This window comes from Leiobunum rupestre, chromosome 7, assembly GCF_980474605.1.
Source record: "Leiobunum rupestre chromosome 7, qqLeiRupe1.1.hap1, whole genome shotgun sequence".
Taxonomy (NCBI): Eukaryota; Metazoa; Arthropoda; class Arachnida; order Opiliones; family Sclerosomatidae; genus Leiobunum; species Leiobunum rupestre.
Genome location: NC_143390.1, coordinates 21,981,462 through 22,049,044, shown reverse-complemented (window position 1 = coordinate 22,049,044; position 67,583 = coordinate 21,981,462). Strand labels below are relative to the sequence as shown.

The 67,583-nt window shown below is 36.2% G+C and overlaps 3 protein-coding genes across 3 annotated transcripts; all 3 read right to left on the bottom strand.

Moving 5' to 3' along the window:
* Positions 1-22,292: 22,292 nt before the first annotated feature.
* LOC149935147 (homeobox protein Nkx-2.4-like) lies at positions 22,293-36,686 on the bottom strand. Its single transcript, XM_090153551.1, has 3 exons — positions 36,022-36,686; positions 25,516-25,700; positions 22,293-23,496 (listed from the first exon to the last, which is right to left on the bottom strand). The coding sequence occupies exons 1-3, from the start codon at positions 36,587-36,589 to the stop codon at positions 22,879-22,881; spliced, it is 1,371 nt and encodes a 456-aa protein (XP_090009677.1). The 5' UTR covers positions 36,590-36,686; the 3' UTR covers positions 22,293-22,878.
* Positions 36,687-39,250: 2,564 nt separating this feature from the next.
* LOC149935146 (uncharacterized) lies at positions 39,251-40,646 on the bottom strand. The gene is made up of 3 exons (XM_090153965.1): positions 40,420-40,646; positions 39,964-40,345; positions 39,251-39,890 (listed from the first exon to the last, which is right to left on the bottom strand). The coding sequence occupies exons 1-3, from the start codon at positions 40,597-40,599 to the stop codon at positions 39,379-39,381; spliced, it is 1,074 nt and encodes a 357-aa protein (XP_090010091.1). The 5' UTR covers positions 40,600-40,646; the 3' UTR covers positions 39,251-39,378.
* Positions 40,647-43,208: 2,562 nt separating this feature from the next.
* LOC149935145 (uncharacterized) lies at positions 43,209-65,571 on the bottom strand. The gene is made up of 4 exons (XM_090152981.1): positions 65,505-65,571; positions 51,741-51,950; positions 45,186-45,570; positions 43,209-44,257 (listed from the first exon to the last, which is right to left on the bottom strand). The coding sequence occupies exons 2-4, from the start codon at positions 51,948-51,950 to the stop codon at positions 43,629-43,631; spliced, it is 1,224 nt and encodes a 407-aa protein (XP_090009107.1). The 5' UTR covers positions 65,505-65,571; the 3' UTR covers positions 43,209-43,628.
* Positions 65,572-67,583: the final 2,012 nt, after the last annotated feature.

The following is a 67,583-nucleotide window of genomic DNA, read 5'->3' as shown; positions in this document are numbered from 1 at the left end:
ATAGAAAATAATTTCTCTTTTATCCACCAAAATGGAACTGAATATTTTTGTCGTCAAAATTAAAGAGTAAGTTGCAAATTATTTGAAAGCGCCTTAATGTTATTATTAAATGAAGCCCTTGTATTTAAAATACTCAAATATAAAATTTCGTTGCTTTCCATTTCGTAGTTAATTTGAAATAATTAGTAGAACGCCAAAACAATTCGAATTTTAGCGTGGTGATTGACATAGAGTTGAGGCTTGCGTATAAAATGTAGAGGCTATACTGATTCCGTGGCCGAAACCGAAAAATCTACTATAGAACCATGGGATTCTACTACTGAATTCGTGCTTACATAGTTTAAAAAACACGCGCTCATGCTTATTCTTTAGAGCGCGTGATTAATTGACATCGACATATTTCTAAATGATATTACAAGTATGATCTGGGTAGGATAGAGGGAACTATAATATATACCAGATGCATACTACACTATGGTCTTAGTTAAAAGACCGAGTTTCTTAATTTGGTTATACAAATAGGCATATTTCCCCGGGAAATACCAGGTACTCCAGCTATTAAATAAACTTAACGACGGTTATTCATCAAGTGAGTTACGTTTTCGGAAAGCCCATGATCAAATGAACAAGAAAAATATAAAGTAGTTTAATTTCTGTTCCGAAAATCTAGTTGCAACTAGGGGCCCCCTATTATAGGCTACATAGGCTACAAAAATTTGACATAGGCTATAGCCTACTTAGCCTGAGTGTAGCGCCGCCACTGACGAGAAGACTACCCGAGGTGATAATCACCGATTTTGTTGAAACTAGGTGGGTATGTAGACCTTATGGTAACATGAAATTTCACCAAGGGAAAAGTTGCAATGGGCATTAGTTTTTCCATGGCAACCGAAAATGTTTTGACAACACAGTCTGTATATTGTCCCATTGAAAATAACAATTGATCAATTTTTACATATTTTGATCAAATTGACCAAAATTCATCAAAATATCATAAATTTCATTTCATTTGTCAATTTTGATCTATTTTTTTTTGGTTTTGAAATTTGAATTTTTTTTAAAAATTTTCACTCAGATTCCCATGTTATTTTCAATGAGAAAATATACATACTGTGTTGTCAAAAACATTTTCGGTTGCCATGGCAAAACTAATGCCCATTGCAATTTTCCCCTTGGTGAAATTTCATGTTAACCTAAGGTCTACATACCCACCTAGTTTCAACCAAATCGGTGATTATCACCTCGGGTAGTCTCTTCGTCAGTTCCAGGGGCCACACTTTGAAGCTCTCTGGCGCTCTTTTAACTCATCGTAGGAAAATGGGGAAAAATCGGCATACTTTTCAACTCACCCCCTACATACAACTCCTTAACATTTTTGCTTAACCTTTTGAAACACCCTGTATACTAATCTCGAAGATGGCCACCTCGTTTGATATAGAACTAATTTGCGACTAAACACTGGAGGAATACAGTTATCCGCGAAGGAATAACGGCACTTTTGGGCGTCGGAGGAGGAGGAGAGGGGCGTACGAGAGAATAGAGAAACTCCGCTGTTCTTGTCATCTTTGCCTTTGCTCTTGTTTGGCGCCGCGCTGGGCCGTCGCGATTGTATTTGGATCACGCTTCTCTGTCACACCCAGCAGTGTATACACGTACACTTGCATTGTGCCTCGCGCTCTGGTCGCGCGAGACAATACCCCTCATTCGTACAATATTTATCAACCGCCTTCTACGCGCCGCGATAGCGTGTAGCTCCTCACCCATTAGTGGTTATTGTTGAGGTTCGAATAGACTTGTAAATTTCATTTGCAACTAGAATGGTAACTTAATGAAAAATAAGAATTAATAATAATAATAATCAGCTAGGCTAATACCCAAAGCACCACTTTAGGCCTAAGTCATCAAGCGACTTTTAAAGCCATTAATTCAGGTGGCCGGGTTACGATGCGTAGGAGGGTGGTGGCAAGCCCTTCATGCCACGTGAGCCAACAGCTCCCTACACCCTTTAACCTCAACAAGTTTTTATGGAAGGGGAAACCGAAGAGCTCGGGGGAAAACCCCTTAAACCAGTGGGGAGAGAACCTGTAAACTCAACGCGGAAGGAGTTGTTCCGAGTTTTCACCCAGTGCCACAAGTTGGGATCGAACCCGGCTCCTCTTTATGCGAGGCGAAAGTGCTAACTACTCCGCCACCCCAGAGGAATACATACCTCTACTTAAAATGCATATCGCGGTAGATTCTATTTGACGTCACTATGTTATCTTAAAGGTCTAGGTTTTCTTCTGCCTATCACCCTTTAAATTTACTTTCCTTCCAAACAAATACCCTGGTGGTAGGCCAACGTGTTCTGCGGTTGGCCTACCAACAGGATATTTGCGCGGCGGGAAGAAAACTTACAGTAAAACTGGCAGAAGAAATCCTAGGCCTTTAAAAAAGTAATATATTTTAAAATTTTTATTTTTCCGATTTAAGGAAAAGTTTCTGCCATTCGGAAAATTTTCCGCATTTAAATTTTCCGGAAAATTAACAACTCTAAAAAAAACATTACGCTGAATTTATCTCGATTTGAATTGTTGCCAATAGTTTTACGTTAAACATCGTTTAAAATTTAGATAATTCGTGTCAAAACTTCCAAATTTAAATTAAGCGCGGTTAAATGGAACTCTAATGGCTTCCCACTAAATGTTTATTTCCCAGTAAGCAGTTTTCGAATCGTTCTATAGTGAAATAAGGCAAACGCGCGCTCGAAGTGATTGAATCCTTCGGCAAACAGGCGCGTGCAGCCGATGAAATGAAACAAGCAAAATCGGAACGGGATCCGAGTTGACCGTGGCGCCCTGGAAACCCGAGCCAGGCCAGTTACGGCTCCCCCGGTCGTCCGCTGACAGTAGCAGTTGTGTCGCCTTATCTTCCGACTCGTCACCTCCGCAATCAACGGGCAGTTTTTCCGCCTGTTGGTGCTCGGTCGTTCTCTCCGGTGGTGTCGCCATTATTCTCTCGTATAGGCCGGAGTCATTGGCTCCATTGTGATGGGGCCCCCGCGTATCGGCTTCCCTCGACCGCCGCTGTTCTTGGCACCCCTGAGATGGCTTTTTCTCCCCAACTCCTCTCTCTCTCTCTCTCTCTCTCTCACTGCTCCCATCTCTATCTTCTTTAACAAATTATCGGGGTCTTTCCTAAAACATCCAAAGCCAGTATTCAATCTATAAATTGTCGTCTGAGCGTCAAAATCAAGTAACATTTGGCGTTCTGAAAAATATTTATTTGTAGGCATAGATTCTGTAAAATATTGATTTGAAGCTACTGAAAAATATTGATTTAAAGCCAACAATTCTGAAAAATATTGATTTGAAGCCAACAATTCTGTAAAATATTGATTTGAAGCTAACAATTCTGAAAAATATTAATTTCAAGCCAACAATTCTGAAAAATATTGATTTGAAGCTAACAATTCTGAAAAATATTGATTTGAAGCCAACAATTCTGAAAAATATTAATTTGAAGCTAACAATTCTGAAAAATATTGATATGAAACCAACAATTTTGTAAAATATTGATATGAAGCTAACAATTCTGAAAAATATTAATTAAAAGCCAACAATTCTGAAAAATATTGATTTGAAGCTAACAATTCTGAAAAATATTGATTTGAAGCTAACAATTATGAAAAATATTGATTTGGGCACACTAGGAACGTACTTAAGGCATTAATTTTCTAGGTCAAAGAGGGATAAATTTCTTAGACAAACCAACTATTCTGAAAAATATTGATTTGAAGCTAACAATTATGAAAAATATTGATTTGGGCACACTAGGAACGTACTTAAGGCATTAATTTTCTAGGTCAAAGAGGGATAAATTTCTTAGACAAACCAACTATTCTGAAAAATATTGATTTGAAGCTAACAATTATGAAAAATATTGATTTGGGCACACTAGGAACGTACTTAAGGCATTAATTTTCTAGGTCAAAGAGGGATAAATTTCTTAGACAAACCAACTATTCTGAAAAATATTGATTTAAAGCCAACAATTCTGAAAATTATTGATTTGAAGCCAATCATTCTCTTGAGAAGAATTCTTCGCGATGAATTTTCTCCCCGTGAGAACTCGCTAAAACGCGCCAAATGTAAAATGATTCTTCTAAAGATGGCGGCTTACGACAAATGCCACGAACGTTGTAAACTAAGCCTTTGACAATAAATATTATTTTTACACGATTTCACGACAATATATTAAGGTAGAAAATATTTGATTTATAATTTTCAAAAAAATATTTCGGTTTTCTCTTAAATTAATTTTTGTTAGCAAAAATATCGTACTGTTTTTCTTCAGCATCAAGTAGCTGCCATTTTTATTTATAATTTCCCGCCCTCTTTGACCAAGTGAAAAGAGATTACGTCACTTCCTGCGAGAAGAACCGTCGTCAAAATCTTGAGAAGTGAGAGTTCTTACTATCGAGGGAAAAATTCTTAGAATTTTGGCAGAGATTTCGACACAAAAACCAGGTTATTAATGTTACGTGATTTTGCGTTTCGAGTGACGAAACGTTGGTATCAGACGAGATGGTGAATTTTCTGATTAGACCTTCCCTGGAAATAAGCGTCAATATACGCGTCAATATGGTTTTTTCGTCGTCGTGGACACATTGTTCGGGCGCACCTCCCTCCTTCAACATCCGATAAAGAATCAACAATCCGCGCCTGCCTCTAGAGAAGCTAATCTCCCGTTGCAACTGCCGAACCTGTCGCCTTTCACCGGAGGATGAACTCGCGTTACGGAGTTGCGCGGATAAAGTCCTTTTCAGGAGGTTTTAATTAAATAGCGCGTGTCGGTAATTACGAGAAGTGTATTTATTACGAGGAGGGGATGAATATCGCGACCCCTTCCTCATTTTTGACGTAGCAAACCCCCTCAATCAGTTTTTGGTTGACCCGTTCCGCTTTCAAAAAGTCTTTATGTAGAAATACGAATTTTCTTACACTCTCCGAACGCGCTTACTTTTGCTGCAGGCGTGCGAATGCAGATTTATCGTCTTCGATTCTTTTTTCACCTCGCCGCTTACGATGACTGGGACGAAGCGTATGCAATCACCTTTCGCCGTCTTCTTCTCAGGAAGATGGCCGTGGTTACGCCATCAGATACAAATGGACGTGGAAAATACGTCTGAAATTTTACGTTGTTAAAGCCCCACCCCATTCGCCGTACTAAGTCATTCCAAGTGTATAGTTTCAAGATTTTATTGAATGATTTTGTTAATTTATCTGAAATACTTTAATACTGAACCATAGTTAAATGATTCGATATTTTATTGAATGATTTTGTTAATTTATCTGAACTAACTTTAATACTGAACCATAGTTAAATGATTCGATATTTTATTGAATGATTTTGTTAATTTATCTGAAATACTTTAATACTGAACCATAATTAAATGATTCGATATTTTATTGAATGATTTTGTTAATTTATCTGAACTAACTTTAATACTGAACCATAGTTAAATGATTCGATATTTTATTGAATGATTTTGTTAATTTATTTGAACTTACTTTAATACTTAACCATAGTTCAATGATTCGAGATTTTATTGAATGTTTTTGTTAATTTATCTGAACTAACTTTAATACTTAACCACAGTTAAATGATTCAAGATTATATTCAATGATTTTGTTAATTTATCTGAACTAACTTTAATACTTAACCATACTTAAATGATTCAGGATTTTATTGAATGATTTTGTTAATTTATTTGAACTAACTTTAATACTTAACCATAGTTAAATGATTCGATATTTTATTGAATGATTTTGTTAATTTATCTGAACTAACTTTAATACTGAACCATAGTTAAATGATTCGAGATTTGATTGAAAGATTTTGTTAATTTAAACTAACTTTAATACTTAACCATAGTTAAATGATTCAAGATTATATCCAATGATTTTGTTAATTTATCTGAACTAACTTTAATACTTAACCATACTTAAATGATTCAGGATTTTATTGAATGATTTTGTTAATTTATTTGAACTAACTTTAATATTTAACCATAGTTAAATGATTCAAGATTTTATTCAATGATTTTGTTAATTTATTTGAACTAACTTTAATACTTAACCATAGTTAAATGATTCAAGATTTTATTGATTGATTTTGTTAATTTATCTGAACTAACTTTAATACTTAACCATAGTTAAATGATTCAAGATTTTATTGAAATATTTTGTTAATTTATTTGAATTTCCTTTAATACTTAACCATAGTTAAATGATTCGATATTTTATTGAATGATTTTGTTAATTTATCTGAACTAACTTTAATACTGAACCATAGTTAAATGATTCGAGATTTGATTGAAAGATTTTGTTAATTTAAACTAACTTTAATACTTAACCATAGTTAAATGATTCAAGATTATATTCAATGATTTTGTTAATTTATCTGAACTAACTTTAATACTTAACCATACTTAAATGATTCAGGATTTTATTGAATGATTTTGTTAATTTATTTGAACTAACTTTAATATTTAACCATAGTTAAATGATTCAAGATTTTATTCAATGATTTTGTTAATTTATCTGAACTAACTTTAATACTTAACCACAGTTAAATGATTCAAGATTATATTCAATGATTTTGTTAATTTATCTGAACTAACTTTAATACTTAACCATACTTAAATGATTCAGGATTTTATTGAATGATTTTGTTAATTTATTTGAACTAACTTTAATACTTAACCATAGTTAAATGATTCGATATTTTATTGAATGATTTTGTTAATTTATCTGAACTAACTTTAATATTTAACCATAGTTAAATGATTCAAGATTTTATTCAATGATTTTGTTAATTTATTTGAACTAACTTTAATACTTAACCATAGTTAAATGATTCAAGATTTTATTGATTGATTTTGTTAATTTATCTGAACTAACTTTAATACTTAACCATAGTTAAATGATTCAAGATTTTATTGAAAGATTTTGTTAATTTATTTGAATTTCCTTTAATACTTAACCATAGTTAAATGATTCAAGGTTTTATTGAATTATTTTGTTAATTTATTTGAATTTACTTTAATACTTAACCATAGTTAAATGATTCAAGATTTTATTCAATGATTTTGTTAATTTATTTGAACTAACTTTAATACTTAACCATAGTTAAATGATTCAAGATTTTATTGAAATATGTTGTTCATTTATTTGGACTAACTTTAATACTTAACCATAGTCAAATCGTTCAAGATGTTTGTGATGACTTTAAAATTAATTGAATTAAAATTAGATGGTAAATATAATGCAGATTTAGATACATAAATTAGGACTAGATTCTAGAAGCCAAACCCGACATAAGATCGTGAACAAATTGAAAATATTGCGTGCCTGTGTGCAATGCCTCACCAACTTGTTTATTTCTCGGCTATATAATATTGGAAATATATGAGACGAGCCAATTTGCGTGATTCAATATTTTCGGTGGGGGACACGCCTTTGTTACGGTTCCGCTTTCATCTCGAGGTTCCTCCGAATGTAGTCCACTCACCCTCCTCGCGGACCAAGGCGACTGGATAAATATAAAAAAATGCACCCGCGATTATCGCAATTCGGCCTCCAGACACAATCGTCTACGAATGATTATAATTTGAGGCGTTTAGTGCGGCTTGACTGCAATCGTGAAAATTGTTGAAGGTTGAGGTCACGGCTCAGTCAAAGGCATCCGCGGTTGACCTCGGTGTCCCCTGCTACCGTAAACCCGCGAAGAATCTTTTCATTCTGATTTTTCGCTGACTGAACTCGTAAAAGATTTTCGTCGCAATATGCGGTTATGAATTTTCAATTCAAACCGTTTTGTCCAAACGGAAAATACCGATTTTGCCCGAGGGTATAGATTTTACAAGGTACAAGCTTTAAGTTTCGTATAATTTATAATTTAGATTTTATTGAAATTTCCATAACCTTTTGAAACACCCTGTACAAAGTTTCGTTGCTTTTCGTTTTGTAGTTAATTAGAAGTAATAAGTAGAATGCCAAAACAATTTTAATTTAAGCGTGGTGGTTGACGTCATAGACTACACGTTATTTCTCATTGGCCGCTATGCCCAGCAAAGAGTTTAGACTTGGATACAAAATGTAGATGCTACTTATTCCGTGGCCGAAACCGAAAAATCTCCTATAGAACCATGATATTCTACTAACTGAATTTTGTACGCGAGTGCTTGCATGGTTTTAAAAACACGCTAATCCTTTGAGCGCGCGCTAAATTGACATCGCCTTATCTACTAAGGATATTACAAGAATGATCTTGGTAGGATAGTGAAAACTATGTAATTTACCAGATGCAGCGGGAAAAATTCTGAAAAAACCGCGTTGTCAGTGAAAAACTAGGGCTGGTAAAATTATCGTTTGAAATAAAAGCCGTTACACTTAAATTTAATTTTAACATTTAATAAATTAACGACGATATTTAATCAAGTGAGTTACATTTTCAGAAAGCCCATGATCAAATGAACAAAAAAATATACAGCTAAGTTTCTATTCCGAAAATCTATACGCAACTTACTCTAATATGTGATGTAATATCTGTGATAAACCTCCAATATATGGCGGGAAATTCACGCTTAAAGAAATCACACTTATAGAGCATGAAAATAAACTTATGGTTATAGCGATGGTAATATTCAAAGCATGAGAAGAATTGAATGCGGTATAAATCCCCCCGGGGGGATTGGAGATATTGGAAATGTCCTCCGGGGCGTGCAAATCGAAATCCGATTTACTGTCGTGTTTTCGGACGGGAGCCGAGACGAAAAACGTTGTAACAAGTACCTATTTATCTCGATACTTTTTTGCGTCCATTCTTCTTCGCCCCGCGCTGCCCTGGATTTTTGAAATGCGTGAACATCGTACAGGAATTCACGCGCGTGAGTATAAAACCCTTCCCTGAGGTTGCTGAACCAGCTAACGTCGGACAAGAAATATGATAATAGCCCTAAATGGTGCAATTTGGCGTCTTTTCTACAGTGATAGCGTATCTTTTAGCTCCGAAAACATTCCTGCAATGATATACAGATGGCACTGTTAAATTAATTTAAAAATGATGGCGGATAAAATATAAAATTAACTATGTTAAATGTTGGTTCGATTAGGCATTAAAAAGCAGTTTAATAAGTCGGTTTGCAAACTGGTTTCAAGCAAGTCTGACGTATGGCTTTAGTTGAGAGCAATTGGGTTCAGGACGGAGGCAGTAGAATTACAATGTTTCGTTCCTCGCAGGAATAGCGTCTTGACCCAAACAAAATAAGTGTCCGACCTTTTTTGGAGCTCGATCGCGCTATTGAGGAGTTCGAACAATGCGGGAACATTCCTTTGTAATCCAATAAAAGAGGGATAAAGCCACTGGCCATTGTCCGAGTCTCGACGGACTTTCTTATTTTGACGAATTCCATTCGAAGGAATGTCATCGGACTGTCAAAATAAAATCGCTTCCAAACCCCTCTCGTTGCGCCGTTCAGAATCCGATACTGACACAATGGTTCATCAATGCCTGTCCCGGACAAATACACGGACACCTGAGTATTCCATCAGATTCCTACCTACTGTTACGCCATTAGTGGCAATTCTATCGATAAATACCAGTACTCATTCGTTGTCATTTCACTCGATTAATTTTATGACGCGCATTTAAAATTCCATAGATTTAGTTGCGCGATTAAATCTTCGCATCATCTCGGTTATCATAATAAACTGAAATTTTTCATTACGCACAAGTTTCTACATTTGTATCGAAATTACTTTTAAATAAAATAAATAATAACAATTAAATATTTAAATCTGATTTATATAATAAATATTTCACTTAAAATATCGCTTGATTTTGGAATATATTGACGTCATATTGGTTACCTTAGATATACATCAATATAATAACGAAACTACAGGAAAGTATCAAAGAAATAGGGTGGTGATGAGCTTATGTATGATTGTGATATATTGTCGGGTTGGTTGTGAGGTAATGTAGAGGCCTCTATAATACCGTAGGCAATGGTTAGGGCTTTGCGCGGTGTAGTTGAAGTACTTCTAATTAATATATGCCTTGGGTATTAGCCTAGCTGACTATTATTATTATATATTAAAGCTTAAGCGATAACTTTACCGAAAGTGAAAAGGTTTTCAATGGGTAATTCGTTTATACTTAACTATGGGAAAAGTAATTAAATTATAATCAACTGTTTAAGTTATTCAGTCCATAATTTTCAGATATATCTGAAGAAAATCAGTATGTCAGATCAGGTTTATCTGTTATATTCCCCTACTCATAGCTGCACGGCCCAAGTTAGACTCGGGCTCATCTCAAACCTTTTACCCTAACGTTTAAGTGCTCGTCTCTGGCTTAATGTAAAGAAAAATATTGTACAGGCTCAGCTCAGACTCAGTTAAAAGTCGACTCGTGTTAAGTTTTATTTTTTATGTGGACTTAGCTCGGTCTTATTTGTTTTTATTTTTTTTTCCTCGTCTCGTCTCGAGCTCAAATTTCTTAAGTTAACAATATTGGAATTAAACGACAAAACTGGTAAAAAAGACCGTATATTTAATAAAAATAAATCGCAGTACTTCGGCAAAATATGCCTTCAAGGCGGTACAAGATTTGAAAGAAGACTAAGATTTGAAAAATTAAAAGCACGCGCGGTGGAATGCCTAATGAACGCGAGCCGTAAAAAGAGAGCTAGAAATAACTACACAGAAAAACTAAAGGGGGAAAAATATTACAGAAATAGAAAATTTAACGGAACGAAAGCTTTTCGTTCAGTCCGGCTGGGAATTCCGTTCCGAATTTGAAAATCAGTCGGTTTTCTTCAGTAACTCTAAAAGGTCGGTCACCGTTAAGAACCTTGAGAACGCGGATAGAAACGGCAGATATGGTGTGGACGTCGTTGAAGTGTCTAGTTACATGATTTTTGTCGCGGTTGCTTCTGATATCAAGTAAGTGTTCGCGGAAACGATCAGCGAGGCGTCGACCAGTCTCGCCGACGTAAACTTTGTCGCAAACTTTACAAGACAAAGAGTAAACGAGGTTGGATGTTATACAGGAAAAGGATCCTTTAATATGATAGTTCGATTTAGGGGTTGTAACCACCAAGTCGGAACTAACATAAGCGCATGTGTTGCAACGAGGGCGATTGCATCTCGTGGTGCCGGAATGAGTGCCGGATGGATCATCTTCGGGTAACGAACTAGAAACGAGAATCGACCGAAGATTCTGGTCGCGACGGTAACAGAACCTGGGCGGTTCAGTGAAAACATCCCTCGTGTCTTGGTCGATCTGTAGTAGGTGAAAGTTCTTACGAAGGATGTTTTCGACCTGTCGAACTTGTGGATGGTAAGTTAGAACCACCGCGGGACGATTTGTTGGTTCAGGACGAATTTTGTTTGCGAGAGCTTCGTTTCTAGTTGTCTTGGATGCACGATTGAGAGCCGATGTTAACACATTCTTGTTGTAGCCTCTTCTCATAAAACTATCGCGCATTTCCAAAGCTTGGCGTTGAAAATCGTCGTTGGAGGAGCAAATACGTCGAAGACGTAAAAACTGGGAGTACGGTATGGACTTAGTCGAGTGTCGTGGGTGACAAGAAGATGGTAAGAGGTAAGAGCGACTATCCGATGGTTTGCGATAAATGCTCGTGGAAACGCCGTCCCCATCGACAGAGATAGTCATGTCCAAAAAAGATATTGAGACGTCTGATACGCTGATAGCGAATTCCAAAGAGGGGTGCATGTGGCAAAAGGCGTCGAGAAAAAGATCAAGCTCCTGGCGGCTACAAGAGGCGAGCTGGGCGATATCATCGATGAAGCGGGCGTGAAATTCAGGAATAGGTTCCAAGTAACTAGAGAAGAAAAGTTCTTCCGCCCAACCGACAAACAAGTTTGCGTAACTTGGGCCCATTTTCGTACCCATCGCGACACCTCTGACCTGCTTGTAGAACTTTCCATTGAAAGTGAAAGCGTTAAGAGTCAAGACAAGCTCAGCCAATCGTACCAACGTTTCTGTAGGAGGGTAACGGTCGGGACGACGGTCGAGGAAATGTTGAAGCGCTAGTAAACCATCGTTGTGCGGAATAACGGTATATAAAGATTTTATGTCCAAGGTAATGAGCCACCGGTGAGCCCCGATGAATGAAAATTCCGATAACTTACGAAGAGTGTCACTGGTATCCTTCACGTAACTTGGCAAGGCAGCGACAATTGGCTGCATAATCTCGTCCAGGACTCGAAATTAGCTCTGTCGGGCAAGAGCAGGCCGATACAATTGGACGTCCGGGGTTCCCTGGTTTGTGAATTTTTGGAAGGAGGTAAAACCGTGACGTTCGGTAGTTTTCCACAATAAGTTTCTTAGCACCGGTAGGTAACTCATAACTCTCTGTACACTCGTTAATATGACTTGTAACCTGATTTTGAAAATCGGGAGTAGGATCCGTCGGTACTTCCAGATAGAAATTCTCATCGGAAAGTTGATGAATGGCTTCAGCGATGTATAAATCTTTATTCCAAACGACGACAGCGCCACCCTTGTCAGCTGGTTTGATTACAATGTCCGATCTAGCACGAAGAGAACGGATAGCAGCTTGCTCTTCTCTTGTCACGTTCTGGCGATTCGAACCGGAAAGGTCTAAATTCTTGATTTCATTTTTGAAGAAGCGATGTACAGGTCCAAGGATTTATGTTTCGTTGTTACAGGATTGAACACTGATCTTACAGGCTTAATCTTCTGAAAAACATTAGGAGGCGCTGGCGGAGGAGGATGGTGATCGTGAAAATGTGAACGAAGACGTAGACGTCTGTAAAAAGCTTCAAGGTCATGAAGTATCTGGAACTCATCAGGTTGACGTTTTTCTGGTACGAAAGAGAGGCCTTTCGAAAGGATGAGTCGCTCACTTTCTTGTAGAACGAGATCACTTGGTATAGTTACCACGAGTCTATTCAACTGGCCAGGATCGATATGCTCGGTTGCGAAGTCTGGAACTAGTCTGGCGGTTTTACTCATCTTGATTTCACGCAGATAATTGTAAATAATCCGATTGAAAGATCGGACAAAAACAATCACTGTGTGGTAAAGAGCCTCGTTAAAGCCACAAAACGTTTTTAAGTCAATATTGGACTCGTCTCGGGCTCTTCTTACCTAAACAATTCGTTTAGGACTCGTCTCAGACTAGGGCTCGGAATAAATATTAGACGGCTCACTCGTTTTGAGTCAACGAAAAAATTTATGGCACAGTACTTACAAACAAGTATTACGACCGAGGGGTCGGACATTTGGCCAAATCCCGTACAAAATTTGGAAAACAATCCACAAATCCAAAATCCAAGAATTTTGCTCCCATAGACTTTGTATGACAAATCCACAATTAAAAATCCTGGATTTTTAAAAAATCCAAAATCCCGTACACAAAACAGGCAAATGTCCGACCCCTCGATTACGACTCAGTACAAAATAAATGTTGAATTTTTTTGCAATCTCCTCCCAAATTGATCTAATTCATTATCCCAAGTAATCAATCTGAACTGATACGCTCACCTTCTTTCTGTCAGATAATTATTAATTACTAATTGATTAATAATTAATTATTAACTAATTAAATATTAACTAATTAATTATTATCTAATTAAATATTAACTAATTAATTATTATCTAATTAAATATTAACTAATTAATTATTAACTAATTAAATATTAACTAATTAATTATTAACTAATTAAATATTAACTAATTAATTAATTAATTATTATTAATTATTAACTAATTAAATATTAACTAATTAATTAATTAATTATTATTAATTATTAAGTAATTAATTAATTATTATTAATTATTAAGTAATTAATTAATTATTATTAATTATTAACTAATTAATTAATTATTAACTAATTAATTAATTATTAACTAACTAATTAATTAATTATTAACTAACTAATTAATTAATTATTAATTATTAACTAATTAATTAATTATTTAATTATTAACTAATTAATTAATTAATTATTAACTAATTAATTAATTATTTAATTATTAACTAATTAATTAATTAATTATTAACTAATTAATTAATTATTATTTATTACAAACTAACTGTGGACTGTGGTAATTAGTTACACAAAAGTAAACAGAGTGCATTTGTAAAAACATTTTGTTTTTTATTTTGAACTGAAAAATTAATTTTACATTTTACATTTTGCATTTAGAAAAACCAATTTTCAAAATGCATTTTGTATTTTGACTTTGGAGTTATCGATAAAGTATTTTGGGGAAAAAAACCCCTTTTGAACAACACTGTCAAATATGATGCTTGGGGTACCATAACTAAATCCTAGTTAATAAAGTCATAAGAATATAAGAATATGTCTTAATAGAGAAGTATCCATTTAGGACGTAAAAATGGAACATGTAGCTTCGCGAGCTTCAGGCGTATTCGAACATGGACGCGAATTTATCGCCCAACCACATCGTAAAATTTTAATTAAAAAATTGTTTGTTAGATTGTTTTCAATAAATAAATAATAAATAATAACGATTGATTTTCAAATTTTCCAACTGTATTTTTATTTTTAGTTGAAACTTTTAGGTACAATAGGGGTATGAAAAGTGTCACCCCTTCTTAGGGAATTAATAAAATAATAATAATAATAATAATCAGCTAGGCTAATACCCAAGGCACCACCTTAGGCCTAAGTCATCAAGCGACTTTTGAAGCCATTAATTTCGGAGGCTAAACCTACCCTTCATATGGTCAACTGGAAAATGGGAACTTTTGGTAACTTTTTCTTCAGGAAACCCAATAAATAATTTCTCCAGAAAACAATGGTTAGCCTTCCTGATTCGAGGACCATCGGTATACTAACTGTATCTTTTTCATCAGACTAGTTACTACTCTTTGATCTTACCAAAAATCTTAGAAGGTCAAATATCTCGAGTCTCAGATTGAAATCAACAATTATAATTTATAAATATATTTACTTATACTCGGGGATAATAATAAATTTTTAGAGTGGCTCCTGATCCCACTCATGTTCTAATTTAAATACAAATCCAATCAGCCCGCAGAATCGATGTTTTTCTCTTGAAACCTACGTCTTCCAACGCAATTGAAGCACACGTGGGTGACGTATTTCCTTCCCCCTCGAGGGCCGGGGGGGGGAGAGGGAATTCGACTACGATGCCAAGTTCTGTTCCCCAAATAATAATATAATTAAAGGCCCAGGATTTCTTCCGCTAGTTTTCCTTTAAGTTTAATTCCCGCCGCGCAAATATCCTGGCGGTAGGCCAACGTGTTCCGCGGTTGGCCTACCACCAGGATATTTGCGCGGCGGAAAGAAAACTTAAAGGAGAAATCCTAGGCCTTTAAATAAATCCTACAAAGATTAAATGTACCGTTGAACAGAAGAAATACTCAAAAAGAATAAGTTTATTAGAATTAGCTAGATTTGAAAGTCGGACAATTTTCCAGAAAATTTTGAGTATTTTTCCGAAAAAAGATAAAAAAGGATTCCATCCAAGATTAGTCAAATCCAAAAGTAAAACCATAAGTGGTAAAAGGTCACAGCGGTGTTTGAATTTAACCATAAGTAACGTAATAGTTACATAAGTGTATAATATTATTACCTAAGTGTGACACTTCCTATTCTTCACATGCAAAAGTTTTACTGAGAGCTATTCACAAGACAGACTGTATTACGGGCTTCATCGCGGTTTTGCGTCCGCTTGCTCCCGCATCACACGTACTCTTTGACAGCGCCTCACTAGGGGGAGATTTTCTTCTACTAGCTCTCAGTAAAATATTCCCCAAAGTGACAAACTTATAGTATAATATTATAGACTTAAAACTAAACCTCTAGACTAGGCTAGAATAAAAACCCTTAGAAAGTATAAGCGATGTTTCAACTTAATTTTTCCGCATTTAATTTTTTCGGAAAATTAACAGCTCTAGAATTAACGCTACTTGGTACTTGGGTCGATAGGACTTTTAGCCGATAATCCACTTAAACCTGACATACAAAACAGTTTGAAAACCTTTAAATCGCTTAAATCAAAAATGTGATTTCGGTACCACGAAATTTCAAAGTATTATTTGACGATTGTGTAAAATGTATTTTGAAATTCTCATTTTAAACGGGCGAGTGTAAACAAAATCGCGAAAACCTTGTGTTTAAAATTGAATCGCGTATTTAGAAATAAATGAAAGAGGGAAGGTGAAAAAGGACCACCAGCATCGCCATTCGCTATTTAGTCAGGTAGAGACAGAAGTACAAGAAAAGAGGGCTGTAATCCAAAACCCCGCTGATTTGTAACACGCCGCCATGAGGAGCGTTTTTCTCTCAGTGCGAGGACCCCCTCGCTGTGTTTGGCCTCAATTGAAGCCGGAGCGATGTTTAATTTCGGAGTAAGAGAGAGAGGGGGGGGGGCAATGCCGGGGAGGGGGCAGCCAAAAACCAACACAACCTCTCGATTTCTAGGGTTCCAATCGTTTTCCACCCTTCCTACAACTTTTGGCCCGCGCATTGGTATTTGCCGATCGAAAAGGCCCCCCTATTTCTCAAGGTACGTTTTCGGTAGGATTAAAACAGTCTATAAAGAAAATATATTTAAAAAAATAACGTATTAAAAGTCAAGACGCCCTGTTTTAATGGAAACCTGAATTTTTCTCGTTTTACCGGTATAAAATATAAAACAAGTTCGTCACGGGATGGAGTATGGTAGTTTTAACTAGGATACTATCTCTAATTTCGTCTCGACGGGGTGTCAAGATAAAAAAAAAGTGATTTCTACCTTGTTATCATTCTCTTATTCATCTATTATTATGAAATAGTATCGTGTAATTTCCAAATCACCTTCAATCGATTCTCAAGAGTGGCGGAGAAGTTGAAAAAACATTGGTTTCCATGCGGGAATAATAATAATACGGAATCAAAGAAAAGAATGATTTTGACAGCCTCGATTTTCCGTTCGTCAAAAATGTATCGTGGGTGGACGCTGGTAGGGGGGTTAGGGGGACGGGGGGGGTGCGGGTATTCTTTCCGCTGACAGATTCAAGTTGCCAAAAGTTGAAAAGCAAACATGACAATTTTCCAGCCGATCATTCTCTATGGGATCGAGATTCTCTCCTTAAATTCTTGCACGTATATTTGGATTTCAATAATCTCTTGACCATAAGCGGACTTGTTTAACGTAATTCGGTTGTGCTTCATTTCAATCATTTTTATCCCCATCTGTAACAATGGCGCTACCTTATCCATCGAATTATCAACACAATAAGGAAATATTTACTAAACAGATTAAAATACTGTTCAGACTATGCAAATTTATTGGTGGCAAATAGTCTTAATCGATAATTCAAAATAACGGTCGAAAAAGCTTCCGACTAATAAGGAGTTGGCAGCATGAAGTAACGCCGTACCTTTGGCTATATGGCCGCCATGTTGGTAATTTTTTTTATCATTTGGATCAGTGTTACCCAAATCTCAGTGGAAAACATACCAAATATTTTCTACTTTCGTAGGCTAGCGCGGAATAAAAAAATATATTAAAAAAAATATTGTAAAATACAAAAATCTGAAGGCGATATAAAATACCAAAATAGGTAAAATTTATATTTTATTCGGAAATAGTGCTTTTTCTCAAAAAATCCCACAAAATCAATGATTTTCACTTAAAAATCCCTTTATCCCACAAAGCCCAATAAATTGACAAAAATCCCCCAATGTGGGATTTATCCCACACATTGGCAACACTGATTTGGAAAAAGCATGCGTCACGCTGCCAAGCCGTTTACGAAAAAAATCGCGGATACATTTTCGGAACCAAAATACAGCGTTGCCAGATATAAGTTTATCTGCCAGGCTAAAAAATATAGTAGTGTAGCCAGATTTCGTTTATTTTGTTTGAAATTCATGGACTTTTAATTTTCCCGCCAAATATAGAGGGAAAAATTATATATTTTCGGCGTAGCTATCGATTAAGACTATTAGTTGTTCATTTCCTATATGTAGCACTTAATTGTTGACTCTTTTCCCCTAAAGAATGCGTTTATATGGAGTTTTTGTGTATCGCAATAACACGACAATTTTTCACACGAGGCTTACTCCAATTATACTTTTTATTGTTGTCTGATATATTGTTCCCTATTTGAAATTTTGAAATTAGGTTTAACTTATCAAAGTAATTTCTATTTTCTATTTCGATAATAGTAATATTTGATAGAAGCAGACGACGGGTCAAATGATTCAATGTCTCCGCGTCAGTGACGTTACGGAATAGCTTAATTTCATTGGTTGAATTTCAAATAGTTGTATACCCCAAACAAATTGTATACCCAAACACTTAATCGCAAAAATTTGAGTGAACCATGTTTGATGTTCACACTTCTTAATTCACTGCCAATCAGGGTGGGACATAAGGCACTAGTCACGGCATTTGACTACTAAAATAAATGCTCTGACTACTAAAATTAATCGAAATGTGGGGGCTCACTATAGTCAATTTGACTAGTGAAAAATTTACCTAAATTTCATAAATAATGGCGAATATGGTGTGTCATAAATTCATCATTCATCAATCCCATTTTATTTAAAAAATATTGTGATCGGCCAAAGTAATGTAATTCAAGTGACAATTAACTCCTATATTAATTCTGACGGGTAAATAAAAATGTTGGCTGCTCTTCTTGTTTTTATACCCCCACTAGTCACTGACTATTAAAATAAATTAAGTCAGGCTAACTACTTAAAAAAATATCCTTATTTGTAGTGTTGTAAGTCGGAAAATTTTCCGGAAAATGACCGAGACCTTTTTTCCGGAATATTTTCCGTAATTTTCCGCAAAAAATAAAAAAGTTTTCATTCCATGATTAGTCTAATATATTGTTTGTAAATTTTTTTCGAATCTAATAGTAAAACTAAACCTCTAGACTAGTTTAAACTGATTAACAATGTAACGCTATTAATGTTTTGTATGTTTAAATACAGATATTAGACATTTTATATCGATAAAAATTTAAAAAAATTAAAAACCCTTAAAAAGTAATTTATGTTTCACTTTTTATTTTTCCGTATTGCGGAAAATTTTCAGCATTTTATTTTTCCGGAAAATTAAATGTATGGCAAACCTGTTAATCAGTCAACAGGGTTGACATACATTTTCGATGTAAAATAAATAATTTAGAACGAAAAAATGCATGGCAACCCTGTTCAAATAGCGTCTGTTTCACCATGTTCCACACGTAAGCTTCCAAAAACCGCCGCTTGAGGGAAATAGCAATAACGCCCATTAAGTGGACAAATCTGGTGGCCAAACTAATGGACCGTTAAAATTTAAAAGTTGTATATAGTCTGAACGCCATTTAAGTTACCCTATTAAAAACGTGTAGAAGAAACTTGTTTAAGTAATGTAGACGTAGTTTTATTCTGTACAATCTATTCTTCTACAAATTCCCCTACACGTTTTTAAGAGCGTTGTTTAACTGGTCTATTAAATATAACTTTCTGAGAATGGGGATTCGATAAACTTAACGCGCTTAAAAGATTTTGGGTCGATAAGTTTTAGTATTGTTTAAAAAAAGAACTTTAGTCTCTAATGAGAGATTTATATAATCAGTTGCAGGTTAACATAGGCAAAATATCTAGTACATTTGGTGGAAATATACTACCACAAACTTCCGGTAAATTGGCGGCGGAAATTTCAAATTTCGCCTATTTTCTGTTGAATTTCTAAAGGTTCCTACGCGTGCTAAATTAATCCATTTTAGAAATGTCTATCGCGTAAATTTCAAAGTGATCAATAAATATTTAATGTAGATTATTATTATTTTTAAGCTTAATTTTAGTATATTTTTGGTATTATGCTCATAAATAATCATCAAATCGCATGTCAACGCGGTGATCTCGGCATTACCCGTTCTATACTTACCCTGGACTCGCCAAACCGAGTTTTTTTTAGGTAAGCCTCACTTATAGTACTAAAATTAAATTATTACAACTGTTTTTAAATCTTATCTTTGTTAATTAATTAATTAATTATTACTTTGAATTATACCACAATTCGTGACCGAAACGAGTCTAGATGGCGTAACGGCGCTAGCTTCTCCGAGGTTGGGCCTATGAAGTAGCGTCTGCTACAGGCAAATTATAGTCATAATTAAATAAACTTATCAAAATATAAGTAAACGATGCAAAAATTACATTAAAATGTAAGTATCATTATTTATAAAAACAAATTTACGAATTAAGATGAGGAAAAACTAATAACGTCTGTTTTAGCCACTACCTATCCTTGGTTTCAATGTCGAACCAAAGAGGGCGTAGCGATAGATTTCGGTCGCGAATAGACAGTACTTCCCAAAATTATATAACGCGCAGGTATACTTGGAAATTAAACCGTAAATAGACCAGATTCGAAATTCCCGCCTCCGATTTATCGGAAATTGGTGCTAGTATCTTTCCGCCAAATGCACTAGATATTTTTCCTTTCTTAACATGCAACTGAGTAAGTTATAAATTTCTAAAAATAAATTTCAATATTTAAACCACAGTATTACCAGTAATATATAATATTTATTATAGTGATAAGAAGGCCGTCTTAAGACCTTTAAGGGCCCTGGGCTAAATTATTTCTTAAGACCTTTGCGATCCCCAACGGTCAGCCTTTGTATGTCCGTTGTCTAAATTGAACTACACAAAAATCAAACCAAAACTTTTTTTCAAAAGTATAACATAGACCTACCGAAAATAGATTTTACTGACAGTGACTCGCTGTTAGGTTTTAGAAATTGTTGGTACCGTATGATACATAACATTAAATGAGCATAAATAATATTTATCCAACTAAACCCTTATCCCTAGAGTAGAGGCTGTATGGCTGGCCTTTCCGGGGCCCCAAAACTGGCTGGGGGCCCTGGGCTGTAGCCCATTTAGCCCATGCCTTAAGACGGCCCTGGTGATAAGTATTCCCTACACGGCATGACACCTGTTCCTTCGCGTGTTTCTGGGATAATTTTATTCTAAAACTAATACGATTTAAAAATATTTAAATATCCTTACGCTGCGTAATTTCGTTCATATTCATCGTCAGGCGGAGTAATATACGTTTTCAGCCGTGATGCGGTGTACGCTTCTGCGGTCCGACGGGAAATTTGCTACCATTGTAAAACCAAGGATACTATATAAGATACAGTATCCTTGGTAAAACCTCCCGAGCCTGCACAGTTGCATGTTCCAATTTTTATGTTAGAGATAAACTCACGCTAGTGTACGCGAGAGTCAATTCTGGTTCGTTTTAAGGCCTATTAGAGTCTGTCATTCATTTCCAATGTAGCGTGTTTTTAATCCAGCTTAACCGCTTTACGGCTATTTGCGCGTTCCTCTTCGCCTACAAACCGCCATTTCGCCATATTATTCAATATACACTCGCGTCTATTCCCCGCCCCCCCTTACCTCCCTCCCTCCCCCTGGCGGTGGCAAACGCGGCGATGTACGTCGCGGTACATAATAATGATCCGGATTATAGAAGGAGGGGGATTTTGATGCACGCGGGGAATGGACGGTACGAGGCGCCCCCTCGCGCCGGGAAGCGAATTGAGAATTTTACACGCCAAAGGGTGAGGGAGGGGGGGGACGCTTGGGTGCCGCGTTGGGCGCGCGGGGGGGGGGGGGGAGTAATAATAGAAGGGGACGATCCGAGGCTTCCTCATTTTGACCTTTATTAAATTTTCGGGTCACACGACATCCATTCGCTACTGTTCCTCGTTAATTTCATTTTCCCCCGTATGGCGTCGCTTCGACACGCGGGGTAAAAAATACACGCCCCCTAGTGGTTATTAGCCGCCGCCATTTCGGTTTTTTTCCCCGTCGCCGTTGCCGTTAGCAACCGCCCTCGAGAAAGTCGATTTTTCTCTTAGATTTTATAAGCCGAGGCTTAACGACGGGTTTAGTGTTTGTCAGTTACATCATTGTAAATTCGGGATTTTTTTGTTAAATTTAGAGGTGTTAATAGGTGTGTAAAATAAACACAATGTATTTGAAGTTTCAGAATCTTTATATATAACCAAAATCGTGTGTGATTTTTGTGGGATAAAGAGAGGTGTAAGAACTATATATACATGTATAATAATAACAATTATATCACCAGTTAGGTCTATAATCTTTCATCTATTTTTAATGAGTATCGTTGGCATAATAAAAATGCGGTATATCTCAATAATATAGTATAATTTAAAAACACGAATTTTCGTATATACGGCATATTGACATTCATATGTACAAATACTTTTCGAGTATATATTTAACCATCGCTTTGAGGGGCGAGTGGTCCGAACCAATTAAGTCCAAAAACGAGGGTTTTTGGCATTTGGGGGTGGGGGTTTATACGACGAAATATTTAAGTCTCCCTGCCCTATATATATATATATATATATATATATATAGAATTAATTATATACAATGCACACGTACTACTTTAAAACGTTAAAATTGGGGGAGATTTAAATCTCGAATAATTTAGATGATTAAATACTTAATTTTAATTTCTTTGTTTTTCAATACCATATACTGCAGTAAGGTAAAATTGATGGGCTGCACTTTCTGTACAAAAAACACAGTGCCCGTGCCAATTACATTTTGGGGCAAAATTAAAAACACTTTTATATTAGACAATATTGGTATCTTCTTGATAGTTTTCTTCGTGGTGGTTTAATTCTGTTCCATTCGCGTATCAGGCCAGCGCGAAACGCGCCGTGTCCACGTTAGTTTGCACTCTGAGGTTCTCGGCAATCCGTAGAAGTTTCGCGCGTGACGCGAAGAATTGAGTAGTTCACCACGGGGCTAAATTTCACCAAGTGCAAGTACGACCTTGTATCTGTAAGTAAGAGGGACACATGGTAGCGCCGGACACCGCGGCCAAGTCCAAGCCGGGTGAGCCGACGCCTTGGGGTCCGTAGCCGCCTCCCATCCCGGCGGTCAAGGCGCCCAAGGAGCTCATGCCGTTGGCGCCGGCCGCCGCGCTGTGCAGTTGCGCCGCCGTCACCGAACAGGCGGACGCTTGACCGATCACGTGCCCGCGACTGTCGACCAGGCAGGCTCCGGACAAGGATGGCCGCTGTTGAAGTCCGAGGTGTCCGGAAGCGACGTGGTGAGACAGGAGGTCCGAGGAGGCGATGGACGACGGGACGGGGGAGCCTTCGGTGTCGCTGGAGCTGCTGCACGGTTTGCCGTCCTTGACCAGCACGGGCACGGCCACTTTGCGAGGCGGGGAATGGTGGCCTTGTTGACTTTGCTGCTCGGCCATCGCTTTCTCCTTAGCTTGCCGCTTGCACTTGTATCGGTGGTTCTGGAACCATATCTTCACCTGCGTCGGCGTCAGGTGAATCAGGCTGGCCAGATGCTCGCGTTCCGGAGCCGATAAATACTTTTGCTGTTTGAAGCGGCGTTCCAATTCGTACACTTGCGCCTGCAAAATAAACCAACACATGTAAAACCAGAGCCATACCGACCCGGGTATTTAACCGGGCGCCAAGTTGGCTCTCATGTAGGAGGGCGCCAAAACACTGCTATCTTTAATTCAACCAATGATAATTCTGGTTCTTCGTTCAATAGAATTTTAATTTTTCAGTTATTCAGATTTCTATTTTAAACCATTTCTAGTTTTTACAAAATTTATCACAATTTATCATATTTATTTTAACGGGAATCGTATACGATGTTGGTGGTATTATATACAGGGTGTTTCAAAAGGTTATGCAAGAATTTTAAGGAGTTGTAGAGGGTGAGTTGAGAAGTATGCCTGTTTTTTCCCATTTTCCTACGATGAGTTAAAAGAGCGCCAGAGAGTTTCAAAGAGTGGCCTACTAGCCCCTGGAAGTAGGCTGCAACAAGCGCAAAACCAAGCAGCAGGGAAACGCGAACATTAAGGTTTGGGTTCGTGTGATAAATAAAAAATGACTTTGTAAACAAATCGAGGTAACCAGCGTAAAAAAGTAAACTTAAACAGTATTTAAAGTACTTGCTTTTTGGTTTTGCACTGGTTGCAGCCTACTTTCAGGGGCTAGTAGGCCACACTTTGAAGCGCTCTGGCGCTCTTTTAACTCATCGTAGTAAAATGGGGGAAAAACCGGCATACTTCTCAACTCACCCCCTACGACTCCTTAAAATTTTTGCTCAACCTTTTCAAACACCCTGTATACAGAACAAAATCGAACTTACGAAGGACGGACTAATGCTGTGGTTGGTAAATTAATCGGTAGGTTGTATAAAATTTGAAGTAAGACCGTAGCAACGACGATACTAAACTAACGGTAAAAGGTAGCATAGTCTAGAAAACTTTAGCGGTGGCGCTAGTGCATATCATTAAATCTATTTTAATTTATTAAAAAAAAATACAAAGCTATTTTCAATATTTGGTATATTTGGAAATTTTTTAACCGGGCTCATCGCAAAATTCTAATGAAAACCGAAACTTTGTTTATTAATATTAAATGATATTAGACGGGTTAAGCGAGCTTCTTAAAAACGTGAACGGCGAAGCTTGTAGAAGTCTCCCGTACGCGTTTTCGAGGGGTGGCTTTGAAAGTCGCTCGATGACTTAGGCCTAATGTGGTGCCTTGGCTATTAGCCTAGCTGATTATTATTATTATGTCTTATCACTCGATCCATATTTTCAATAATTTAATTTTGGGATGATTAGTATAATCAGATGATTATCGTATCTCTCAAGAGTGAGGTATCAATCTTTACGTATAGGGTCCGCGCTTTCGAAGGGCCCGGATTTTAATGTTAGGTTTCCTTACAGTTTGTTTTAAGAAAAATACTATAAGGGCCGGCTAGGAGACTTGGCCCCAGGGCCCCGATAAACTGATAACCGCTTGAAATATGAAGCTTCGCAGGCTCCCACCGATTTTAGAAATTTTTTAACGCCGTAATGCCCATTGCAGAGTGCCTCGAACCCGCGACGGTCACATTTTTTAAAAATAATAATCAGCTAGGCTACTACCCAAGGCACCACCTAAGGCCCAAGTCATCTAGCTACTTTTATTGCCTTTAAACAGGTGGCCGGGTTACAATGAGTATAGGAGGGTGGTGGCAAGCCCTTCAAGCCACGAGAGCCCACAGCTCCCTACACTAACTAATAATAATCAGCTAGGCTAATACCCAAGGCACCACCTTATAGGCCTAAGTCATCAAGCGACTTTTAAAGCCATTAATTACCGTTAACCTCTACAGGTTTTATGGAAACTTGCAAACTCAACGCGGAAGGAGTTGTTCCCAGTTTTCACCCGGTGCCACAAGCTGGGATCGAACCCGGGTCCTCTTGCTGCGACGCGAAAGCGCTAACTACTCCGCCATCCCACCCGAGAGACGTTTTATATCTAGCAATATCTAGTTCTAATAGCGATAAAATTGAAAAATCATTAAAAGAAAACATATTTTTTCTGAGGGGAGAAAGTGCGAGTGGTGCTTGGTGATGGTTTACCTGGGTGAAGAGGACTCTCCTCTTGCGCCTCTGCGGCGTCAGGGGGAACTGGTGCACGACGGAAGGGCCTCCCTTGGCGTCGGAGGCGGCAGCGGCGGCGGCGGCGACGGAGCAGGCGCTGAGGGCGGCCGGCATGTTCATGTTGGACATGGACATCCCGCTGGACGATCCCATCAGCCGGGAAACTACGGAAGGAGGCAGGTGCGTGTGATGATACATGTCGGAAACTGAACCTCAAAGTTTAATATACTTACAATCTTTCGCCTGACGGCTTTACATTTGGGGGAGCTAAATCTCGGAAATTGGGTATTCCCCCCGGGTATAAAAGCCTTTTCTCATTTCGAAACGATAAATATGTTTTAATTAAACGAAAGTTTACCACTGGGAAAATTTATTATTATTTAAGCCTTAAATTTATAAATAGCCTTAAATTTCCAAATATTAATATTTTTGTATCGATTGTAAGATATGAGAATTTGTTCAAGTTGTTGCCATAATTTTATCCGCTCGGTAAGAATATATTTAAATATATTTGGAGTACTGATTAAAAGATACGAGTGTTTGTTATCGTTGTTTCCATAATTTTATCCGCCCTATAAGAAGATATCAATAATTGGAGTGCTGATTAAAGATATTAGTAATTTTTCAAGTAATTTCCATAATTTTATCCGCCCCATAAGAAAATATCAATATTTGGAGTGCTGATTAAAGATATTAGTATTTTTTCAAGTAGTTTCCATAAATTTATCCGCCCCACAAGAAAATATCAATATTTGGAGTACTGATTAAAATATATATTTATTTTGTTTAGGTGTATTCCATTCTTTCATCTTTTACGCTAAATTGTTTAAAATTAAAATTTCAAACTATACTATACGCGTACGGTTAAACCGTTTTACAATGAACGTGGTGTATTTTTTGTGAACTCGGGAATAATGTGGGTGTAAATATGGTGCAGCGCTAATGTGTTTGATCAGACCACGAACGTATAATGTAAAACCAGCGCTGTTGGTTTTGTAATTCGGGCCGGCAGGGAGGAGATCATTGTCACCCGAGGTGTCCGATTTCCTCAAATTTTCAGAGGGTCAACATTAATTCCGCGGGGAGCCAGGAACAATGTTGAATAGACAATGTTGATCATCGGGGTTTGGCTTTTTGATATCAATTGAAATTCAAACACGGTCGGCCAGAAGGTGATTCAACAAAGCCGCTTTTTGGAGTCAAATTTCGCAATTTGAAATAAAAGCGCGATTGTGTTTGAAAAAGATTGATGTTATTTTACGCGTAATTCGAGAGCCATAATCTCTTTTATAAAATTAATAGCTTTTCAGTTAAATACACTTAAAAGAATGACCTGTATTTTATAGTAAATACATCAGTACTGTTATCAAAAATATATATAATATATTTCTTACGAAAGAAATATCTTTTCATTCTGTCAATGTTATTTGCTTTGAAAATTGCGCGGCGCGAAATACATAATATCTTATCTTTCTAAAATTATTACATCCGTAAAATATGATTCGTATTTAAGTAAATAATAATAATAGTAATAATAATCAGCTAGGCTAATCACCCAAGGCACCACCTTAGGCCTAAGTCATCAAGTGACTTTTAAAGCCATTAATTCAGGTGGTTGGGTTACAATGCGTAGGAGGGTGGTGCCAACAGCTCCCTACATTAACTATTACCGTTCACCTCAACAAATTTTTATGGAAGGGGAAACCGAAGAGCTCGCGGGAAAACCCCTTAAACCAGCGGGGAGAGAACTTGCAAACTCAACGCGGAAGAAGTTGTGTTCGAACCCTATATACGTAGTGTTATTTGTAAAATTTTCTCCAACCCGTCAAGTTACATGATTCGTTTTAATGGCCTATGTGCACATAGGCCATTAAAAATAAGTATCCACGTGGATACTTATGCGTATTATAAACTTCTGATATTATTTATCCCTTTTATCGGATTACTAAAATTAAATTATAACTTATCTAATTAAGATTATTCTAGCTATTTCGTTGGTCATAACGACCAATCGTTATCCATTGCAATAACGTCGTTATTATTTACGAGCGAGTAAGAATAAATCAGCTGATCTCCATTGTAATTTAAAACTATGTCATTTTAATTAAGGCAGTGAACGCGTCTTTGAAAGATCAAATAGGTTTTTATAAAAACCGTGCGCCTATATCGTGCGATACAGTGAATAAACCCCCGCAGGGGCAAATACAGCATCTCAAGATGAAGAAGAACTCCGAAATACCTGCCGGAAATGAGATCTTATACGTTAAATTGGTAAATAAAAGTTCTCCTTATATACATTTCACCGCTGTAAGCGAGATGTTCGAGCGGTTGAGAAACCCTTTGATCTTTTACCTTCGATTTTACGTCTTTTATTAAACGGAGAAATAGGACCGTTCGACGCTTTAGACTTCGGGCTGATCCGTAGTTTTTGAGTCGCTCTACATAGTGAGCTAATCGCCCGGAGGCAACCATTTTTTAAGGGATGAGACATATCAGTTTGATTTACCGAATATATCACGTATCACGCGATTTCTAAAACGCTCTCGCCCGCGCTTTTTTGTGATGGGGGTGCATTGAACAAATTTTTATCTATCGACCGTGAGCCGATGGCTGGCTGGTCTTCGTTTGCCGCCGCTCTCCGTCGTCCTCATGCGGGAGTATTCAGCGGCGACCGTCGCCGACAATGGAGACGTGGTTTTGGGAGCACGGTTTTCCCCTCTAACAAAGTTCGCCTGCAGCTACCTTTCCCCCGATTTTTGGGGGAGATCAAACGGTCCGCGTATCGACATTTTTATTTCAGTCGGATGTAGCTTGGTTCGCCCGGGGTGCGTTGGGCTACTCGCGTACAGACGCGTTTTCTCTTGATCCTTAAACTGCAATGTCAATTTTGCGCAATTCTAGGCAGACGCGATTTACTATTAAGTTAAATCTTTTGTTTAAAATTCGTATAGAAACGTCATGGTATTATAGTATCCTGGCAAGATATCTTCATGTAGGCAGAAGCTTGAAATATATATCTTAAAATAACTATCCATATTTGACAATAAAGTGAAATGGATGATGATTTCTAATAATATTTTACCGATTTCATTTATAATAATATTTTTCCGATTTCTGATGATTTTTAATAATATTCAACCTATTTCTGATGATTTCTAATAATATTTTTTTGATTTCTGATGATTTTAAATAATACTCTCCCTATTTCTGAGATTTTTAATTATATTCATCTTATTTATAAGAACCTAATGATATTTTTCCGATTTCTAAGATTTCTAATGATATTCTACCGATTTCTGGTGATTTATAATAATATTATCCCTATGTCTGATGATTTCTAATAATATTTTACGATTTAATTCTGATGATTTCTAATAATATTCTCCTTTTTTCTGATGACGTATAATAATATTATTCCGATTTTTGACGATTTCTAATAAAATTCTGCCTATTTCTATGATTTCTAATAATATTTTACTGATTTCTGATGATTTCTAATAATATTTTACCGATTTCTGATGATTTCTAATAATATTTTACCGATTTCTTATAATATTATTCCGATTTCTGACGATTTCTAATAATATTTTACCGATTTCAGACGAGTTATCACATTAATTCGGCGATTTCCTTAAGTACCGCTTCCAACAACAGTTGCGTTATCTGAACCGCCGATAAAAAAATTGTGACAAATCAGATATCAGATTATCCGCATTTACGTGCAGATATTATTAGATCAGTTGATATGGGTCAAAATGCCAACCCGAAATCAATCAGGTACAATTTGAGATTAGATTCAGATTCCTTTAAGATTATATTCAGATTCTTTTGAGATTAGATTCAGATTCTTTTGAGATTAGATTCAGATTCTTTTGATATTAGATTCAGATTCCTTTAAGATTATATTCAGATTCTTTTGAGATTAGATTCAGATTCCTTTAAGATCATATTCAGATTTCTTTGAGATTATATTCAGATTCCTTTAAGATTATATTCAGATTCCTTTGAGATTATATTCAGATTCCTTTAAGATTATATTCAGATTCCTTTGAGATTCTATTCAGATTCCTTTAAGATCATATTCAGATTCCTTTAAAATTATATTCAGATTCCTTTAAGATTATATTCAGATTCCTTTAAGATTATATTCAGATTCCTTTAAGATTATATTCAGATTCCTTTAAGATTATATTCAGATTCCTTTAAGATCATATTCCGATTCCTTTAAGATTATATTCAGATTCTTTTGAGATTAGATTCATATTCCTGGGTGGGAGGAATATAAAAGATAAACCTGATCTGACTAACTGATTATCTTCAGATATCTGAAAATTATGACCTGAACAACCTAAACCGTTGGCCGTTGAAGCCCGGTTAAAAATCCTTAGGAAAATTGAAATTAATTTTAAATGCAAAAATAAAATTAAAATAAAGACCATCTCACTGCTTGTCATGGCGACCAGCACAAGGGCGAGTCAACGTCTACGGGGCATTTGGAAAGCCAAAGTTCCATGATTATATAGTTTATCGCATTATTGTAAACTCATTATTACATTCGATATGCGTTTTCCTTATTCTAATTTCGAGTATTAGTAGATTTGTTTTTTTCGCCCCGGAAGCGCAGTATTTTGAAGGACTTTAGGACGAAATGAATGAGCAAACAATGAAATTACAAAGTGTCAAAATTTAATGAGCAGAATGCAAAGCAAACAGCGCTTTGCGGAATAAGAGTAATGTTTAAAGCCGAGCGCACGTGCGGATGAATAATGAATGCCTCCCCTTCATATTATTCTTCCCCCCTAATTTGCATATTCTAATTAAAGATCTCCAATTAATGCACGGGTACAATAAAGAGAAGGCCTTTGAGAGCAAGGAGATCATATTTGTACAGTAAAGACAATTGCGCGAGCATGCAATATTATTCCCTTCAACTTAATCACGTTGTTTAAATTTTGCCCTTTTATATACTCGTTGTACATAATTTGAACGAACTCGCTGGAGCTTTTGTTACGTAGCCGTTCGAGTTTTAGATTTCCCTTTGAAGCAGCTATACGTTAGCGAGCGAAACGACAGAGTTAGGAAGTTGTAACGAAGTATCTCGAGATTCTTGGAATAACAACTTACAAGCCCATCCGTATATCCTTAATTAGGACTATTTTATGTTCCGACCATTTTCCTTCTTAGCGTTGTACGCGAAACCAGTTACCGAGCCCAAAATTCCTGTTCGCTTCAATTGTACGTAACCAAATTGAAGTTTATCTAACCGAGCAATAGACTCGATTTAAAGTTCGTATAATTTTGGTTGTTATTCCATTTCAATTGAAAAGAATAATGTTATCGTTACTATCAACCCCGCCAATTTTACGGTTATTTTCAAGACTTAGAACAGGGTGTGTTAATTTTCCGGAAAAATAAAATGCGGTAAATGTTTGGGAAAACTTTCCGCAAATCGGAAAAAATAAAAAAATGAAACATAAATTACTTTTTAAAGGTTTTTAATGTTTTTAACTTTTTACCGATATAAAATGTCTAATATCAGTAAACATACTACAAAACATTCATAGTGTTACATTGTTAATCAGTTTAAACTATTCTAGAGGTTTAGTTTTACTTTACTTTTAGATTCGAAAAATTAGGTGAAAATGCCGCTGTATTTAAATTTGCAAACAATATACTAGACTAATCATGGAATGAAAACTTTTTTATGTTTTTCGGAAAAAAGGTATCGGTCATTTTCCGTCGAAAATTTCCCTACTTACAACATTAATCAAATCCCTTTGTCAGAACCGTTTTTTAAGAAAAACTATAGTATATGTATCATTTAGTGTACTCTTTAATTTAAGAAGTTTAAATAAAAAAATTAAATGTTTACACGAGTTTGATATTTTTTTTTTAATTCCAAGTATAGGTGGTAGATCAACGTTTCAATGAGAAAGTTGAAGAACGTACTAGAAAAAGTAAAAACCTTCTAAATAAACTGAGCGAATTGTTATTTTTATTAATGAATTATTAATTTTTCTTCATTTCACAAACGACAGTGTTTAACGCGAATATTTAATTAAAATGTAATTTAATAAATCACAATTTAGTGAACGTTACAATTAAATAAAATTCGATAATAGCTTCTACTGTAACCAATAGGCTGAGTAGGCCCAAGACTAGGTGCCCGAGAGCATTTGTAAAAAGGTAGGGGGCCCACGAGGAGAATCTAAATGAAGGTCCGAGGGGCCCTATTAAAGGTGAATCCTAGGCAGGGCCGTGCAGAGGGGTGGGTGGCAAGCGAGCAAAATCCCCGGGGCCCGGGCGAAAAGGGCCCACGAGGGACTAGTAGAGGGCCTGTACCTGTAGGGCCCAACGAAGAAATTTAAGGGGGGGGGGGGTGCAAATCAAGATAACTTGGGAAAAGTTTTCAGGGCTCAAGGGGGTGCATTTCGAAGGGGCCCGCGAGTAAGTTTGACCCCGGGCCCCAGGATACCTCTGCACGGCCCTGCTGATCCTAGGGGCCCGGGTTCTAGTCAGGAGAAAAAAAATGGGCCCACAATCATGCTTTTTAGGGGCCCATCACTAGCACCTCCCCCTTGAAAATTTAAGTTAGAAGGGCCCGTGATGACATAATTTGCCCGGGGGCCAAAATGTCTCTGCACCGCCATGGTGTTAGTTAATCAGCCACTAAACCTTAAAAAAGCTTCAACGATTTTCTGGCGTAAGTCTCACTATCAGCCACAGCATATTTAGCTACACATCCGTGCTAATAACATAAATGTTGACCAATTGATGGCTTTTAAAATTCATTTTGCGCGTGAAAATACCTCTACATGTTATGGTCAAAAAAGCACGCAAAGAAGGATGTGTGCCCAAGACATGTACCTGTAGTGTCGCGTGCTAAAACGTCATTTCAAAATCCGTCAATTGGTTGGCAAGGCCGTGAGAAACGTTATTTTCCTTCCACAGTATACGAACGTATTTTTCTCTATAGTGGGCACTAAATACGAAATTCATTTTACGTTTTTGAGAATACCTTTTTAATAATTCTAATTGAAACTTTTCATCTACCACCTCATGCTAGGTCAAAAATCTTTTGAAAAAAAAAAGGTTTTAAAATCAAAACTTAATATACGTTTACGCTGAAAATTTTACAATCTTCGGAGGCTAGGATGTTTCGCTAATTCTTTAAGCTGTCGTAAATGCACACCCACTAAAGAATTAAGAAGCAGACGAATAGACCTTTCCATAAAATGTTCGTTACGATAAGAGGGGGATGGAAAACTGTTTTTGCAAGGATGATTTAGATAATTACTCCTTGTTTTTACCCTCGCTCTACTCTTGAGCAGGCTTGGAAATAAGGTTTATTTCTAAACTGGTCTATTTGGCCAGTGACTCCCAACTCTTGAATTATTTAAGTGGTCACGTAGACCAGTTGGTTAATAATACGGTAGATAATTTTGAATTAATAAACTGGACATTGGACAAGTGAACCCCTAGCTTTTGAATAAAAAAACTGGACCGAGCAATTAATAAACTGGTCTTTGACCCAGTGACCACCGCTTATTTCCAAGCCTGCTCTTGAGCTCGGTATGTCGTCTGCTACCGAGTGTAAGTATTTAGAAAACACGGCGCATTAAAATTAATCCAAGTGATATTAAGAAATTTGTTTTATCAAATGTTTCAAGTATAAAAGTATTTCGTTTACTTAACTAGTCATAAAAGGAGAGGATTTAAATATTTAAAATAACGAAAAATTTAGCACGGTTTCGATGTTTATATAGCTTCGTGAACTAAGGCTTAACATTACATTGACAGCCACAGTAGTTAATCAGTTAAAGATTGTTGTTTATCATAAAATACTAGCTAATAAATATCTAGTAACAATACTTTTACAGAGGTGATATGAGTATTGAAATAATAATTAATTTAATTAGTATCGAAAATAAATTAAAATCAGTTTGAACTCCGAAGTCACTAAGCCTAACCCGAGCTCCGCGTAAAATGTTCGGGGAAGGAAATCTTACCGGAAAATGCAAAAAGTACAGCCAACTTTTTGTTTAGTTTTAGCAGTGAAAGCGCGTAGAAATATTTTAAGGAAAGGCCTATTAAGAGCATATAGTGCTATTTTACGAATATAGATGACGCTATATTTCCCACGCGCGTGGTCTATAAGTCGAAACTCTTGACTTTTTCTATAACAACTTGGTATTGAAAATGACGAACGTACCGTGACGTCCAACGTTTTTCCGCGAAACCCCGAGTTGGTCCAGAAATAGGTCACGGGTTTCCCAAAAGGCGGGGAAAGTTAGACAAGGTCGCGTCATTTCATTTATCGTTTGAAAAGTTCCGTTAAAAGTGACTAAAGGTCGAGTTGATGGCCGTAGCGGCCGGGGCGTTCTTTCAAGAGAGCCGCGACTCGAATTTCAATGAGTCGGCGTAATTTACCAAACATTGTAGCTTTTCAAGTATAAAAATGTTTAGGAGTGTGATACCCTTGGCCCCGAGAGGATGGGATGGATTTGGGGGATGGTGGAAGAGGATGAAGAAGAGAGAGATGGTGAATTGATAGTCTGATGAGAGTACAGCGAGAGGTTCAAGAGCTCTCTCTCTCTCTTAGTGCGCTGGGGCTCCTGACTTTTAAAAGGACTAGCTAGTTGCGACGGGATAGTTGCTTGGTTGGATGGATGGATGGTAAAAAGGTATCGTTGTTCAAAAGTGGCCATTCCCTGTTTAATGAAAGAGAGACTTTTGAGAGATTTCCGGAGAGGTGCTAGACGCGCTTTCGGGTCCGAGAGGCCATCCCCGTTCCTATAAGTAGATTCACACTCGAAGCTCGTTACATTTCTAAGAATTGTTCGAGTTCTCGTCGATGGCCGACCGAGAGTAACCGAGAGGGGGTGAAACTACAGGAAAAGCATTCTCTAGAGCTGGTCCTAAAAGGGGGGGGGGGACAGGTCAGGCTAGAAAATTGAAGAAGACAGGGGTGGAGGGGGGAGGGTAAGTAGTATATAGTTGAGTTTTAGGAGGCAAGGGTGTGAGGGGGGCTAAAGTATGTCGGATGAGAAGAAGGGGTGGAAAGAATAAAAGGGGGGAAGCAGAGGCGCGAAAAGCTAGATGGCGAGTGTAAGCGGCGAAGAACACTTGGAAAAGAGCGTGAAGTGTTAGCCGTATCCTCGGCTTGGCGTCGGCACAGAGGCCTTTTCCTGTAGTGGAAATCTTCAACTACCGGCGTTTCGAATGAAGTGCCCTTCTTCCGTCTATGTACCGACGCGGGCTCTCCTTTTGGCCCACCTCGTCTCTCTCTCTCTCTTTGGCCGCAACTCCTTCAAGGTGGCGTTCCAACGCTACATCCTTTTCCGAGGATCCTCGTTTGGAGTGACCATAGAGGCGGCGAGACTTAAAACTCTCCAGTAGGCCCTCTCTCGATATCTCTTCTTCTCCATCCTCCATCTCCGGCGGCCCACACACTTACCTCTCTTCATCCTCATCAACACCGCTCCTCCCTCGCCAACCTCTGTCGGCCCTTTTCTTCTCCGCGGGTCGCTCTCTAAAACCTATCTCTCTCTGAGAGATGGCCCTCGACCCGGACTTTTAGATCGGGAATGGCCGACGCTCGTTGGACTTTCGCGGGTCCCGACGAGGGCACCCTTTTCACTCTTAAAACCAAAAATCTCTCTCTCTCTCTCTCTCTTTTCTCGGATGCCGATGCGAGTGTAAATGGGCAAAGTAGAGTCGACGACCAAAAAGAAGTGGCCTTTTAGTCCGGTGGATGGAGAAGGTTAGAGGAGAGACGGGAAACACTTACGGAGAAGGCCTCTTTTATTCTCGCCGAGTGTATTTCTCGCTACTAGAGTGAAAGTGAGACTCGGAGGAATTAAAAGTCCGGTCCGAGATCTTGATAAAAGGCGACGGCCGCCGACACTAACTCCGGACTCGTCTTTCCGACTGTATTAGGACGAGACGCCCAGACCCACGCTAGTCCCATCCCGCGGGATAGTTTCGCCGCCGGGATTTTAATAAATAGAACGCGGGGAAGAAGATACGAGAGTGCGCGCGCGCGCGGGACCTTTTGTTTGTTTTTCGGCGGACTTTAGATCTTCCCCGACTCTGGAAATCGGAAAGGAGCGCGTGCTTGGATTCGTTCGCGCGGGATTTATCGCTCTCGTTAAAGTTCTTTCGACCCATTTAAACCCTTTTCACTCCGAAAGTCACCTTCCCCCGTCGAAAATTTAATTCACGCGTTCATTCTGTACTTTTACGGCGCGAATATTATATTTACACAATGGGTGAATTTACTAACGGATATGTAAATTTGAAATCGCTACTTTGACGCGTTGTTTTCGTTTAAAAATGTGAATAATGCAATGACAGTTAGCCTCGTTTACGGTGTTTTAGTTTAGCGTTAGGAGGATGATAGGCCTGATTTTGAGATTGTAATTTTAGACGGTGAATCGGTATAGGATTAATAAGTGGTAATGGAATAGCGAAGCGTGTACTTACTGGCGAATCTGGGGTCGGGCGGCGTGCCGTACCATCCCGCGGCGGACTGTCGGACGTGGTCGCCGTAGTGGGCGCTGATGTCCGTGCCGTTGCAGTACTGCGACGAGAAGGAGTTGGGATGCGAGAGTTGCGGCACGTGCATGTACGGGCTGGACACCGGGACGTTCATGACGTTGGCGTGCAAGTTGCTCGAGGACGCGAGTCCCGGAGACGCGGAATCCGAGCCGACCAAAGAAGCGGAAACGTTCAAAGGGTTACCGGAAACGGGCGACGCGGGGTCGCCGACCACCAGCGAGGCCGCGCTCAAGTTGAAGCGGCTGGTCGCCTGGGGGTGGTTGTGGCGCTGCTGATGAACTTGGTGGTGATTGTGGTGGCTGTTGTAGTGGTAAGACGGCGGCGACTGGGACGAAGAAGTAGGTGGTTGCGGTTGAGGTGGTCCCGTAGAAGAAGCGGAAGAGGAAGAGGGGTTCAAGGTGGTATCGACGACGACCTTCTTGTAGCACTCTTCGAGCGGGCTGAGAATGTCGGTAACTGAGAACGGCGTGGAGTGTTTGGGACTCAGGGACATGGCTCGCCACTCAATGCGCTAAGTGGTGCTCCTTCCTCGGCTCTTATCGCTCTCCTTCGACGGGGTGGACGGACAGGCCGAGCGCGGAGGGGAGGGCGGGAAGAAAGGCCCCATCCTCGCGCGGGTCGCGCTGACGAACGCTGCTAGGCCACCATCGCGCGCCGACCCACAGACAAAGACGGCGCGCAACCACCACTAAAATACGCTATATCGGGGAATACGCCGCTTTCAGAGAGAGAGAGACAGACACGCACGCTGAGAATCGAGGCGACGATCGTGGACAGAGGCAGCGAGGGAGAGGGACCGCGCTGGGGACCGCGCTGGGGACACGGCGGCGGAGGGAGGGCACCGGGCATCGATCTCTCCGTCGCTGCGAAAACGAAGGGAGGCGCCATTCCGGCCTCCGGCTGTCAATCAAATGGGAGGTTTCTGCCTTCAACCCGGTTGGCTAAATCGTCTCAAAACCTCCTTTCGCCTCTCCCCTCCGTCCTTTTCCCGTTCGAGCCCCTCTCCCTCCTACTGCCCTCCCCCTGCCATGTCGGCTTCCCCGAGCGAAGGCTTACTCAGGGCCGGCCCTGAGACGCGACGTAAGATGGACGGGAGGACTCGCATACTCAAATTAAATAGCGCAATTCCATCACGAATGAAAAGAACGAAACCGGTTTCAACTTCGTATCTTTCTTCGTACCCCAGCGACGATACGTTACGAAGTAACAAAGACCGCTATTTTTAGACATAATGGCGCATATTTTTAAAATTGTAACGACATTTTAACACGCTCTTCAGTTTTTAACGCGATTGGCGCTCTTTGCGGCTCTCTCGCGGTTTGTTACGAAGCGTTCTTCACGGTCTTTCGCCTTTTCGCTTGGACTTTTAATTTACAATTAATTTATGAGAAATAATATAAACTTCATATAAGACAATTATTGCTGTTAAAAATATTGTAATTCTTGGTTTTTACTTAAACATTGGGTAAACATCGTATTATTCGAGTAATTATACGTCCCTACCTAAGAGCAAACTTCGAGAAAGTCAAAACACCCCATTTTGAGACCGGTAGACTTGTTAGTTTTAAATAGTAATTGCTATAATAATCTAATAATTGAAATGTACTAAAAAGAAGATTAGAGCAACACATAAATTAAGTAATGCCAAAAAAGTCAACGATTATTATTTAGAATTTCTTTCAAAGGTCACTTGCTTGACTTTGGCTCTCAGCCTTTGAATCTGATTTCATAACAATCATGTATAACAATTGTTTTAACTCACGTATAAGCTTATTCCAACTGCGCGAGAATTGTAAAAAACAATTTGGTATTTTTAGAGGCTTGGTTCAGGGTTACTGACATCTTTTCAAGCAGAAGATATAAAATTCATTTTAATGAAAATAAAACACACATTTGCGCTTTAGTGAAAACCAGTGTAACCCGCTTAAGTCTCGCCCAAAATTTCCGTTTTCGTGCGATTATTCTATTTTGAGGTTTTGAGAATTTAGTTTGTCTCAGATTTCTCTTACCTCACATTGAGATTTTTTAATTCATTCTTTTAAGAGTATATATTAATATATCTATATTTTTCCAAGTATAACGTATGATTAATAATAATCTGAAGGGTGTGCTGTAATAATATCTTATTACTGTCTTATAATGGAGTGGCAGGGGAAAAATATACGTTATAGTTTCACGATTTTTAGGTTTAATTAAAATAAGACCCAGTTTGGTTAGTTGGGCTAAAATAAGAGGGTGCCATATCATAATGACTTAATTTAAACTTCGCCAAACCTTTCCTCATTGTTAAAAACGCATTAGTGTGAGGGTGATTGTAGTTAAATGTTAGTAATTAAGTCGTGAATAGATAACTTGTTTGTCTTTCTGATAAATCAATCATTCTTTTTTATTGTTAAATAATTATTACTAGCAATTCGCTCTGTCATTTTCTTAAAATTTAGTTCCTAATTGGATTGCTACTACTATTAAGTTTCCTCTAATTTATTTTGAAGTGTTTCGTATGTCATATATAATGTGTTATTTAAGTATACCAAGAATTATTTCAGATAAGAATACCGGAAAGTAGACATGATCCACGCATTGTATGCGACGCGAACTTCGTAGCGAAATTTCGTCTGCTTTCTAGGCACTCTTTCGCATAGATGATCGCCATCTATGTTTACTTTACGGAGTATAATAGGATGGTGTTGAAAGTTAATTCTATATCACCGCATTTTTAGGCCATAATTATTTTAGAATCTTAATTCCCGATTTGGTGCCCGACGACAAATTCGTTTTCTGCCTTTGTATATGAAGCGCTGGCGCCATCAGACGGCTCCTCAGCAAAATTAAGGGAAAATGTTAGTTCCATCTTGTACCACAGATGGCAATACCATCTCCATGAGAATTGATTTGTTTTCACCAATTTGGTGTAGCTCTGTATTAATTTTAATAATAAATAATCGACAATTATAATAATATTTAATGATCTCACTGCTTTGACTGATTCGTGTGTTGAAAATAAGTGATGTATTAAAAAAAACGTTGCGATTTACTATCCCTAGAGGGCGACATCATCCCCATGAAAAGGTTTTTGGTAAAGGCACGCTTTAGCACAATCCCATTTTGTCTTCTATGATTTGCGGATTTAAAAACTAAAATGTTTGAATAAGACTTACGTAATCAGAAAATATGATTTATTAAAAATGAGGTAGATAAAATACAAAATATACAATGACAATTATGTATAAGATATTTCGATATAAATAATACTACAATTAATAAAATCATTAAAATATGGTTTTAACACGCGCAATGAGTGGGTGGGCAGAATCCGGCTGCACAATTAGTAACACACCAATTGTCCATGCCAGGAACTCCTTTGTACGCCCCAGCACTTCGGCAGACATTTTGACCTATAGCGGGGGAATTGAGGTCTACACTTGGTTGTGGTTCCCAGCTAGCGGAAGTCGTTGGTTTTAAAGATGGTTTCTTGGTAGGTTTCTTGTTAGGCCGCCGAGTTCGGTTTTTGTTCTTGTTCTTTTTGTTTTTCTTCTTGGGTGACGGCTTGGGAGTTACACTCTGAACCGTAACTGGTTCCTCAGTGACCACGGCAATAACCGGAATAGACGGTACGACGTATCCAGTGTCCGGTGACTCCAACCATCCCGTGATTGGTTTCTGTGGTCTCGTTGGAATGACGGATGGGCTTTCGCCAGGCTGACCGACATCTACGTCGGCGCAACCACGAAAGGTTTCTTGAGGACCACAACCAACTCCACTGGAACCATTGTCGCATTTCCCCCAATTGTTACCTGCGGGCGAGTACATTTTAAGTATTTTATCTAGTAATCGAGTTAAGTTATGGGATGTTCGAAAGTTACTCACCGGAAGTGTAATCCCATTGAAGAACGCATTGACTACAAGTTAATCCTTGGGGTAGCTGAAGCTGCACATCGAAGAATCCTGCTCTTCCGCCTGGGACCATGTATTTGCTATTTCCGGTACCAGCAACTTCCAACGGATACTGATCTAGACACTCTTGAGTGGCTATTTTCTTAGGGTTATTGTTCGGACACAACTTGAACACGAAATATCCATTGTGATTAGCGGTCAGTTCGACGCTGACCTTTATCGTTTGGTCTTGCTTATAGTGCCGGACGATAATACCCTTTCCGTATTTACCCCCCGCTTCGTTGGGTCTAGGTTGGGGTGATTGGTAATTGTCCCCGCAAATACCACATTTCCCACCGTTGCTCTGAAATTGTACCTGAAAGAACAAAGGTACGTTTAAGTCTTTTAAATAACACAGGAATTTACAGTTAAAAATTAGCGAAATCTTACGGTAAATCCTCCGCAAAACAACTCGTTGTCGTTGTAATTGGGTTCCGTGTTGAATCCGAACCTCCACATGGATGACCGCGACGGGGGCTCGATGAGACGGCCGTGTCCACGTGCGGTATCCAACAGGCTACACCAGTACACCGCCAGTAAGACCAATCCACACTTGCCAACGTATTCCATCGTGACTACTCGCTAGAAAGAGACCGTTTTGAGTGAATTGAAGCTATTCTATCTTATTTATAAGCAACCACTGCTATCTCGAGTATCCTCGCGGTTGCAATTCAAACAGCAATGACTGATTAATTAGTCAAACTATTTAAACAGTGATAGAGTTCATAAAGGACGTAGGTTTTATACGCGCTCGGCCTTCGTTCCTCGTTTCGTCACTTCGTGGGACAAGCCCCGGAAGAATAGTAATTACCGCCGGAAAATATCGAATTCACAACGTTCCTTAGTGATAACCGACTTGGGAATCGTTAGTTTAAAACTTACCTACGTCAATGTAAATTTCTCTCTATTTGGTTCCGTACGCGACAGACGAATATGAGCTTATTTCGGGAACCCATAGTTTATATAGACGCTGATAACGAGTTGGGACACCTTTAGTCAGATTTCGCAAAACACCCAAAAAAATTCCAAACGGGTACGGCTACGTCTAGATACCCAACTTTGAAAGAAGCTATTTACCCACTGGAAAGCGTACGCGTTTAGTCGTTTTTCGGTGTTTGCGAAACGCGTTTGATAACGGAGATTAAGGGTTACGATTTTGGCCCATACCCTCCCTCTCTTTTTCAAAGGAAAAAATTAAAAAAGTTTGACAAAAAAAAGGACAGGAATACCCCCTTAGTGACTTCTTTTGGGAGTATGCTGATAAGATGATGACGATTTTCTTGAAATAGGCGTTGAAATCAACAAGACATTGTTTACAACATTTATCGAGAATTTCACTTCCGAAGTCGGAGTTAAATTGACGTTGCTTTTTGTTGAATTTATTACGACGAATATAATTAGCCTTTTTAGTTTACATAGAGCCACGTAGCGGCCAACGAGAGAAGTTCAGACGGTTAGATAATTTTAAAAAAACATCAAGGTGTCGGCTTAGTATTCGAAACTCCAGCAGCAAATGAGCTCAACGTGGCTCTATGTAAACTGAAAAAGATTAAGGTGGTAAGTAAATGATTGTGAGTTAATTAAATTCCCCAATCATATTCCCCAATTCAATTCATCAATTCAGTTCATCAATTCAATTCTCCTATTCAATTCTCCTACTCAATTCTCATATTCAATTATCATATTAAATTCTCCAATTCAATTCTTCTATTCAATTCTCCAATTCAATTATCATATTCAATTCTCCAATTCAATTATCATATTCAATTCTCTAATTCGATTATCCAATTCAATTCAATTCTCCTACTCAATTCTCCAATTCAATTCTCCTATTCAATTATCCAATTCAATTCTCCTATTCAATTCTCCTATTCAAATCTACTCAATTCTCCTTTTCAATTATCATATTCAATTCTCCTTTTCAATTATCATATTCAATTCTCCTTTTCAATTATCATATTCAATTCTCCTTTTCAATTATCATATTCAATTATCCAAATCAATTATCATATTCAATTATCCAAATCAATTATCATATTCAATTATCCAAATCAATTATCATATTCAATTATCCAAATCAATTATCATATTCAATTATCCAAATCAATTATCCTATTCAAATCTACTCAATTCTCATATTCAATTATCATATTCAATTCTCCAATTCAATTATCCCATTCAATTCCCCAATCAATTATCCCATTCAATTCCCCAATCAATTTATTAATTCAATTATCCAGTTCAATTCCCCAATTCAATTCCCCAGTTCAATTATCCAATTCAATTCTTATTTTCATTTTTCATTTACATAACATTTAAATGACCCGAATGTAGGATAGGTTCTAAATATTTAGGACTATTTAAGTTATGAACTGTGGCGTTTTTCTCAAAGATGATAGACACGTTAAGCCTAAGCTTCTTTGGAGAACGTGTAGCTGAGGGAAGACGTAGCTTTATTCTGTACAAATTCCCCCGTTCACGTTTTTATTTAGACGCGTAGACGAAAAAGCGTACGTCTAGTGTATAAAAACTTCTTTCGAAAAACTTCAAGTTAAGTCATTGACATTACTTCAATTATTTTACTGAATTTCACGTAGTTACAATTGGCGTGAAAAAACAACGTTATTTTAAATAGAATGATTGTTTATCCATAGCGAAATATTCCGAGAAATTAATCAATAAGACGTTAAGGAAAATTTTGAGTTGTTAAAAAACAAAGGGGTGAATGCATCTTAAGATGCGAAGTTCGAGTTTTCTGATAAACGTCGCGTTTTTTAAAGTGCTACAAAGTAATTTGAATTTTGAGGGTGTGGCTACAAAATCACGTGTTTTGGGAAGCGGGAGTGACGTGATGGAATGGGTGGAGCTAACTGAAATTCGACCCAATTTGTTCAAACGATTTTGCGGCCCTTTAAATGAAGAAATTCGGTATTCTTCGATAGGAAGGGGTGGAGCTAGCTGAAATGCAACCCAATTTTTTCAAACGATTTTGCGGACCTTTAAATGAAGAAATTGCGTATGCTTCAAAAGGAAGGGGTGGAGCTAACTTAAATTCGACCCAATTTTTTCAAACGATTCTCCGGCCCTTTAAATGAATAAATTTTGAATTCTACGAAACATTTTATTTTGGAAAACTTACAAACGTAAAAAAAATCGATTACAATAAAACACCTTTACTAATACATTAAATTGGCAACAATTTCGATAATAATTTAACACTTTTCTAATTAGTGACGTATTTTAGTTTTAATTTAAAATGAAATTAACTTGACCTAAGGCCGAGACAGAGTAAAAAATATCAAATACCAATAAATTATTGGTGAAATAAATGTGTAAAGTCCGTAAGATGAAGGGTGAAATGACGCTTTTTATGGCAGTGTTTTATTCGTTCCACTCGCTTTCCGTTTTCCGGAAATTTTCAATCTTAAACGCGAACAAAACCGCGCCAACCAAACCAGTTCGTACACGCGCGTACAGATGGCGCTAGCGTGGCGGAAATAAGCTCGAACTCCAACGAAAAACTGTAAAGGCGGTTTTTTCGAATTAGGAAGGCAGTGATACATTGACTCTTTACTCTGGTTAACAAACCAATCGCTACTTTAACACCGACAGTGGGTGGGTGGGCAGTAGCCCCTGGCGCAGTTAATGTCACACCAACCGTCCATTCCCGGTAATTTCTTCCAAATGCCGACACCTCTGCACTTCTTGACCGCGACACCTTTAGTACCACCCTGTTCGATGGCATTTCCGCTATAATTATGGGTGGTTTTCGTGGGTTTAACGTAAATGTAATACGATGTTAATTTAGGAGCCGCAGTTGGCTTCGAACGCGACGGTGAGGCGTACGAAAAAGAGACATGTTTGGCCGTGGTCCAACTGTACGTCGTGGGTCTGGCGGTCGTCAATCGTACTCTGACGTTCTTCCTCGTGGTTGGCGGTTTCGAAGACGTTGGTCTCGGTCTGGGTCTGGTCGTGAAAGAGATGGGCTTGTTGGTCGGAGTTGGTTTGGGTCTGGCTGCCGAATACGGCTTGAACGGCCTTCTAGGTCTCGTGGTCGACGACGGTTGACGCACGTTGTTGTAGAGATCGTCGTCGTGGTCGTTGGCGGCATTGGTGTCGTCGCTGTCGTACCAGGAACCGACTGAGACGTCCGCGCAACCGCGGAAGGTCTCTTGGTCACCGCAACCCAGTTTCCCGGTCCCGTTCTCGCAGACACCCCAATTGTTTCCTGTTGCGGATTTGGAAAGAAAAAAGGTTCGAAGAATAATGAATTAGTAAGACAAAAGGATCGATTACTCCACTGGGCTTCAACAATGAAGCCTTCGCTGAGGAATTTTCTCATCGTGAGAGTAAGACAAAAAGGACGTGATTAGCATTTTTTTTAATTGCACCGGATTCGGAGAGAGAAGCGAGGAAGTGATTGATAAGGATGCTTTCTAATAACCATTAGCGAAAGGGAAAGTGTGATCAAATCAGTCAGCTTTGTAAGATGCCACCAACTAACGGTCTATTGTTTACTTTTCATAATCCTGTTATCGGAAAAACGGGCTAGCTTTTTTTTGTTGCTTTCCTTGTGAAAAGAGGGTCAAATAGCAGGGTTTAAAAAAAAAACGTTTTTTTTTTTTTTTTATAAAACCCAGCCCACTGGGCTTTTTTGGGTTTTTTACCTAAAATGATACCCTAAATCGATGATTTACTTCATTTTTATTTTCAATTTAACACTACTTATTTCTCACCCTTATTCTTATCTTTCGTAGACGTAAAGTATCGTCTGCTCCATGTTCTGCTAAATATTAATGGAAAGTTGCAAAAGTTTAAAACTTGCTGTTAACTTGCTACTGTTAGATTAGTGTTTACTAAAACACTGGTAATGTATTTTGTGTAAATACGTTTTATAAAAAAGCAATATTTTTGTAATATCATAGAATTTAAAGAATTAAAGTTTAATTCTTTAAATTCTTTAATATAGTTTAATTATTAAACTATAAATTTAAACTTTTTTCGTCATTTTTGAAACTTTTTAAGGTGGGTTTTTTTAAGTGGGCTTTATTGTGGGTTTTTTAAGGTGGGTCCAACCCAAAAAAACCCACGGGTTTAAATTAGAACCCTGTCAAATAGTGTAGTTTTCGACTTATTTAACCACACGAAACACTCACCGGCTGTGTACGTCCATTGAAAGACGCACTGGCTGCAAACGACTCCTTCCGGTAGCCTCAGAGTAACCGGAAACTTGCCAGTGCTGGGGTTGGGGACGTAGTATTTCACGTCACCATTCGTTCCTTCGACTTCCAAAGGGTACTGGTCCAGGCACTCTTGGGTGGCGATTTTTCGGGGGTTGTTGTTGGGACACAGTTTGAACTCGAAGAAACCTCGATGGTTAGCTGTCAATTCCACCACGGCTGTCATCGTCCGACCGGAAGAGTACCGTTTGGAGATAATTCCTTTTCCGTATTTACCACCGGCTTCGTTGGGTCGAGGCTGGGGTAGGTGGTAAGCGTCTCCGCAAATGCCACATTTGCCACCATTCCGCTGGAAATGGACCTGTGGAATTGGCAGCAATTTAGTCAAATGTACACTGAAAAACGCTTTTGTCTAGTTGTAATAGAGAAATATCGGCGTGACGTATGTCGTTTTATAGATAAAAAATGGCCTTCTAAATGGCGGCCATAGCCCAAAGCTACAGAGTGATACTACTCTACAGTTTGTTACACTAAAAATCGTTTTTGTTATAGTTCGATGAGTATTCTTGGATACTAAAATATTTAACGATCATGGTTATAAGGTTATTATGTATTTAAGCACATTTGTTGTCAAATTAATTTATCAATATATATGCTTCTTCTATTAAAGTACTTATCTATACTACTGTATGGATTAGTGTTGTAAGTCGGAAAATTTTCTGGAAAATGAAAGACCAAGGATTTTTTCCGGAAAATTTTCCGTATTTTTCCGAAAAAAAATAAAAAAAAGTTTTCATTGTTTGCAAATTTAAATAAATCGGCATTTTCGCCTAATTTTTTCGAATCTGAAAGTAAAACTAAATTTCTAGACTAGTTTAAACTGATTAACAATTAATGTATAACACTATTAATGTTTTGTAGTATGTTTGCTGATATTAGACATTTTATATCGATAAAAAGTTAAAAACATTGAAAACCCTTAAAAAGTAATTTATGTTCCAATTTTTTATTTTTCCGATTTGCAGAAAATTTTCCGCATTTTATTTTTCCGGAAAATTAACAACACTAGAATGGATTCAATTCAGTTATCGGATTATGAAATACCAGTATTTTTATAATATCATAAAAGAATCAGTGGTAACAGATTAGTTTATGTTTGTATTAGAGTATTTATCGTGCCATGTTGCTTCCAGTATAAGGTTCAGATACCTTTAACCCACGGTTAATAAATTCGTGTTTTTAATAGATTTATTACGCGATGAAAATCTACTGACCTTAAATCTACAATTTCGTTGAATTTATCTTATACCATTCGTGGCTTAAATTCCCCAATATGTTAGATTTCAGCGAAAATCTGGGGAACCATCCTTTTTTTGGTTAGATTATAATCTGACTAGTCAAATGGCCAAAAAGAAATGAATAGCTAAATCCGCAATTGGATACTGGTATGGTAAAAAACGGCAGTTTTATACCCGGACCAGGGGTCCTATGAACCTGAACTTGATCTTTCGGGATGAAGTCCCCCCTTTTTAAGCTTTCTCCTGACTAATACTTGAAAGGCAATGTCTTCCGGTGCTCAACAATAAAAGTATTTATTTTGGGGATAAAAAATTGAACAAAAAATCGTATATCTTTTTTCCCGTATGAGAGGGAATTGTTGAACCGGTTCGAGCGGAACACATTCTAATCCCGTATTGCGTTGCTAAACCCGACTAACATCTCTTTTCTATCGCTTGGACGATTTCGGAGATTACTGTTTCACAAGTTTGGCAGGAAAGGGGGAAGTTTTAGAACTACGCGGGAAACAAAAGTGAAAATCATAAAGTGTGGAGGTTGTGGTGAAAGCTAGGGTTTCCGTGGCGAATGGATACGAACGATTTGGCGAAAATCCACGAAAATGAAATATTTTTATATTGTTTCGAAGAAAGTTACGATATTTACCAATTTTGAATTTAATTTGTTTTGCTCACGAAACAAACCTTAAAACTCAACATTTTAATATCGAAAAACCAACATTTCACTATACAAACACCCGTATAGGTTTGTTGAACTTAGGTCTAGACGCGTTTTAGACTTTGAGTTGATCATGTTGTATTTACAAATATTAAGCGCTCAGTTTCTACAGGTGCTAAATATACCTTACCAGACTCTAAGGTTTAGCTGAACTATCTAGTGATAAGGTACAACCGCCTTCGTTACGGTCCAATACGATCTTATAAAAACAACTCCGAGCCAATAAATTTCTAATATAAGTCGATCTTTTCAAGTCCGTAATGACAGATGTAATGAATTGGGTACGTTCAACTCATTTTCGCTAATTAACTGGCTAACAATTTATTAACTTTCTACCAGATGAGAATATTCAATCCGTAACATTTTTTAAGGATATTAATATTCTGGGTATAACCAAGCCTGTATTTTTGAGATAATTACCATAGACGAAGTAGTTGGGGAAGTAAAGTATAATAAACGCGTCACAGCAAATTTCATACTGTTCTTTTGTGGTTTTTCGGTGAAAGCATTTTGGAAAGCGCGGCTTTATTTTGTCATATATTGTTTTGAGTTTCCGACACAACTTGCTACTTCCCGTTTTATGTAGTGAACGTTTTAATTTATTGTTTAACCCTTTTGAAGGGCTGCGAGTAATTCCGATTTGACCCATATGTGTGCGGGTGTAACTTACAATTAACGAGGTTTAGTTACATATTTTTATAGTTAATTGTAATTAAGTCAACACCTGGTGACATAGATTATTTATGTTAGTACGCGTACGATTAACTCTGGCTATGTTATATTTTGGAGGTAAGGGATCGGTGGAAAATTGTGTTTCAGGGTAAAATCGCGTACATAAAATTTAAAACTAGTGTTTTTAATTTTCCGGGAAAATAAAATGCGAAAAATTTCCGGATTGCGGCAAATTTTCGGTAAATCGGAAAAATAAAAAATTGAAACGTAAATTACTTTTTAAGAATTTTTAAAGTGTTTAACTTTTTATCGATATGAAATGTCTAATAACAGAAAGCATACTACAAAACATTAATAGTGTTACATCGTTAATCAGTTTAAAGCTATAGTCTAGAGGTTTTTGTTTTAGTTTTAGATTCGAAAAAATTAGGCGAAAATGCCGCTTTATTTAAATTTGCAAACAATACTAGACTAGTCATGGAATGAAAACTTTTTTTATTTTTTTTCGGAAAAATGTTCCGACTTACAACACTATTTAAAACTAATGAATGAATAGAGTAATATCAGCGTGACATATGTCGACGTCACCCATGCTTTTTCCTATAGATAAAAAACTGCCCTCAAAATGGCGGCCATAGCCCAAAGGTACAGAGCGATACTACTCTATAGACGATATCTTATTTCATTTTACAATTAAATTCTTAAGATATAAAAATATATGGTAAAAAAATTATTATGGGGTTTTTCTCGATGAAACGACCTCGGTCTTAGAGCTGAGTGTATACCCAATAGTTCCTTGTATAATTTGAGAGGTTGCTATCACAGTGACTATCGCCTTGAAGGCTTCAGGTCGATTTCCTTTCAATAAAATTTCGAGTCTTTTGACGAGCGATTTTAAATCGATCAACGGTGACATCATCTATTTGTGAAACGGAAAGTGAAGTATTTCAACCGGTAATTGTTATTAAACCACCTTCAATTCGTCTCAACTGCAATAGCGATCCTCCATTCGCTAGACCATTTAGTCTTATCCAGTTGACCAAGCACTTTGTGCAAAATATGTACCGGTAACATATGTCTAGCTTTTTGAGTGTTTTAAAGTGGTCTTTTGCTTACTGGATTATTGAAAACGTATTTGCAAATTGAGTCAGAACTTATACCATAAGTTTATAATATTGTTACATACGTGTGACACTTCATATTATTCACATGCCAAAGTTTTACTGAGAGCTATTCAAAAGACAGACTGCATTACGGGCTTCGTCGCCGTTTGGCGTCCGCTTGCTAACGCGTCACACGTAGCGTTTGACAGTGCCTCGCTAGGGGGAGATTTTTTTCGTTACTAGCTCTCAGTGAAATATTCCTCAAAGTGACAAACTTATGATACAATATTATAGACTTATAATTATACTTGTAATTACCAGAACTTTCAGAGTCGATAATTTTCGAAGACAATGTGTAGTAGTGATGCTAAAATTGAGGTGGTATTGTTAGTAACAATCGCAATAACAATAAACTAGGCTAATAGCCAAGGGGCCACCTTAACCCTACGCCATCTAGTGACTTTCAATGCCTTTAATTCAGGTGGCCGGGTTAGATTGCGCATTGCGTAGGAGGGTGGTGGCACGCCCATCATGCTACGCACACTACACTAACTATTACCCTTAACCCCGACCAGTTTTTATGGAATAGGGGAAACCGAAGAGCTCGAGGGAAACCCCATTGAAACGTCTAGCTCTCTCGGAATTATGTTAATGCGAAGATTGTTTGAATTATTTGTATCAATTTTAAGCCCAATATTTATTAATAATACGAGATCAGCTAGGCTAATACCCAAGGCACCACTTTAGGCCTAAGTCATCAAGCGATTTTTAAAGCCATTAATTCAGGTGGCCGGGTTTCAATGCGTTGGATAAGATGAATGACCAAAATAGCACACACACGATTATTAGATAAATAAAATATATATGTAAAACTAGTTATTTTTAGAAGTTAACATAATATTATAGTGGCTTTCGTTCATAGGCCTAAAATATATTGAAGAAATCGATGATATGTATTGTCAAATGAGGTTTTTTTTGCGCGTATTCTAAATGATAAATAGTTGATCAACTACATTCGGAGGCGCGCTGTCTATTAAATGTGACTACAGCTTTCGTATATAACTAATCTTTTAAAATATCCTAAAACTAAAGACTCAAAACGTTACGGCGTGCTACAGGGGTACAATTTATAAATTAAAATTCCAAAAAATTAAATCTTTACTATCAAAAGTCAAAATTTCAGCCAGAGATTCCAACAGTAGACCGGTTTCGCCCTTTTGGGGCTCATCAGTAGAGTTCTTAAATTACGGTAATTTAATAAATCAGTAAATTACGCGGTTATTTAAAATTTTCGTAATTTAACTGAGCAAATTGTAAATTACTGTTACCAGGGTAATTTACCGCGTAAATTACCAGGGTAAATTACCGATTCGTATCTCTACTCATCAGTACTGTGTAGGAACTCTGGCTTTACTCGGAGATCTGCCGATATCAGTTAAACTAATAAACATTCAGAGTGCCCTACTACTCACATATAGGGCACTCTGAATGTTTATTAAATCTTTACTACTTTAATGTTTTTTTTTGGATGAGACAAGAGTGTGAAATAGTTTTATTCGCATTGTTTTGTTTTCTGTTTAGGACTGGAGCGATTTGGTTTGGTAGGAAATTCCATGAAATTATATTAATTATTACTAACAAGGAATGTATCCGACGTGTTACCCACCGATTTGGTTCAAACTAGAGTATCATGTACCCCTCAATGTAACTTGAAAAACCTGCAAGGGAAAAGTTAAGCTGGGCTTTCGTTTTGCCATGGCAACCGAAAATGTTTTTGACAACACAAAATAAAAAATTTCCGTTTGAAAATAACATCGGAATCTGACCCCTTGAAAAATTTGGAACAAATTAAAAAAAATTAAAAACTAAAAAAATGTTATTAAATTGGACGAAAAAAATATAATTTATCACGTTTGATCAAATTTGAGAAAAAATTGATATTCCTAAGGAAAAACGAGCAATAGGTCTATAGTTGGTAAAATATCTCATATTTGTTTTAAAATTTTAAAAACAAATTGATCAATTTTGATCAAATTTAGCTTTTTTGAACAAAATTGACCAAATTTAATAAAACATTATGAAACTTGATTTATTATTGTAAAATGAGGTAAATATTTGTGAAATTGACATATTTTATAAATTTTAGTTTAGTTTTGGTCAATTTAATCAAAACAAGTAAAATTTGATCAAAGTAAGGTAAAAATAAAAAAAGTAAACGAAAAAGGGTAAAAAGTATTGTAATTGGAAAAATAACACAAATTTAAGAAAACATATTATTGAACGCTTAAAATTTCAATATTGGTATTATTTAGTACAAGTGCTCCCAAATTACACTAAATTCATTTTTAAAGCTATACCCTCTAAATGCGAAACGTTCATACGACCCTCTAAATCAGAGTCAATTACATGGAAGCATCTAGATGAACCCGGCTCATTAGTTAGAGTGCCTTGTTATTAGCTTGACGATGTACAATAGAGGGGTTAGGGCTGCGCAAGGGAGAGCTAGGGTAATAGACAGTGCGGCGACCACGCTTAAGGCTTCAATTAGCACGTGACAAACGGTCCCCCGAAATCGTCTCGACAAAATGGCGCCCGAGATATATTCCACTTTCATTTCTTTTATTGGCTTCGCGGGGGGATAAATGGTGATAAACGACCCCGGGGATAGAAATACCCCCTTCGCGTATCGAAAGGCTACCGCGAAAGATTTTATGACGTAATAAGATGAAAGCACGTGACTCACCGTGTAGCCTCCGCAAAAGAGTTCGTTGTCGTTGTAGTTGGGGTCAGTCCCGAAGCCGAACCTCCACATGGACGATCGAGACGGAGGGTCCAGAAGACGGCCGTGACCTTCGACCTCCGACGTCAGATAAGAGCAGGAGAGGACGATTAAGGTGAGAAATGAAGTCCATCTCCCCCGATACGGCGTCATTCCTGTTGACGATGGAGCCATCTATGTAATTAAAAATAATTTATTAGTTGTCGATATTTACGTAATTTCGATTCAAAACGCTTAAAAATGAATTATTAGTTGTCGATATTTACGTAATTTCGATTCAAAACGCTTAAAAATAATTTATTAGTTGTCGATATTTACGTAATTTCGATTTAAAACGCTTAAACATAATTTATTAGTTGTCGATATTTACGTAATTTCGATTCAAAACGCTTAAAAAAAATTTATGATTTCGTTGATATTAAATCGATGAAAGCTTTTTGTACCGGTTTTTCCAAAATGGTTGCGATTGGTAGCGTTACCGACTCATAACGAGTGCAAGTTTGAAGATCGTGACAACAAAGAAACTATTTGTATCTTATAACAATAATTTCTGGAATTCGGCGAGGTCGTTGAAGGTAACGCGTATGTACACTATCCGGAACTATCTTCGTATAGACTCCCCCAAAGAGCTTGGAGTCGCTCCAGACGGTCATTCTCTCATCTAGGCTTAATTCAAGCCACTCAATATTGGCTTCATAAGCCTTTTAAAACCATCGTCAAATATATTTAACTCGGGCTAAATTTAGAGGTATCTTAAGGCGCAGTCTACGAGGCGTCTTAAGAATTTTCCATTTAGAAAATTAAATCTATAGATGTATTTATAGCAGACTGCCTCTTCGACTTTGAAGGCCGTAATAATAATAAAAATCTTTACCACGCTATATTTTAAGTATTTAATTCCAATATCGAACCCGCGTCGAACGCGAAATCGGAACGTAACAAATTCTTACCACGATTTATTTGCTGTATTTAATTTCAATACTGAACACGTTTTTTTCGTAAAATCAGAACACTCTTTTTAAACTTTCATTTTGATAGAAAACATAATGGAAAAATCGAGCCAACAACTCAACTCTTTCACCGAGTACGTACAATTGGATCGTGTGATCGCGAAAGTGGAGCGAGTAAAATCATACACTCATAATTTGATTCATTTCTTCAATTATTGTATTACGGTTTGCATTTTCCTTCATGTTTTAGGAGACGCGGTATAATCAACTTTGATTTCATTTCTTTAAAGAACCCATTTTATCAAAACAAAACTAACTGAACATTCTTCTTTGATTTTATTTTAATTTTTCCTCGATTATCCGCGAGTTTTCTACGAATAACCAGACTGATATAAAGTACAGCCTCACCTGACAATGATGTTTCGCTTCGACTGAATACAGTACCCCGCTTTTACACGCTATCAAGTAATACCGCGCGGTATGACACACTAGACAGAATTATTCTTAGATACTGAAAAAATATATAATAATTATGGTTTTTTGCGGTAGAAAACTTACTTCATAACAAGATGACAATTACGTATCGCATCCGTTCATAGATTGGAATCTTTTCGCAAATATATTCCTTTATCACGGAAATGTACTGTCCAGCACGCGATGTCTATTTAGTTAACACGCATTTCCGTTTTACAGTTCTCTACACGATTATTTTCCATAAAGCCGTCGCGTTATAGATTATAATCTGTCTCCAAAAATAGACGAAAAATATGATCGCGTCTAGCGACTAACCTATCGACTGCGCCAGAACATTTTATAGAGAAGAAAAATAATGTCTAAATCGAGCCTAGTTTGTAGTAGGAGTGTGTGTGTTGGAAATATGTATTGGCCGAGAATAGCATCCTTAAAATATAGCTGGCGGGCTCCGGGCGACGTCATCCGTATCGGCGCGGTTTCATTGGCGCTTCAGATCAAGGACGGTCATTTATATTAATTTTTTTTTGATACGGAGACTATTACCGTTTTAGGGGTCAACTTGGAATATCATGTATCTCGAATAGAGTTTTTCATTTAATCTTCATTATAATATTTACCCAAAAACACACACCCTAAGGCTACTCGGATTAAGTTCGCGAAAAGCCAACTTTATGGGGGGGAGCCGGATGAAATCAAGGTGATTTTGGGTTTTATAGCTTTAAAATTAGATGGTCAGCTTAAGTTTATGTCCGTGGATTTATCTATCTACGGATTTCGTAATATAACGGCGTGTCAAAATTATAACGTATTGGGTTTTCGGGCTTTTTGGTCGGGAAATCGGCGTATTTATTTACAGCGACTTCAAAGACGCGGATGCCGAGGTCGGTTTTCTTTGAGTCGGCAGCTCCCCCCTCCGGTTATTTGCGTAAATATGACGGAACAAACAATGTCGATGACGGTTCCGATAGTCATTTATAATTATAACGAACTTGTTTGTCAACTACGCAGGTGGTACTCGGAGATTGTTCGCATTGGCTAATTAATTGCTCTACTCTTGGCCAACCACCCGAGATCTACGAACTTGCATTTTGTAGGTTATTACGAAGGAAACACACGTGCCACTTGTGTTTTTCGGGTGGTCCATTCCGCACCAGATGGTTATTTCGACGGGTTATTTTTCTACATTTCACATTGGTACTAGAATAATAGATCATTTTTCTTATAGGAAATCAGTGAAAAGTCGGGGAATTTTAAGAACTGGGGAATATATTTGAGAAACGTCAGTTCATTTTTAGAACTAGGGAATATTTTGGAAAAGTCAGGGAATTTTAAGAACTGGGGAATATCATTAGGAAACGTCAGGGAATTTTAAGAACTGGGGAATATATTCGAGAAAAGTCAGGGAATTTTAAGAACTGGGGAATATCATTGGGAAACGTCAGAGAATTTTAAGAACTGGGGAATATATTTGAGAAAAGTATGTTAATTTTAAGAACTGGGGAATATTTTTGAGAAAAGTATGTTAATTTTAAGTACTGGGGAAAATATATGGGAAAGGTCGGGGAATTTTAATAACTGGGAAAAATATTTGGGAAAGGTTTGGGGGATGTTAAGAACTGGTAAAAATTATTGAAACCTAGGGGAATTTTAAGAAATGTAAAAAAATCAGGGAGAGTCTGAAAATTTTAAGAACTTGTACAAAAAACAGGGAGAGTTAGAAAATTTTAAGAAATTGTACAAAAATTAGTGAAAGCCAGAAAATATTAAGATCTGGGGAAAATCACGGATAATACAGGGAATTTTAAAAATTACTTTATTATTTCTTAAAAATATCAGGGAAAATCTCTGAAACTGGTAATTTATTTTTTTTTAAAACTGTTAAAAAAATCAGAGTTAAATTCGGGGAATTTAATTTAACCGGAAAATATTTTTACAAACTAAAAAATTGCGAAATTGTGATTTAAAAATATCAGAAAAAAATCACTAAAATAATCATATAAAATATCGTGGCAACTCTGTTAGATTGTGTTTTCATCTTCCTTATAATTTAAATTGACAAGCCGCCACGAATTTGAAAATGAAAAAAGCGCACAAATATACGGAAGTATAAATTCTCTATTCCTGGAAGATCCAAGGTCATCACTCGTAATAATACGATTATTTATCGGAGGAGCGAAATAATATCGAGGCCAAAAACGGAAATCGCATCAATACATATCGTGGAACAGGAAAATTGCATTTCCAGAATACGTTTCTTCGATCGCTTGACGAGCGTGCAATTTAATTTTCAAGTCCATTCTTTGTAAGGAAAGAGCGGAACTAGGAAGGGAAGGGTTGAACTCCTTTATAAGAGCTCGCCTGGTACTTTATACGTATTTCGATACACCCTCGCGTACTCATTTCTGACATGTGCGGAAGCCGCTAGGCTGGATACTTTTTTCTTTTTAAAGTGAAGAGAATTTGTTAGGCCACGGTCACAGTCGTGACCATGCCTTCGATCTAATACCTTAAACCATGAAGGTGGTAAGAGTTTAAGTGGGTAGTTTTTTTTTAATTTTAAAATAACTCGTTTTTTTGCGAGTGCCCGCAAATTTTATAAATTTAAATGCAATAATTGAGATGTAAGCGTGGATAATTTATAACGTTTTAGGGAAAGTTTTTTTGGGGGGTAATTAAACCATCCTTAAAAAATTATTATTAAACTTTTATTATTCGTTATGAAGCGTGAGAAATGGTCTCTTAAATTAGCTAATAGGGAGAGGTAGAAAGTTAAGAAAAATTGGTTAAGGAAATATTTTAAAATTAGGGAGTTCAAAATGTCAGTATACGTCTTTCGAGAACTTTTACCTCTATTTTAAATGAAGATTTCGATTCCGAAAAAAAAGCTGGTGAACTCCGTTGACCTTTACTCAACCGTGTTGGAGATAGAGAGAGAAAATTGTAAAAATAGCAGAACCATCCCATTTCTTTATAAATTAACTTGGCCGCGCTTAAATTAAGTAATAAACATGTATTTTATTTAGGGAATAAAATTAACAATTTTACGTTGCTATAGAAATGCACGCGTAAACACAGACCATATTTGAAATTGTACAAAATAATTAGTGTAGCTTTATCAGCTTTTTCTCATACGCGTGACCTAGTTTTATCAGGCTTGCGGGGAAGAGGTACTGTTATCCCAGTCCATTTTGACGCTGGTTTGGATTCGATGTAGAAGTTACTTTTTTGTTTGCTCGAATTGTCTTTTCTACTCGCCCGTGCTTTTGCATATTCATGAAATTGACGAGGGTATCTTAACTATTTACAAGGGCGTGCTCATTAGCATATTTATATCAGACACGCCACCCGTTATACGCGAGCGAAGACGAATTCAAATTTTTAATTTAAACGTCCAACAACGTGCGAAATTGCAATGGGGCATCGCCTGCTTATGTAATTGCTAAGTTCGGTCTGTCTGAATTTGACCAAGTTATAAGGTTAACAGGCAAGGTGTTAAATATATCTACTCATGTGTCGTGTTATTTCTTAGTTAATAAGGGTTAGTGAAAAACCCGTAAAACTTGGAAATATCAGCGAAATAGATTGTCGATAGAAAATATAATGTAAGAAATTGAAATAAAATGATTTGATTTGAAAAGTCTGGGAAATGTCAGTGAATTTGCAATTTTCTAATTAAAAAGCTAGGAAATCAGGGAAATGTATCAGGGTTCAAAAAGTGTGCCCTATAAAGTACAAAAATACATCAATAAATTGGCTAAATATCAATGGAAAAACGTGGAAATATCAATGGAAATACCGGGAAATATCAGGGAAAAACCTCGAAATATCAGGGTAATATCAATGAAAAAACCCTGGAAAAACCTGGAAATATCAGGGTAATATCAATGGAAAAAACGTGGAAATGTCTGGGAAATATCAATGGAAAAACCTGGAAATCTCAAAGAAATATCAATGAAAATACCTGGAAATATCAGGGAAATATCAATGGAAAAAACCTTTAAATATCAGGGAAATATTAATGGGAAAAACCCTGGAAATAGAAATGGGAAAAATGTCGAAATATCAGGGAAATATCAATGGAAAAACCCTGAAAATATCAATGGAAAACCCTGAAAATATCAATGGAAAACCTGGAAAATGAGGAAAATATCAATGGAAAAAAATTTAAATAACACGGAAATCGGTGTGCTAATAGTTGCATAAACTCTGGTGTAATTATAATCAATTTAATATTGTATGAAAGTGAAAGATCTATGTAAAAAATAATGAGCTATCAATTTTCATATTTTTAAGTTCATACACAGTTTCGTATGAGTAGAAAAGTTACCGAAAACCGCCACCATAGCGCTGGCGTCAGGCGATGCTTTAGGCTAACTTAGCTTCCTATTGAGTGTACTGTCCCATTACTTGTTGGTTCAAGATTCGTGTTAGTTCAAAGAATCGAATATCAAGGTTAAGAAACTCTCGATAATATTTCTTATCTCCAGACTGATAGTTGTCGCATTCCGATGTTTTAATTAAATGCGTCAATATCGAGTTGCATTTCAACGGTTGGTCAAATTTGAATACACGGATATCATCCGTATATTTTTTGACAGTTGGCTTTTTGTTATTATAGTTCGTTTACGTCGAATGTCACGATTGAAATAAACGACTTTTCTAAAATGAAATATTTGGAGAATCGCATTTTAGTCTATTGTTGTACAAACGTCTCGATACGGTTTGAAGGTTTTGTGATTTACCGACGAAGTGTCCGGTCGCCGTCGGTCAGTGGCCATTTAGCCCATTGACCCGTGACGAAATTCTTAGGGAATTCGGTGTTGGAAATTTCGAGGGGTCAGACAATTGAAATATTATTAAAATTTATAGATGGGAGTGTAGGAATTTGGATTTAAGTATTTTTACAGAAATCGTGTACCGTAATCTGAATTTTGTAAAAATTCTGGTAGAAAGATAAAGTGTAGGAATTTAGATTTTCATATTTTTAGATAAATTTATACTCAATTTTGAATTTAAAAATCCTTGATGGGATAGGGAGTTAAGAAATTGTTTTTTTTTTATTTTTTTAACAAATTTTATATACGATTTTTTTAATTTTTACACAAATGTTTCATAATATTTTGATTTATTTTTTAATGCTTACACAAATTTTGCATATTATTTTGATTTGTTTTATATTTACACAAATTTTGCATACTACTTTGATTTGTTTTATATTTACACAAATTTTGCATACATTTTTGAAATTTTAAATTTTTTTAACAAATTTTGCATAAATTTTTGAATTATTAATTTTTTAACCAATTTTGCATAAATGTTTGAACTATTAAAGTTTTTAACCAATTTTGCATAAATTTTTGAACTATTAAATTTTTTAACAAATTTTGGATAAATTTTGAAACTATTAAATTTTTTAACAAATTTTCTATAAGATCTTAAGCCTTTTAAAACTCCTGGGTGGGAAATGTCCAACCCCTCGATAAATTCCTTAGTAAAATATTTTATTTGTTTCTATATCTCGGATTTCCGGTATACGTGGTATTAACGAAGAATATAGACAAGATGGCGGCCATGACTCTAAGGTAGGATGTGAGGGGGAAGGGGGAGGGGCAAAGGGTGACGACACTAGTCTTCCATTGTAGCGAGAATATTTCCTTAAGAAGTGTAAGGTATTTCTAATAAACTTTTGTCACCACCATAATTATCTTTTATTTAAATATTATTTTAATTAAATATATGGATATATATAATAAACGTTTGTCTAGAAATCCATTTTAAAAGTCCCCGAATGTGAGTAAGCGACCTTAATACCAAGTATATTTTATCTTCATTATTTTTAAGCCCCGCTATAGTTTTGGGCGTCATTATCAAACTCTCTCCCTAAAAATTATATGGCTCGAGAGAGAGAGCGAGTGGAGCTGGGTCATTTGGTTCATTTTCTCCAGGGGAGAAAATGAATTAAAGATGACCCTTAAGGCGCGATTAGCCAGGATATGGAAGAGAGGGAGCTTGGAAGAACAGACGAAAAAGCGGGCTACAATCTAATGGGGTCGCCTTGCCTCTGATCTTACGTTCTCCTTATTGTATCGCGGCACATTTTTGGTCCTTTTACTGGTAAACATTAGATTTGCCGTCATTATTACCACGGGATATTTAAATATTTATCAGATGCCTTATCGACCTTGTAGGGTTTTCTAGGAGGTTTCGCGATACTGGACTGCATTGTTGGGGAAACTATATTGATGTTAACTATAAATTTATACGCGTTTAATGATGTTTTTTTTTACTATTTTCATACGTCTAGTTAAGTCTGTTGGCGAATTTCGCCCTTTTAGTTGCACCAGAAGTTTATAATATATAAGTATGCATCTAGAGCTCGGAGTTTGGATAAGAAATAACCTTTTTATTTGTTTTTATCCATAACCCAAAATTATTATCCTAATTCAAAGTTATTATTTGCGTATTAAATCGTTTTATAACCTCGAATATTATCCGTAAATAAACAGTTAACCGTAATTTTTATGCATAATCGAAATTTTGATGGATAATTTATCCGAGGGGCTGATCACTCCGCGTAATCGGTGTACAGAGCCGTACCTTTGACTGTACTAATGGGATTACGCGTAATCTTTGAAGTCCCTGCCTTTGGTAGTGCTAATATAAGCGTAATCCGGTGTACAGATTTTCTAAGAGTGGTTAGCCCCTCGAATTTATCTGTTCAAATGAAACGTGTACAAACATTAAGGGCTTGAAATTTCGTTAATTTCCTGCAAAAACGACGAAAAATTTAAAACTTACACTTTGTAAACATTTATTAAATATATTTTATTGATTTAATAGTTTTAGAAAGTTATTATTTGATAAATTTTTGTCACAACAAACTTTGTTTCGAAGATTGCGCAGGTATTTCAAACGTATACTTACTTTTCGCTTAAGAAATATTTATATACTTCTGGTATGACGTATTTGAATTATTTCTTTAATTATTAAAAATTTAAGAGTAACTTATAGTACTCGGCCTTTTTGGAGATCGATTACTCGAACTCGACCTCGAATAAGCTTCTCTCTAACCACGTCGAGTATTTGTTTTTTCTATCCTCGTTGCTTCAAAGTTCAAAGAGGGTTTTTTACAACTTTTTGGGGGGCAATAAACGGTACCTACAAAGTTGTGGTTCATTTAAATTAAAGGAATATTTTTCAGCATTGAAAGTTACTGTATACTCCTTTTAAATTTAATTTCATAATTTCTTGAATAAAACCAGCTCCTAATCAAGTACTCGATAACCCGACTCGTTAAAAATAATGCTCGTGGTTTTTTTAGTTACTCGACTCGAATAAGAGAAAGTATCCCGTTAATCAAGTACTCGATTACTCGACTCGAATACTCGATGAAAACAAAATTGATACTCGATAACCGACTCGATTGCCTAAAACCACTAATCGCACCGCCCTAGTCACTTACGGGGAGAATTGTTTAAAATATGTCTGACCAGAATGTTGCATACAGGGGAGTTACCATCTCGGAATGGGAATATACCTGCATATAGAATTTGTGGTAGAAATCTTCCGCGTGTGTCTTCCCACTCGGCTTTCATAATAGGAGCTTCGTTCCCTTCCCAGCGTTGACCCCGTTTCTGGAATGGTGTTATTCTCTCGACAGAAACAGTTCCGGTATGTTCGTCTCTGACCTTGGCATTGCCTTTGCAAAGAGCCTCGTACCTTCTCTTTACACTGGTATCGGTGAAATATTATACCATGGGTAGGTATTACGTCATCGAGTTCTACTTTTGCTTTAATCGCGGATATACGAGTAATTTAGTTCTAATTCCGAAGAATGGGGGTCATTGTTATTCAATGGCGTCGTTAGGAGGACGGAAGTAATTTTGGGGGCTTTACTACCATGGCTCATGATGGTATTTATACAACGAATTCTCCAAGAAAGTTGCTAAAAATCAATTTTGAATTTCTTCCTTTTGAGGAATATAAAGAGTATTATTTGAAGGTATTTCCGGATTAAATCTTCCGCAAATAGAGCAGTTTCTGTACTTCGTTGTTAAATAAACTGGGCCATTGACATAAAAAAAAGCTAAAAAAATAAAAATGTCCAAAAAAATTGGTTAAGCGAAAGATTCAACCATTCTTGAAAGATTGAAAGTGTTTGAACGGATGTTTTCTTAATTAAAATTCAAACGTTCCTGTGACGCAACATTTTGGGTGAAATTTAAGCCGAGCTGGGACCACCCAAAAGGTACCGATGAACCCTTAAAGGTCATATACTGTCCCGCAAGCCGATAAACATAATTAAATCTATAACAGGGTTGCCACGGTACCTGGAAAACCTGGAATTCCTGGAAAGTCAGGGAATTTGAATATGGGTATAAAAATCAGGGAAAAGCCATGGAATTTTGAAAACTAGTCTAAAAATCAGGGAAAAGCCATGGAATTTTGAAAACTAGTCTAAAAATCAGGGAAAAGCCATGGAATTTTGAAAACTAGTCTAAAAATCAGGGAAAAGTCAGGGAATTTTAAACATTAGTCTAAAAATCAGGGAAAAGCCCGGGAATTTTAAAACTTAGTCTAAAAATCAGGGAAAAGCCCGGGAATTTTAAAACTTAGTCTAAAAATCAGGGAAAAGCCCGGGAATTTTAAAACTTAGTCTAAAAATCAGGGAAAAGCCCGGGAATTTTAAAAATTAGTCTAAAAATCAAGGAAAAGCCAGGAAATTTATTTTCGGTTGCCAATAGGAAACTTTTAGTAAAATATAGGTTACAAAATACAAATTCTAGGCACAAAATAAGTCAGGGAAAATCTCCGTAGATGGTCAGGGAAAACCTGGAAAAGTCAGGGAATATGATTGTGAAAAAACTGTGGCAACCCTGTAAAATCAACTTAGTCCAAGTTCGTGCTTCCAAAACCTAGTTTTTTTCGCTCCACTGCAATGGCATCTCTAATAAATATGTAAATTTAGTTTCTCGAAAAAGAGTGCGTTTTAAAATTGAAAAGGAAGCCGACCCCACCCTGCCCATCAGACAAATGAAAATTATTTCCTCCATTGTCTTTCGTCACCAAAACAAAAACCGAATCAAAAACCATCTATAAATGGTGTCAGTAAAATTTTCTCAAAAAGGGGTGACTTAAGGAAAATTGGGACTTTTGGGGTAATAGCGACTAGTTTTTTGACCCTTAATTGTTTAATATGGGCGCGCAGACAAAACAAGGATGATATTTCGACCGAATTTCGCAATCGAAGAAAACATGCCCTTCAGACGCGACCTAATTGGAGGAAAACACAAGTGCGCTTTCAGCGTTGAAGGATAATATTTTCCGTTTATTTGTTTCTGCGAGATTAATGAACTACAGGTTGATGTCATTTACGAGTTTATGGCGTGTTAATAATGCCTCTTGTTTAATTGGTATTCACGTAAATCACTACTATTTCAGGTAAAATGGTGCGAACAAGTATTTTCTTAGATAAGAAGCCGGTTTAAGAATATTTTGACGAATTTCTTTGCCATAAACCGAGTATATTGACAGGAAATTTTATAGCTACAGGTTATCTACGTGATATTATACTATAGCATATTATATTATTATATCATATTATTGTACTATACCATATTTTATTATTATATCATATTATTATACTATACCATATTTTATTATTATATCATATTATTATACTATACCATATTATATTATTATATCATATTATTATACTATACCATATTATTATACTAAACCATATTATATTATTATATCATATTATTTTACTAAACCATATTATATTATTATATCATATTATTTTACTATACCATATTATTATACTATACCATATTATATTATTATACTATACCATATTACATTATTATACTATACCATATTATATTATTATACCATAATATTATACTATATATACTATATTATACTATATACCCTACATCGTATTATTATATTATACCACATATCATATTATTATATTATACCATATTAATATTATTATATTATACCACATATCATATTATTATATTATACCACATTTCATATTATTATATTATACCACATATCATATTATTATATTATACCACATATCAAATTATTATATTATACCATATGCATATTATAATATTATACCACTTATCATATTATTATATTATACCACATTATATCATATTATTATACTATTCCACATTATATCATATTATTATATTATACTGCATTATATCATATTATTATATTATACTGCATTATATCATTTCATTATATTTATACCATATTATATTATTATATTAAATTAGATTTTATTATTGAAGATTATACCGATTATTGGTTATATTTAATTGCAATATATTTTAGGTTCAAAGCTTACAGGTTTCCGATTGAAAATAAACCCCTGCAAAGTTTATATCGAAAAATATAGTTCAAAACAAAACTAATTTTTATCGTTATCAAAAGCCAACTCTGTATGATAAGATATTTAAATTATTGAACTCCTTTACAATAAACAATTAAAACATTTCATAAAGTGCGTGTCCAAACTGATTAGATAAGTATTATTATTATTATTATTATTAGCATAATATAAAAGTAAAAAAAAGTTACCTGATTAATTAGGAAGATGGTATTATCTATCAATGAAAATGAAATAGGCTGTTGAACTTCCAACTCGTCTCGAATGACAATCTAATACAGTGTGATGGGGAAAGCTACATTTGCAAGCTTTTAATCGACTGCTTCGAGGCATATTATGAATGAACGGCTGTGTCACTTATCGGTAAGAACGGTTATGAGTAATTGTGGAAATTGGTTTCTCAGTAGTTGAACTGGGCGAGACGCGAGCATCCGTCGCTGCGCAGTTTTTTAGTGATAATTAATCAAATAACAAAGGGGAGGTAACTAATGCACCCCCTCCAATTTTATTTAATATGCTTTATAACTGTTCTAAAAGTGACTAGCGTTGTTAACCAATTATACATTTTCAAGGTCTTCAAGGGTTAGAAGAAAAAAAATCTGCTTATGGAAAAAACCCTTACCGCAAATTCATTCAAATAATTTTTTTCTAAGTATCCGGAATAAAACAACAGTTCGAAAGAAAAGTGATTTTGCTGACTTGTGAAAAATATCATCCGAAATAATAAATATGGATTCGCTTTTTCAAACCGGCACTTTTGAAAAGAAATGGCTAATTATTATTAACAGTTTAAAAGGGAAAACCCCTTTTTGTTAACGATAGGTTAAAATGGTTAAGCGTTATCGGGAAATTATTGATATAGTTAAGGGTGTATTAAGTTAAGAAAATATTAACTTGATTTTTTTAATTTTATCACGATGGTCTGGTATATTTAATAAATGCAGCAAGTATTAAGCCATTATTAAATAAATTTATATAATTTAATTTTTTTAATTATTAAATGAAGAATTCAATGTGTTTACAATATTGAAAGGTTAAGTTAGAAGGAACCACCTATGGACTGTGAGAAGGATGATAAAATACGCGAAAAAGTAGATTAGTCCATAATTAAAAGGGGTAATATAGCTAAATCCTAAACAAATTTGTTTGAGATTTAGCTATATTATCCCTTTTAATTATGGACTAATCTACTTTTTCGCGTATTTTACAATAGTGAAATATTATTATTAAATAAATTTATATAATATAATTTATATAATTATTAAATGAAGAACTCAATGCGTTTACAATAATGAAACATTACTATAAAATAAATTTATATAATATAATTTATATAATTATTATATGAAGAATTCAATGCGTTTATAATAATGAAATATTACTATAAAATAAATTTATATAATATAATTTATATAATTATTAAATGAAGAATTCAATGCGTTTACAATAATGAAATATTATTATTAAATAAATTTATTTAATATAATTTATATAAATATAAAATTAAGAATTTGAGGCGATTACAATAAATAATTATTGTATATAATTTTATACTTATATATAAAATAGTTGAAATTATTCAAATAAACACTTTTAAATTAGTATAATATATGAGTATTTATATAGTTAAGAAATAGGACTATTAAACCATTTACAATAATCATCAAAAAGCGAAGATATTTACGCAAAAAAAAATTAATTTTAATTGACAATTATTCCTCCAACTTTATCAACTAAGTCGCTAACCATCCTAATTTCCTATTAAACCCATTTTTTTTTAAATAAACAATATTGTTCCGAGTAATTTTTGTAAAATGAAATTGAAATATTTAAACACACTAGAATCGCATAGTATAATAATAAGTTAGGTTTTATCGTGCGGTAAAAGAGTCTTACCTGATCAGCGATTTCTTTGGCACGCGAACTTTCCCCGACGCGTGAGTAAGTGCAAGTGATGCCGGTATCACACACTCGAGTTGATCTCCATCATTGCTATTTCTCAAGACGTTGTATAAGAAAAAAAGCTGGATTCATCTGAGCGCATCATCTCCAATTCCTTCTCCTCATCTGCCGGGACTCCCCGAAATAAAACCTCTCACTCCACTACTCCTCCTCAGTCTTATTTTTCTTTTCTTCAAAGGTGTACTCTTTTCTTCGCTCCCCATTTCGCCCCCCCCCGGCCTGGTAGTCTCTCCCCGGTCCTGGCCCTCCCCAGAAAGTGATGAGATATAAAACCCCCTTCATTTTTAAAAGTTGGTACCCCGTCTTGACGATTTTCGTCTCCATCATAATGGTTGTCATAGTAACGGCAAACGCCAACTTGACCTATAAAAAAATAAACGTTGAAGAAGTGTTGTATCGGCCGCTAGGTATTAATGCCGGAAGCGGTTTTTTGAACCCCCAGAATGGCGTGGCGTGATTTTGTTTAGGTGGCGAAAGTACGACTATTTTTTTTTTATTCGAGGGCCATTGATTTTATTTTTTTATTTTGGAAAGGTACGCTCCGAATTCTTGACCCGTAACTGACAACGCCTATATTGGAAGCTAGTTACAATCGTCAGGGCAGTCTAATGGCTTACGACTTACTTTGACCCATCTTCCTGCCTTCCTCGATATTCTCACGACCAAACTGAGCTAGATGAGAATATCCAGCACACTTTAGGGTGTAGCGCGGAAAATATTGAAAAGGGAATAGTAAATCTAATTTTATCAAGGTTTCTAACGATATGTTTTTGCTCGCGGTGTATACGGTTAATGTATATTTTAATCAGGAATAGGTTATTTTACTTATTTAAATCATGTGATTATTTTAAATAAATCATTGATTTAAATCATGTGATTATTTTCAATAAATCATTGATTTAAATCGTGTGATTATTTTGAAATATCATTGATTTAAATCTATTGATTATTTTAAATAATCATTGATCTAAATCGTGTGATTATTTTAAATAAATCATAAATTTAAACGATGTTATTATTTAAAAATATCACTGCTTTAAATAATGTGATTATTGAAAAATATCACTGATTTAAATCGTGTGATTATTTTGAAATATCATTGATTTAAATCTATTGATTATTTTGAAATATCATTGATTTAAATCTATTGATTATTTTGAAATATCATTGATTTAAATCGTGTGATTATTTTGAAATATCATTGATTTAAATCTATTGATTATTTTGAAATATCATTGATTTAAATCGTCTGATTATTTAAAAATATCATTGATTTAAATCTATTGATTATTTTGAAATATCATTGATTTAAATCTATTGATTATTTTGAAATATCATTGATTTAAATCATGTTATTATTTAAAAATATCATTGATTTAAATCATGTTATTATTTAAAAATATCATTGATTTAAATCATGTGATTATTTTGAAATATCATTGATTTAAATCGCCTATTATACTTTAATTTATTTATGAAATGTACAAAAGTAGACTTAGTTTTTAATTTGTAATTAGATTAATTAGCATTAATTAAATTAATTTAGTTTACCGCTGAACTCCCAATATTAATCAATTTGTCAAGATAAAGGAGGCATAAAACGCTAAAAAATTAATTAAAAATGCGATTTAAATCAATTAAATCGAATTTTTCGATTTTAAATAAAGTCTAAAAATCAACAACCTTGATTTCAATAGACAAGGTTTCAGTTTTTTTTCCTCTGCAAAAAATTCTATAGGCATATTATCATCCTGGTATTTGGAATTATCGGGGAAAATGATGACAAAAAAAATTTAAACCTAAATAGAATCTTTTTACAAAATACTAAAATCGAAATATCAATCAATTGATTCAATTCTGTCAGTGAAAGTTAGGATTTAGCTCGGAATTTTAAGCCCCAAAATTCCAGCTTTATTTTGGCTATAAGCGGTTGTTAAAGAATGTACAAACCTCATACTGAGAGACTTATTTGGTGTATTTGGTGACAGTCGAGTTAAGAAGATTCTTGACTCC

What these genes read in the sequence shown, in the direction of transcription:
- LOC149935147 (XM_090153551.1), bottom strand. Translation starts at nt 36,589, where the DNA reads ATGTCCCTGAGTCCCAAACACTCCACGCCGTTCTCAGTTACCGACATT. An exon ending in GCCCGACCCCAGATTCGCCA is followed by an intron (nt 25,701 to 36,021) that starts GTAAGTACACGC and finishes CTCCTTCCGTAG; the next exon opens with TTTCCCGGCTGATGGGATCG. An exon ending in GGAGAGTCCTCTTCACCCAG is followed by an intron (nt 23,497 to 25,515) that starts GTAAACCATCAC and finishes TTTATTTTGCAG; the next exon opens with GCGCAAGTGTACGAATTGGA.
- LOC149935146 (XM_090153965.1), bottom strand. Translation starts at nt 40,599, where the DNA reads ATGGAATACGTTGGCAAGTGTGGATTGGTCTTACTGGCGGTGTACTGG. An exon ending in TGTTTTGCGGAGGATTTACC is followed by an intron (nt 40,346 to 40,419) that starts GTAAGATTTCGC and finishes TTGTTCTTTCAG; the next exon opens with GTACAATTTCAGAGCAACGG. An exon ending in TCAATGGGATTACACTTCCG is followed by an intron (nt 39,891 to 39,963) that starts GTGAGTAACTTT and finishes ACTCGCCCGCAG; the next exon opens with GTAACAATTGGGGGAAATGC.
- LOC149935145 (XM_090152981.1), bottom strand. Translation starts at nt 51,950, where the DNA reads ATGGCTCCATCGTCAACAGGAATGACGCCGTATCGGGGGAGATGGACT. An exon ending in TCTTTTGCGGAGGCTACACG is followed by an intron (nt 45,571 to 51,740) that starts GTGAGTCACGTG and finishes CCAATTCCACAG; the next exon opens with GTCCATTTCCAGCGGAATGG. An exon ending in TCAATGGACGTACACAGCCG is followed by an intron (nt 44,258 to 45,185) that starts GTGAGTGTTTCG and finishes AATCCGCAACAG; the next exon opens with GAAACAATTGGGGTGTCTGC.